The 71,860-nt window shown below is 52.8% G+C and overlaps 1 protein-coding gene across 1 annotated transcript; it reads right to left on the bottom strand.

Moving 5' to 3' along the window:
• Positions 1-17,047: 17,047 nt before the first annotated feature.
• On the bottom strand, positions 17,048-71,619 carry LOC138767131 (ADP-ribosylation factor-like protein 8A). The gene is made up of 7 exons (XM_069944407.1): positions 71,052-71,619; positions 44,629-44,709; positions 31,627-31,700; positions 26,194-26,287; positions 22,715-22,782; positions 18,808-18,878; positions 17,048-18,029 (listed from the first exon to the last, which is right to left on the bottom strand). The coding sequence occupies exons 1-7, from the start codon at positions 71,172-71,174 to the stop codon at positions 17,980-17,982; spliced, it is 561 nt and encodes a 186-aa protein (XP_069800508.1). The 5' UTR covers positions 71,175-71,619; the 3' UTR covers positions 17,048-17,979.
• Between the last annotated feature and the right edge of the window lie 241 nt (positions 71,620-71,860).

Genomic DNA, 71,860 nt, shown 5'->3' with positions numbered 1-71,860 from the left:
GCCATGTATCACTATTACACGTAGCCATGTGTCACTATTACACGTAGCCATGTGTCACTATTACACGTAGCCATGTGTCACTATTACACGTAGCCATGTGTCACTATTACACGTAGCCATGTGTCACTATTACACGGAGCCATGTATCACTATTACACGGAGCCATGTATCACTATTACACGTAGCCATGTGTCACTATTACACGTAGCCATGTGTCACTATTACACGTAGCCATGTATCACTATTACACGTAGCCATGTATCACTATTACACGTAGCCATGTATCACTATTACACGTAGCCATGTGTCACTATTACACGTAGCCATGTGTCACTATTACACGTAGCCATGTATCACTATTACACGTAGCCATGTATCACTATTACACGTAGCCATGTATCACTATTACACATACTGATGTATCACTATTACACGTAGCCATGTGTCACTATTACACGTAGCCATGTATCACTATTACACGTAGCCATGTATCACTATTACACGTAGCCATGTATCACTATTACACGTAGCCATGTATCACTATTACACGTAGCCATGTATCACTATTACACGTAGCCATGTATCACTATTACACGTAGCCATGTGTCACTATTACACGTAGCCATGTATCACTATTACACGGAGCCATGTATCACCATTACACGTAGCCATGTATCACCATTACACGTAGCCATGTATCACTATTACACGTAGCCATGTATCACTATTACACGTAGCCATGTATCACTATTACACATACTGATGTATCACTATTACACGTAGCCATGTGTCACTATTACATGTAGCGATGCGCACTTGGCAACCGATGATTTTAAGTCAGAGACTTGATAATTGTCTTTATTACACGGCCTGATTCTCGCTCCCTGTACTAGGGCCCTTACATCCCCAAACTTGGCACACTGTTAGGGTTTGCCGTAACAGGATTAGCCTCCCAGGTATCCCCATAGTTTTCTTGTCTGTTTAATGGATATCCATTGCAGAAAGGACGCAAACTATGAAAAACTTGATAAGAAAAAGGTTTTTCTAGCTGGACCAAGAAAAACTGGCACCTAAAAGCTCAAAATGTGGTGGAAAAATAGAGAGAAAGGTGTATGACTGCAGTATACATCCTCCAATATATATGCTCTAGTATATAGACTCCAGTATAGTGTTGTCACGATACCAAAATTTTGAGTTCAATACCAATACTCGATTTTTTATTTCGATACCCGATACCAATTCGATACCTAAGTATGAGAAAAAGCTACACCCCCCCCCCAACCGTTTTTACGCCGTTAAGGTCTTCAGGTCTGCACTATTACGGATATCTTTTGGTATAATAGGGCCCTTAGGGGTGACAAGGTGTGCCCACAAGATGGCAAGTGAACTTTGTCATAAAATTGTACGAGAAAACTGTGTGGGTGGGGTAGTAGGAGTCGTAAGGTGGTAGGGGTTTGTCTGAGGGATGGAGTAGGAGACAGCAAAGGGGACACAAATGGTCGGAGCAGATTGGGAAGTAGCAGAAAAAGAAAAGAACACAGGGACTGTTTGGGGACCATATTGAAAGGGAAGGGGCACAAAGTGACGGGAGGTCTGGAGTAGGGATGTCACGATACCAAAATTTTGAGTTCGATACCGATACCAGCTTTCGGATTTCGATACTCAATACCAATTCGATACTAAATAAAAAGTTTGAGAAAAAAAACATGTAAAAATACAAATATAATTTCCCTTTTCCATTTCGTCCCTTCGGCAGCACACACAAAGGGTTATCAGTTTCCTCTTTTCCTACTAGGACAGAAGAAAAAAACAAAACACCTGATTGTTATAATCAGCAGAAACCAATGTATCACAGGCACCTCCCTTAGGAGTCCACTATAAAAAGGACAGAGAGACCACATAACACTGTGTTTTTTTTTTCTTCTGTCCTCCTAGGACTCTTTTTATTTTTATTTTTTTATTTTTTACTTTTAAAGGCCTGGCATACCGTGGTTCTTCCCGGCTCAGCCGCCCCCCCTTTGGGATCTTTGTCTGGGGGTTATTCCTGTAGCTTTGGTAAACGGATCCCTTCGCTGCACCACTTCGCTGAAGTTGGATTTTGCATGAAATCACGCTCTTACCATATCTCGCTGAGGTCTTGGTCTGCGGTGTCATCAAGCGGCGGGGGTTGATATTGGTAGCTGGCTCCTCTCGCTGAGATGGAAGTTCAGTAACGCCGAGGGACTCTGCCACATGTATGCAGCGTCTGAGAAGGACTTCCGGTATGGTAAGGTACTGTTTTTTTCCCTTGGTTACCGGCATATTGTTTTTTCCTGATTCTACCCCTTGCTAAGGGGAATAATGTGTAAGGCCGGAAAAGCAGGGAGGACGCTGTCTATGCCCACAGACAGAAAAACCGGCTGGGTAAGGTAAGGAGTCGGTTCCGGTCTGGCTGCTTACCCCACTTCTAGGCTGACGCTGGCGGCGGCGGTCAATACTTCCTGGTCGGAAATTCCAGACTCAGTGCTGAGACGAGGCCCCGACTATTCCCAGCCTCGTACAGCGACCCGATTGGCTGGGTTACCGTAGGAGGTTCCCACCTGAAGCGCGCTTCAGGAATTCATATTCAACACTCACGGCTCTTGTTGCTGAGCACTCTGCCGGATAACGCTGTCGGGAAGCTTTAGTGGTAAGATCCTAAACGGGAGTGCTTACCAGACTGATGATGCTTTATATCTGGCATTGTTGTGTTGCCATTCTTTTTCAGATGGAACGCCATTTCAGCAAAAGAAAGAGGAAGGACAAGCACAGATCATGTACGCACTGCAGACAGCCCATTCCAGATGATCTTAGGGGCAACATTTGCAGAAACTGCTCTGCCTCTGGTCCTGAGCCAACATTCCAAGAGGAAGCTAGGGATTTCTTCACATGGATGAAATCACAACTCTCAGAGACTTTTCAAGGTCTGCAGCCAGCTCAGTCTAAAAGATCTAAACACACTGAGCGTACTTCTTCTTCTCCTTCCCAATCTTTTCAGTCGGATAGCAAGTCTGAGGGTGAATTGGAGACTGAATATGAAGACTCTAAAGTGCCGGAGGACTATTATCTCTTTGACAGAGAACAGGCACCCCATCTCATCAGGGTGGTAAAGAAGACAGTAGAGTCGGAAGTATCCTCACAAGGCACATCGACTCGCCGAGCTCTTTATCATTTTCCCACCAATTCACATCGTTCACTTCCCTCTCAGCCTCTATTGCAGAATCTCTTACAAGCGGATTGGTCGAAACCGGAAAGGAAGTGTTATGTGGGTTCCAGATTCAACACTGTCTACAATCTGGATCCCTCATGCTCGTCAGCATGGGAGGCTCCTCCGATAGTCGACATCCCAGTAGTTAAACTGTCTCGTAAATCCTTTTATCCCTCAGAAGAGTCATCCCTTCTGAAAGACCAGATGGACAGAAAAGCCGAGGTGGCCCTGAAAAAGGCCTACGCTACTTCTGCTTCAGCCTGCAAGGCATCATTAGCCACAGTACCAGTGGCTAGGGCATTGCGAATTTGGCTTAGCCGCCTTTCGCAAGAGTTGGAAGATGGAGTTTCCAGAGACAGAATTCTCCAATCAATACCGGACCTCAAGTTGGCGGCGGAATTCCTGGCAGACTTCCCCCTTGATATTCTTCGCCTAAATTCTAAGAATATGGCTCTTAATACTGTGGCAAGAAGGGCCCTATGGCTGAAGGAGTGGTCTGGGGATATCTCTTCGGAGAATCACTTTTGCAGTTTGCCATTTCAGCCAGAAAGTCTGTTTGGTTCGCAATTGACATCTATCCTGGAATCCTTAAATGCCAAAAAAGGGGTGGCGTTCCCCCAATATCGTAAAAAGCCTCGTTTTCGTCTCTACAGAACTCAATCAAGGAAGTCTCCTATAGGCAACAGACAGTTCGGGCACCGCAACAAGCAACCACGCCACAAGAACATTAAGGACTCCACGACAGACTTCAAGAAGAAATCCTTTGAAGACAAGTCGGCCAACCAATGACGCCAGATCAAGGAGTCCGACCATTGGAGCGAGGTTGGCTCATTTTTCATCCATCTGGCAAAGGACTGTATCCGATTCTTGGGTGACATCATTAATCCAAAGAGGCTATTCGCTAGAACTGGCTCAAGTTCCCCCAGACATGTTTTTCTTAAATCCCGGAAAACCTCACCTAATTACCCTTATTCAAGACTTCATTACAAAGGGCGCTCTGGAAAAAGTACCATGGCATCATCGGGGAAGTGTACTCTCGCATTTTTGCAGTACCCAAAAAAGAGGGTCTCTGGAGGCTTGTCATAGACCTCACTTTTCTAAATCGCTACATGGTGAAAAGACGGTTCAAAATGGAGACAATAAGATCTGTCATTGCTATGCTTCAAGAAGGAGACTTCATGGCCACGGTCAACCTAAAGGATGCATACCTTCATATCCCAGTTTTACCAGCTCATCGGAGATATTTACGCATAGCAGTACAAGTGGGCAAGCATCAAAGGCATTACCAGTTCACCTGCCTGCCATTCGGGCTGTCGTCATCCCCACACGTTTTCACCAAGGTGCTGCTCGTCTTGGCAGCCCTCCTGAGGCTAGAGGGCATTTTTTTCGTCCCATATCTAGACGATTGGCTGATGAAAGCTCCATCCCATCATCTTTTAAACCATCATATTTCAAGGGCAATCAATCTTCTACAAGACCACGGTTTTATCATAAATCGCGAGAAATCCAGCTTTGTTCCCTCTCAGAGATGTCGGTTCCTGGGTTTCGTTCTGGATTCATCACAAATGAGGGTGCACCTATCGGAAGACAGAGTGATCAACTTGAAGTCCCAGGTCACCTCCTTGATGTCGGTGCGGAGGACCTCGATAAGAGTCTCGATGTCAGTTCTGGGTCTGATGACTTCATCTTTGGACGCGGTACCATGGGCCAGATCGCACATGAGGCCTCTTCAGAAGGACATACTCACTCAGTGGAACAGACGACCGTGGGGTCTCGACAGGAGTATGGTGCTTTCCCCCTCAACCAAGGAGGACCTTCGTTGGTGGTTACTTCCAGGGAGGTTAGCGAGAGGCAGATCCCTTCGTCTGTCGTCACAGTTGGTATTGACCACAGACGCATCCAGCCGGGCTTGGGGGCCCATCTGGGCGATCATTGGGTGCAGAAGGAGTGGTCACAGACAGAGGCTCAGTTCTCCTCCAACAGGAAGGAGTTGAGAGCGGTACGCCTGGCCTTAATCTCCTTTACCCCGTTTGTCCTACATCACAGGGTCTTGATCCAGTCCGACAACCTCCCTGCTGTGTTTTATATCAACAAGCAGGGAGGGACGAGGTCCCCGCATCTGGAGGAAGAGTGTCGCCTCTTGATGACTTGGGCAGAAGATCATCTTCAAGAGTTACGAGCAATCCATATCAGAGGCATTGTGAACACAAAAGCAGACTGGCTGAGCCGGAATCAAGTGAATCCAGCAGAATGGAGCCTGAATCCAGAAGTGTTTGCGCAAATTACATCTCTTCTAGGACAGCCGGACTTGGATGTCATGGCGACCAGGCAAAACAGGCAAGTGGAGAAGTTTTGCTCAATTTACAGGCACGATCAGGCAGATTTTCTGGACGGTCTCTCGATCTCCTGGAAGGGAATGCTGATCTATGTTTTTCCCCCGTTTCCACTAATTCCGAGGGTCCTCAGCAAAATTCTGGAAGACCAGGCTTCGGTCATCGCGATTCTGCCATTTTGGCCAAGGAGGGCCTGGTTTCCGCTCGCGTGCAAGCTTTCGAGCGGTCACTGCTGGGAAATCCCTCTACGCCCGGACCTTCTTTTACAGAACAGCCTGTACGGCATCCAGCTCCAGGAAATCTTCAGCTCGCGGTCTGGAGTCTGAAAGGGAGAACTTGAAGAGCCTGGGGCTAGCAGATGAAGTGGTGGAAGTACTGATGGCCTCTAGGAAACCTTCGACTGTCAAGGTATACAATCGAATACTCCATAAATTCAGTACATGGTGTTCTGACAAATCTGTGTCTTCAACCTCTGTCTCCAGTGTTTTGAAGTTTCTACAGGAGGGCTTTCAAAAAGGGCTCCAAACAAATACATTAAAAGTCCATTTTTCGGCCATAAATGCCTCTCTTCAAGGTGCTCTCTCTAATAATGACCTAATGAGAAGATTTTTTAGAGCCACTAGATTGCTGCGCCCTCAGATTCGCGATCCTGTGCCATCATGGGATCTTCCCTTAGTACTGGACTCAATGACTAAACCTCCTTTTGAGCCATTGGCTGAAGTAGCTGAAAATTTCCTGTCATGGAAGACCTTATTTTTGGTGGCTATCACCACCGCAAAGAGAGTGAGTGAGATTCAATCGTTTTCTGCTAAAGATCCTTACCTTCGGGTTTCCCAAGATCATCTCATTCTACGAACTCGCAAAGTCTTTCTGTCCAAAGTAGCCTCCACGGAAAATGTTAATCAGGAAGTTTTTCTTCCTTCTTTCTTCCCTGATCCGGCAGATGCAGAACAGCAGAAATGGCATTTGCTAGATGTAAAGCGTGCAGTGTTGATATACTTGGACAGAACCAGCACATTCAGAACCTCGGATTCATTGTTCATTCAATTCCAAGGCCCTAACAGAGGAAAGCCTGCTACAAAAGCTTCCTTGTCAAGGTGGATTCGCAGCGCAGTGTCTACGAGTTATTCCGTATCTGATCTTCCTCCTCCAGAAGGGTTCAGGTCTCATTCTACCAGATCCACCTCAGCCTCATGGGCAGAATTAGCTCAAGTATCCTTGGATGAAATATGTTGTGCAGCGACTTGGTCAAGCCCATGCACATTTATGAAACACTACAGGGTGGATGTGCTAGCTTCTCAGACGGCGGCCTTCGGCAGGAGAGTGCTTGAATTGGCAACTGGGTGATGTCTTCCCGCCCTATATTGTTCACTGCTACTTAAATCCCTTTGTGTGCTGCCGAAGGGACGAAATGGAAAGTTCAAATTTTCTCACCGAAATTTCTTCTTTCCATGAGTCCCGAGGCAGCACAATATACCCCCCCATTAAATATCTTATTGCTGCATACTAACACAGTGTTATGTGGTCTCTCTGTCCTTTTTATAGTGGACTCCTAAGGGAGGTGCCTGTGATACATTGGTTTCTGCTGATTATAACAATCAGGTGTTTTGTTTTTTTCTTCTGTCCTAGTAGGAAAAAAGGAAACTGATAAACCTTTGTGTGTGCTGCCTCGGGACTCATGGAAAGAAGAAATTTCGGTGAGAAAATTTGAACTTTCCCTGACTACAGATATGTTCCCCCCATGCACAACATTTTTATTTATGTGACTTCTTGATCACCTTGTTACATTTTATAGTTCGGACAATTCACATGTAATGGATACATGTATGTTCTTTTTTTTTTTTTAATTTTTTTTTTAAAAAAAGGGAAAAGGGGGGATTATTAGAACCTTTATTATTTTTTGTTTTGTTTTATTTTAAAACTTTTTTTTACATTTTTTATTCCCCTCTAACCTCAAGCATACCTCCCTGTGCACAACAACTCCCAGAATACCTTCTTGTGGGGAGTTGTAGTGCACAGGGAGGTATGCTAGGAGTTGTAGTGCATAAGAAGGTATGCTGGGATGTTTTGAAAGGCTGCTGCCGCGCAACTGCAACTCCCAGCATACCTCCTTGTGCACTACACCTCCCAGCATAACTCCTGGTGAACAACAACTTCCAGCATAATTCCTTGTGCTTTGCAACTCCCCACAAGAAGGTATGCTGGGAGTTGTAGTGCACAAGGAGGTATGCTGGGAATTGCAGTTGTGCAGCTCCTGACACAACTCCGTGCAGCATACATTCTTGTGCACTACAACTCCCAGCATGCCTCCTCGTGCACAAAGAGGTATGCTGGGGGATGTAGTGCATAAGGAGGTATGCTGCTGGGAGTTGTAATGCATTAGCAGCGTCCTGGCACAACAACTCCCAGCATGCCTCCTTGTGAACAACAACTCCCCACAAGAAGGTATTCTGGGAGTTGTTGTGCCACTGTATCGGTGGGCCCCGCGGAAGGGGGGGGGGCGACAGGATTGTGGACCTGGAGGTTAGGGAACTGGCTGGTGTAAGGGACCGCTGCCGCAGCACCGGCGGGTCCCGTATTTGGAATGGTTGAATGACTGCCGCCCGCGGGGTTTGCGGGCCGCAGTCATTAGCAGTAAGGGGCCGATCCATATGCAGCAGACTCGTGCTGCATATGGAGCGGCTCTGCAGGGGTTAAATGCCGCTGTCGGTTATGACAGCGGCATCTACCCTTTAAAATAGCCGGCACTAGCGATCGCTATGTGCCGGCTATTTAAATTTGGCGCCGCCGGGAGCGGAGAGCTTGCGGGCGGAGGAAGGGACACCAGGGGGCGGCACATAGAGAACACGGCCGGCGCTCAGGTAGCTGCCGGCCGTGTTCTCTGCACCATACTTCATGTTAATCTGCACTATTATGCAGATTAACATGAAGTATCGATACCAGGAAATCCTGGTATCGAACCGTTTTTCTGACCGAAATATCGATAGTAGTATCGATATTTCGGTGCATCGTGCATCACTACTCCAGTATATAGCTAAGATAATGAGGCTTATTGAGAGAGAGAGAGGTGTACGACTGCAGTATATATCCTCTAGTATATAGCTAAGATAATGAGGCTTCCTGAGAGAGGTGTACGACTGCAGTATATCCTCTAGTATACAGACTCTAGTATATAGCTAAGATAATGAGGCTTGTGAATAGCATTAGATTACACAGATAATTCTTCTATTCATAGCCTGAGATCTCTCTCTTGTTGTCTCTCTGATTTCCATGGATTAGTCAGATAAAAGGTTACTCTCTAGAATACAGTCCTCCTGCTGGTCACAGGCGGCCTCATCTTTTCTTCTTACTTGTGAGTGAGAAAGGTCTCTTTGTTTTCATGCGGCTGAGTGGGAGTGGGGAACAGTCCCTGATGTGAATGGGGGGGGGGGGGGATGCCGAGGTCACCATGGAAACCCGACTAATAGCTACAAAATATCATCTACATGTCCTGGTTCAGAATGGGGGGGGGGGGGGGGCGGCAAACCTAAACTCTCCTTCCTGTATCCTACAATGAGGCGGCATCCGGACGCTTATTACAACTAATGCAAAGCAAAGGTTTCTTGTCCATGGCATAGAATGGGATTCTGCCTCTCTATAAAGGCCCATGAAGTTGGTTTTCAGAGGTAACAATGATACTTTTTACAATTCTTGCCCAGTTATACTAACTAAAATGGGAAGATTTAAAGGGAATCTGTTACTAGGTTTATGTCGCCCTATCTACAAGTAATATAAACTGGTGACAGAGAAGCCGAGCAGGATGGATGACTTACATTATCCTCCTGAGTAACCAGGCCTCTGAGCACTGCCCACTTGTCCTGTCCATTATGTGCATGTGCTCAGTAGTCCTCAGTATTTATGAGCACCATCAAGCTCTGCTTACTGGTCGCCGATTGGGCACTTGTCCATCTTTTACTTTGTATAGAGCAGACAAGTGTCAATCAGTGACTGGAGGGAGCGGCATAGAATATAGATAGAAAATTTGAAAAAATTGCACCAAAAATTCTTTAACCCCTAGGCGACCCTGGACGTACCCGTACATCCAGGGCCGCCTCCATGTGTTCAGAGCGGGGCCGCACTCTGAACTGCCGCAGTGCCGCTCGTAGCTCGGCACCGCGGCTATTAGTGGGCACGGTCCGATCGCCGTGCCCGCTAATAAAGTAATCGGATGCAGTTGTCAAAGTTGACAGCTACATCCGATTACTAGATGCAGCCGTTCCCTGGTGTCTAGTGGGGTGGATCTCTCCTCCGGGAGCGATCCACACATCTTACCCCGTCCGGGGTCTGTGCCCTAAGCAATCAATGTGCCTATCTCATCGATCTATGCTGCATATCTATACAGCATAGATCTCAATGAGAGATCAGAGTACTTATACTAGAAGTCCCCCAGGGGGGAATAACCCTAAGCCCAGGGGGAGAATAACCCTAACCCCAGGGGGGAATAACCCTAACCCCAGGGGGGAATAACCCTAAGCCCAGGGGGAGAATAACCCTAACCCCAGGGGGGAATAACCCTAACCCCAGGGGGAATAACCCTAACCCCAGGGGGGAATAACCCTAAGCCCAGGGGGAGAATAACCCTAACCCCAGGGGGAGAATAACCCTAACCCCAGGGGGGAATAACCCTAACCCCAGGGGGGAATAACCCTAAGCCCAGGGGGAGAATAACCCTAACCCCGGGGGGGGAATAACCCTAACCCCAGGGGGGAATAACCCTAACCCCAGGGGGGAATAACCCTAACCCCAGGGGGGAATAGCCCTAACCCCAGGGGGGAATAACCCTAAGCCCAGGGGGAGAATAACCCTAACCCCGGGGGGGGAATAACCCTAACCCCAGGGGGGGAATAACCCTAAGCCCAGGGGGAGAATAACCCTAAGCCCAGGGGGGAATAACCCTAACCCCAGGGGGAATAACCCTAACCCCAGGGGGGAATAGCCCTAACCCCAGGGGGGCTTCTAGTATAAGTGTAAAAGAAAAAAAAATTGTGTTGTTATTAATAAAAATCCCCCTCCCCTAAGTAAGTTTGAATCACCCCCCCATGTTATAAATAAAAATAAATAAACATGTTTGCTATCGCCGCGTGCGTAATCGCCCGAACTATTATTTAATCACATTCCTGATCTCGCACGGTAAAAATGGCGCAAGCGCAAAAAAAGTCCAAAGTGCAAAATTGCACATTTTTGGTCGCATCAAATCGAGAAAAATTGTAATAAAAAGCGATCAAAAAGTCGTATATGCGCAATCAAGTTACAGATAGAAAGATCACATCATGGCGCAAAAAATGACACCTCGCACAGCCCCATAGACCAAAGGATAAAAGCGCTATAAGCGCTATGGAGCGATTTTAAGGAACATATATTTGTTAACAATGGTTTGAATTTTTTACAGGCCATCAGATACAATATAAGTTATACATGTTATATATCATAGTAATCGTAACGACTTGAGGAACATATATAACAAGTCAGTTTTACCCCAGGATGAACAGCGTAAAAACAAATACCCCCCAAATAAAAGAAATGTTGGGTTTTTTTAATTTCACCACACATAAAATTTTTTTCTGGTTTCGCAGTGTACTTTATGGAAAAATTCCGCCTGTCATTGCAAAGTACAATTAGTGGCGCAAAAAATAAGGGCTCATGTGGGTCTCTAGGTGAAAAAATACAAGTGCTATGGCCTTTTAAGCACAAGGAGGAAAAACCGAAAACACAAAAATTGAAATTGGCCCGGTCCTCTAAGGGTTAAAAGTTTAACATAAACATAGCAGATTGTCAGCAGAAAAAGACCCCTGTGTCCATCTAGTCGCCCTATTAGTATTTCCCTTCTTATTACCTTAGGATAGATATATGTATATACCATGCAGGTAAAAAAAAAGAAATTTTGGCAGCATATCTATGACTCTGTTCACACTGCAGGTTGCATGCTGCTTGTGGCTTAAGTACAGACAAAAAAAATGAAGGTGCAACCGCAACCCACAGGTGCAAGGGCTTACTGTATATACTCCTCCCAGTGTACACACGGTAAACACCTGCTCTGTAGATATTACCCCTTAATTTAACCCCAAATTTCCCTTTTTTTCTGTTGAATGTGGGGGTGTGGCTACCTCCTGTTATATGTGGGGTGTGTGGCTACCTCCTGGTGAATGTGGGGGTGTGGCTACCTCCTGTTATATGTGGGGTGTGTGGCTACCTCCTGTTATATGTGGGGGTGTGGCTACCTCCTGTTATATGTGGGGGGTGGCTACCTCCTGTTATATGTGGGTGTGTGGCTACCTCCTGTTATATGTGGGGGTGTGGCTACCTCCTGTTATATGTGGGGGTGTGGCTACCTCCTGTTATATGTGGGGTGTGTGGCTACCTCCTGTTATATGTGGGGTGTGTGGCTACCTCCTGTTATATGTGGGGGGTGTGGCTACCTCCTGTTATATGTGGGGGTGTGGCTACCTCCTGTTATATGTGGGGGTGTGGCTATCTCCTGTTATATGTGGGGGGTGGCTACCTCCTGTTATATGTGGGGGTGTGGCTACCTCCTGTTATATGTGGGGGTGTGGCTACCTCCTGTTATATGTGGGGGGTGTGGCTACCTCCTGGTGAATGTGGGGTGTGTGGCTACCTCCTGTTATATGTGGGGGTGTGGCTACCTCCTGTTATATGTGGGGGGTGTGGCTACCTCCTGTTATATGTGGGGTGTGTGGCTACCTCCTGTTATATGTGGGGGGTGTGGCTACCTCCTGGTGAATGTGGGGTGTGTGGCTACCTCCTGTTATATGTGGGGTGTGGCTACCTCCTGTTATATGTGGGGGTGTGGCTACCTCCTGTTATATGTGGGGTGTGTGGCTACCTCCTGTTATATGTGGGGGGTGTGGCTACCTCCTGGTGAATGTGGGGTGTGTGGCTACCTCCTGTTATATGTGGGGGGTGGCTACCTCCTGTTATATGTGGGGGGTGGCTACCTCCTGTTATATGTGGGTGTGTGGCTACCTCCTGGTGTATATGTGGGGGGTGTGGCTACCTCCTGTTATATGTGGGGGTGTGGCTACCTCCTGGTGTATATGTGGGGGGTGTGGCTACCTCCTGTTATATGTGGGGTGTGTGGCTACCTCCTGTTATATGTGGGGGGTGTGGCTACCTCCTGTTATATGTGGGGGTGTGGCTACCTCCTGGTGAATGTGGGGTGTGTGGCTACCTCCTGTTATATGTGGGGGTGTGGCTACCTCCTGTTATATGTGGGGGTGTGGCTACCTCCTGTTATATGTGGGGGGTGTGGCTACCTCCTGTTATATGTGGGGTGTGTGGCTATCTCCTGTTATATGTGGGGGGTGGCTACCTCCTGTTATATGTGGGGGGTGGCTACCTCCTGTTATATGTGGGTGTGTGGCTACCTCCTGTTATATGTGGGGGTGTGGCTACCTCCTGTTATATGTGGGGTGTGTGGCTACCTCCTGTTATATGTGGGGTGTGTGGCTACCTCCTGTTATATGTGGGGGGTGGGGCTACCTCCTGTTATATGTGGGGTGTGTGGCTACCTCCTGTTATATGTGGGGTGTGTGGCTACCTCCTGTTATATGTGGGGGGTGTGGCTACCTCCTGGTGAATGTGGGGTGTGTGGCTACCTCCTGTTATATGTGGGGGTGTGGCTACCTCCTGTTATATGTGGGGTGTGTGGCTACCTCCTGTTATATGTGGGGGGTGTGGCTACCTCCTGTTATATGTGTGGGGGGTGTGGCTACCTCCTGGTGAATGTGGGGGTGTGGCTACCTCCTGTTATATGTGGGGTGTGTGGCTACCTCCTGGTGAATGTGGGGGTGTGGCTACCTCCTGTTATATGTGGGGGTGTGGCTACCTCCTGTTATATGTGGGGGGTGTGGCTACCTCCTGTTATATGTGGGGGTGTGGCTACCTCCTGTTATATGTGGGGGTGTGTGGCTACCTCCTGTTATATGTGGGGTGTGTGGCTACCTCCTGGTGAATGTGGGGGTGTGGCTACCTCCTGTTATATGTGGGGTGTGTGGCTACCTCCTGTTATATGTGGGTGTGTGGCTACCTCCTGTTATATGTGGGGGTGTGGCTACCTCCTGTTATATGTGGGGTGTGTGGCTACCTCCTGTTATATGTGGGGGGTGTGGCTACCTCCTGTTATATGTGGGGTGTGTGGCTACCTCCTGTTATATGTGGGGGGTGTGGCTACCTCCTGTTATATGTGGGGGTGTGGCTACCTCCTGTTATATGTGGGGTGTGTGGCTACCTCCTGGTGAATGTGGGGTGTGTGGCTACCTCCTGTTATATGTGGGGGTGTGGCTACCTCCTGTTATATGTGGGGGGTGTGGCTACCTCCTGGTGTATGTGGGGTGTGTGGCTACCTCCTGTTATATGTGGGGTGTGTGGCTACCTCCTGTTATATGTGGGGTGTGTGGCTACCTCCTGGTGAATGTGGGGTGTGGCTACCTCCTGTTATATGTGGGGTGTGTGGCTACCTCCTGGTGAATGTGGGGTGTGGCTACCTCCTGTTATATGTGGGGTGTGTGGCTACCTCCTGTTATATGTGGGGTGTGTGGCTACCTCCTGGTGTATATGTGGGGTGTGTGGCTACCTCCTGTTATATGTGGGGTGTGTGGCTACCTCCTGTTATATGTGGGGGTGTGGCTACCTCCTGTTATATGTGGGGGGGGGGGGTGGCTACCTCCTGGGGGGTGTAGCTACCTCCTGTTATATGTGGGGTGTGTGGCTACCTCCTGGGGGGTGTGGCTACCTCCTGTTATATGTGGGGTGTGTGGCTACCTCCTGTTATATGTGGGGGGGTGGCTACCTCCTGTTATATGTGGGGTGTGTGGCTACCTCCTGTTATATGTGGGGTGTGTGGCTACCTCCTGTTATATGTGGGGGTGTGGCTACTTCCTGTTATATGTGGGGGGTGTGGCTACCTCCTGGTGAATGTGGGGTGTGTGGCTACCTCCTGTTATATGTGGGGTGTGTGGCTATCTCCTGTTATATGTGGGGGGGTGGCTACCTCCTGTTATATGTGGGGTGTGTGGCTACCTCCTGTTATATGTGTGTGTGTGTGGGGGGGGGGGGTGGCTACCTCCTGTTATATGTGGGGGGTGGCTACCTCCTGTTATATGTGGGGTGTGTGGCTACCTCCTGGTGAATGTGGGGTGTGTGGCTACCTCCTGTTATATGTGGGGTGTGTGGCTACCTCCTGGTGAATGTGGGGTGTGTGGCTACCTCCTGTTATATGTGGGGGTGTGGCTACCTCCTGTTATATGTGGGGTGTGTGGCTACCTCCTGTTATATGTGGGGTGTGTGGCTACCTCCTGTTATATGTGGGGGTGTGGCTACCTCCTGTTATATGTGGGGTGTGTGGCTACCTCCTGTTATATGTGGGGTGTGTGGCTACCTCCTGTTATATGTGGGGGGTGGGGCTACCTCCTGTTATATGTGGGGTGTGTGGCTACCTCCTGTTATATGTGGGGGGTGTGGCTACCTCCTGTTATATGTGGGGTGTGTGGCTACCTCCTGGTGAATGTGGGGTGTGTGGCTACCTCCTGTTATATGTGGGTGTGTGGCTACCTCCTGTTATATGTGGGGGTGTGGCTACCTCCTGTTATATGTGTGTGTGGGGGGGTGGCTACCTCCTGTTATATGTGGGGGTGTGGCTACCTCCTGTTATGTGTGTGTGGGGGGGTGGCTACCTCCTGTTATATGTGGGTGTGTGGCTATCTCCTGTTATATGTGGGGGTGTGGCTACCTCCTGGTGAATGTGGGGGTGTGGCTACCTCCTGTTATATGTGGGGTGTGTGGCTACCTCCTGGTGAATGTGGGGGTGTGGCTACCTCCTGTTATATGTGGGGTGTGTGGCTACCTCCTGTTATATGTGGGTGTGTGGCTACCTCCTGTTATATGTGGGGGTGTGGCTACCTCCTGTTGTATGTGGGGTGTGTGGCTACCTCCTGTTATATGTGGGGTGTGTGGCTACCTCCTGTTATATGTGGGGGTGTGGCTACCTCCTGTTATATGTGGGGTGTGTGGCTACCTCCTGTTATATGTGGGGTGTGTGGCTACCTCCTGGTGAATGTGGGGTGTGGCTACCTCCTGTTATATGTGGGGTGTGTGGCTACCTCCTGTTATATGTGGGGGGTGTGGCTACCTCCTGGTGTATATGTGGGGGGTGTGGCTACCTCCTGTTATATGTGGGGTGTGTGGCTACCTCCTGTTATATGTGGGGTGTGTGGCTACCTCCTGGTGAATGTGGGGTGTGTGGCTACCTCCTGGTGAATGTGGGGGGTGTGGCTACCTCCTGTTATATGTGAGGGGTGTGGCTACCTCCTGTTGGCCTGCACTCCACCCATGTCCCAAGGCTGCTATAAAAGAGATGATTTGGTTCCTATCTGCCCAGTTGTAGCTTATTCAGCCCAGGAGAGGCCATTGCTAGTGTGAAAAAGTAGGGACCCTGTCTGGAGGACGCCTTAACGTGGCGACATGGTACACTCTGTTTGATCAAATAGTTTGCTAAGATCCTCACTTTTTCAAAAATAAATAAATAAATATTTTTATATTTTAATTTTTTATATCTACAGAGCAGGTGTTTACCGTGTGTACACTGGGAGGAGTATATACGGTAAGCCCTTGCACCTGTGGGTTGCTGTTGCACCTTCTGTTTTTTGTCTATATCATGCAGGTTACATTCTGTTATTTAGATTTAACTACCTCATCTGCCGGATGTTTCCTATAAGTATCTACTACTCTTTCAGTAAAGTAATATTTTCTCACGTTCCGTCTTCTCCTTCCCCCAGTAACTTCTCACTGTCTCCTCTTGTTTTAGAGCTCATGTTCTTTTCTAAAAACACTTCCCTCCTGACCCATATCTAGTCCTGTAACATACAATAATAATAAGAACATCAGTTAAACAATAAGTCATTTTCTGATGACACCGTCCCTTTAAGAGGGGGGGCAGCATAAACTAGTAACTTCCATCACACCGTTCTGCTGTTCTCCTCATAGGCAGAGTGGGCTTTGTGCTGCACCACCCCCTCCAGCTGCTGACTGCCGGCCGTCTCCCTATACATGGTTATATACACGGTATAGACAACTCACCATTAGGGACAGAGGGAACCTGTCCTTGGGATGCTCCTGAAATGTTCACGTTTGAATGGGGTTAGCATATATCTCACCCCTTTTGATCTGCCCTGGTCAGCCCGATCTGCTGATGTTTATTAGGGGGAGGGGCCCGCCAGAGATGGATCGGTGCACTGGAGGCGGTATTCCGGCCCAAATGCTAATAAGCCTAAGGACTAAACTGCTAATAGCACAGAAACGGAGATGAGGATGAGGGTAAGAAACTCCATCCTCAGCAGCCCGTGCGCTATAGGGAGATATCAGCAGGTTAGACTCTTCTAATCTGCTGATAGTTTCCCTTTAAATTCTTTTAGAATAATACGATAAATAGGAAAGGTTTCAATGTTGACAAAGTTATTAATTTATTAGACAGCAAAAAATAAAACACAAGAAACAAAAAGTCTTTGTAAGTAGAATGTGCGCAGAGCGCCAGTGACGGCCCCGGCTGGGATATGGCAAAGTGTTCTTGGTAACAAACATTTGCTGTAGTCATTGAGCAGCACTCGGTATATACTCCTACCTACACCACGCAGCTTCTCGGTATTCCTACACCAGACAAGGACGTCATTAAAGATGCATTTCTGGGAGCAGGCGATAAAATCATCCAAAAACACAAAATTAACTCTTATAAAATAACTTCACACAGGAAAAAAAAAAACTGAAACTTTTTTTTTATCCACCTTTAGTCACCTTCCTCCCTAAGACGCTGGCACGTCTGCAGGCGATTACACTGGGCCGTTACTGCCTATACATTTAGTCATTTGTAGCTAGAAAACGGCCTGTTCTTCTATCGATCCAACAAGGTGACATTTGTGTTGTGAACCAGGATAGACATAGCGCTCTCTGAGCCTTACAACTATAGGATATTTCATACATACATATATATATATATTGACAAGGTGGAATATATAAATTAACGTTATCAGTCAACCAGCAGATAACTAAATCCTTACAATTAAATAAAAAGAAAATCAAATTATATACATGTACATGGGTATAGATATATACACACACTCCAACAACGAGAAGGGGGTCAGAGAGATGACTGCGAGAGCGAGGAGGCGGACAATATCTTACAATGGAAGTGAGTGTAAAAATACCAGTAAAAGAGACATAAGGAGATGAGAAGAGGAAATATCCAAAAAGAGGAGGAGGAAGAGAGAATTCCCAGGACTTGGACACGTTTCTTTGAGCTCGGTATCTGTGGAAAGTCCTAGAAGGAACACGCTCTCCAGGATAGTTAAAAGTGGTGGCCGGGATTTGGTGTTTTCAGCTCCTTCGGGACTTAGAGTGCTGGATAAGCCACTGTAGAGTGATGTCTGAAAGACACAAGTACACGTGTAACATGGCAATACATACCAGGACAAGGGGGAAGCCCCCATATCTAGCAACAGCACAGACAGGGACTCTTTACTGTAAGAGCAGTGAGACCATGGAGCTCTCTATATTCTTTACTGTAAGAGCAGTGAGACCATGGAGCTCTCTATATTCTTTACTGTAAGAGCAGTGAGACCATGGAGCTCTCTATATTCTTTACTGTAAGAGCAGTGAGACTATGGTGTTCTCTATATTCTTTACTGTAAGAGCAGTGAGACTATGGAACTCTATGTATTCTTTACTGTAAGAGCAGTGAGACTATGGAACTCTATGTATTCTTTACTGTAAGAGCAGTGAGACTATGGAGCTCTCTATATTCTTTACTGTAAGAGCAAAGAGACTATGGAGCTCTCTATATTCTTTACTGTAAGAGCAAAGAGACTATGGAGCTCTCTATATTTACTGTAAGACCAGTGAGACTATGGAACTCTCTATATTTACTGTAAGAGCAGTGACACTATGGAATTCTATATTTACTGTAAGACCAGTGACACTATGGAATTCTATATTTACTGTAAGAGCAGTGACACTATGGAACTCTCTATATTCTTTACTGTAGCAGGTGTAGTTTTTTTGCCTTGTTTGATAAATTAGGTATAAGAAGATCACCCCCCCCCTTTACCACCTCCTCCCCACCTTGCCACACCCACCACCTCCTCTATAATCCAGTTGGAATTTTCCTGATTTAGCCCTTTTACACATCATTTTTTTGTTACCCACCAATGTTGTCCTTTTCTTTGCAAGAAATGGAGTAGCAGCAGATCTCCCGATCCTGGATGGCAGATAGGTTCCTAAACAAAAAGAAAAGCAAGAGAACTGAATGTACAGACCCTGTGACATTCTCTGATGCGGCTGTGTGCTAGCACCCCCCATACATTTGCACCAATGCTCCATAATGAGAATGTGAGAATAGTTAGAAATTACTGTGTGGAGAAGGAAACAGCTGCCTGTAGAGCTCAGAGACAGGACTGTGTGGGGGAGGAAAGAGCTGCCTGTAGAGATCAGGGACAGGACTGTGTGGAGCAGGAAAAAGCTGCCTGTAGGGCTCAGAGACAGGACTGTGTGGAGGAGGAAAGAGCTGCCTGTAAGGGTCAGAGACAGAACTGTGTGGAGGAGGAGGAAAGAGCTGCCAATAGAGCTCAGAGACAGGACTGTGTGGAGGAGGAAAGAGCTGCCTGTAGAGCTCAGAGACAGGACTGTGTGGAGGAGGAAAGAGCTGCCTGTAGGGCTCAGAGACAGGACTGTGTGGAGGAGGAAAAAGCTGCCTGTAGGGCTCAGAGACAGGACTGTGTGGAGGAGGAAAGAGCTGCCTGTAGGGCTCAGAGACAGGACTGTGTGGAGGAGGAAAGAGCTGCCTGTAAGGGTCAGAGACAGAACTGTGTGGAGGAGGAGGAAAGAGCTGCCAATAGAGCTCAGAGACAGGACTGTGTGGAGGAGGAAAGAGCTGCCTGTAGAGCTCAGAGACAGAACTGTGTGGAGGAGGAGGAAAGAGCTGCCTGTAGAGCTCAGAGACAGGACTGTATGGAGGAAAGAGCTGCCTGTAGAGCTCAGAGACAGGACTGTGTGGAGGAGGAAAGAGCTGCCTGTAGAGCTCAGAGACAGGACTGTGTGGAGGAGGAAAGAGCTGCCTGTAAGGCTCAGAGACAGAGACAGGACGGTGTGGAGGAGGAAAGAGCTGCCTGTAGAGCTCACAGTCCTGTCTCTGAGCCTTACAGGCAGCTCTTTCCTCCTCCACACAGCCCTGTCTCTGAGCTCTACAGGCAGCTCTTTCCTCCTCCACAAAGTCCTGTCTCTGGGCTCTACAGGCAGCTCTTTCCTCCATACAGTCCTGTCTCTGAGCTCTACAGGCAGCTCTTTCCTCCTCCACACAGTGCTGTCTCTGGGCTCTGCAGGCAGCTCTTTCCTCCTCCACACAGTCCTGTCTCTGAGCTCTACAGGCAGCTCTTTCCTCCTCCACACAGTCCTGTCTCTGAGCTCTACAGGCAGCCCTTTCCTCCTCCACACAGTGCTGTCTCTGAGCTCTACAGGCAGCTCTTTCCTCCTCCACACAGTGCTGTCTCTGAGCTCTACAGGCAGCTCTTTCCTCATCCTCCACACAGTCCTGTCTCTGAGCTCTACAGGCAGCTCTTTCCTCCCCCACACAGTCCTGTCTCTGAGCTCTACAGGCAGCTGTTTCCTTCTTCACACAGTCCTGTCTCTGAGCTCTACAGGCAGCTCTTTCCTCCTCCACACAGTCCTGTCTCTGAGCCCTACAGGCAGCTCTTTCCTCCTCCACACAGTTCTGTCTCTGCTCCCTACAGGCAGCTGTTTTCTTCTCCACACAGTCCTGTCTCTGAGCTCTACAGGCAGATCTTTCCTCCTCCACACAGTCCTGTATCTGAGCTCTACAGGCAGCTCTTTCCTCCATACAGTCCTGTCTCTGAGCTCTACAGGCAGCTCTTTCCTCCTCCTCCACTCAGTTCTGTCTCTGAGCTCTACAGGCAGCTCTTTCCTCCTCCACAGAGACAGAACTGTGTGGAGGAGGAGGAAAGAGCTGCCTGTAGAGCCCAGAGACAGGACTGTGTGGAGGAGGAAAGAGCTGCCTGTAGAGCTCAGAGACAGGACTGTGTGAAGGAGGAAAGAGCTGCCTGTAGAGCTCAGAGACAGGACTGTGTGGAGGAGGAAAGAGCTGCCTGTAGAGCTCAGAGACAGGACTGTGTGGAGAAGGAAACAGCTGCCTGTAGGGAGCAGAGACAGAACTGTGTGGAGGAGGAAAGAGCTGCCTGTAGAGCTCAGAGACAGCACTGTGTGGAGGAGGGAAGAGCTGCCTGTAGAGCTCAGAGACAGGACTGTGTGGAGGAGGAAAGAGCTGCCTGTAGAGCTCAGAGACAGGACTGTGTGAAGAAGGAAACAGCTGCCTGTAGAGCTCAGAGACAGGACTGTGTGGGGGAGGAAAGAGCTGCCTGTAGAGATCAGGGACAGGACTGTGTGGAGCAGGAAAAAGCTGCCTGTAGGGCTCAGAGACAGGACTGTGTGGAGAAGGAAAGAGCTGCCTGTAAGGCTCAGAGACAGGACTGTGTGGAGGAGGAGAAAAGAGCTGCCTGTAGAGCTCAGAGACAGGACTGTGTGGAGGAGGAAAGAGCTGCCTGTAGAGCTCAGAGACAGGACTGTGTGGAGGAGGAAAGAGCTGCCTGTAGAGCTCAGAGACAGGACTGTGCGGAGGAGGAAAGAGCTGCTTGTAGAGCTCAGAGACAGGACTGTGTGGGGGAGGAAAGAGCTGCCTGTAGAGCTCAGAGACAGGACTGTGTGGAGGAGGAAAGAGCTGCCTGTAGAGCTCAGAGACAGGACTGTGTGGAGAAGGAAACAGCTGCCTGTAGGGCTCAGAGACAGGACTGTGTGGAGGAGGAAAGAGCTGCCTGTAAGGCTCAGAGACAGGACTGTGTGGAGGAGGAGAAAAGAGCTGCCTGTAGAGCTCAGAGACAGGACTGTGTGGAGGAGGAAAGAGCTGCCTGTAGAGCTCAGAGACAGGACTGTGTGGAGGAGGAAAGAGCTGCCTGTAGAGCTCAGAGACAGGACTGTGCGGAGGAGGAAAGAGCTGCTTGTAGAGCTCAGAGACAGGACTGTGTGGGGGAGGAAAGAGCTGCCTGTAGAGCTCAGAGACAGGACTGTGTGGAGGAGGAAAGAGCTGCCTGTAGAGCTCAGAGACAGGACTGTGTGGAGAAGGAAACAGCTGCCTGTAGGGCTCAGAGACAGGACTGTGTGGAGGAGGAAAGAGCTGCCTGTAGAGATCAGAGACAGGACTATGTGGAGGAGGAAAGAGCTGCCTGCAGAGCTCAGAGACAGGACTGTGAGGAGGAGGAGGAAAGAGCTACCTGTAGAGCTCAGAGACAGGACTGTGTGGAGGAGGAAAGAGCTGCCTGTAGAGCTCAGAGACAGGACTGTGTGGAGGAGGAAAGAGCTGCCTGTAGAGCTCAGAGACAGGACTGTGTGGAGGAGGAAAGAGCTGCCTGTAGAGCCATGACTGTGTGGAGGAGAAAAGAGTTGCCTGTAGAGCTCAGAGACAGGACTGTGCGGAGGAGGAAAGAGCTGCTTGTAGAGCTCAGAGACAGGACTGTGTGGAGGAGGAAAGAGCTACCTGTAGGGCTCAGAGACAGGACTGTGTGGGGGAGGAAAGAGCTGCCTGTAGAGCTCAGAGACAGGACTGTGTGGAGGAGGAAAGAGCTGCCTGTAGAGCTCAGAGACAGGACTGTGTGGAGGAGGAAAGAGCTGCCTGTAGAGATCAGAGACAGGACTGTGTGGAGGAGGAAAGAGCTGCCTGTAGAGATCAGAGACAGCACTGTGTGGAGGAGGAAAGAGTTGCCTGTAGAGCTCAGAGACAGGACTGTGTGGGGGAGGAAAGAGCTGCCTGTAAGGCTCAGAGACAGGACTGTGTGGAGGAGGAAAGAGCTGCCTGTAGAGCTCAGAGACAGGACTGTGTGGAGGAGGAAAGAGCTGCCTGTAGAGATCAGAGACAGCACTGTGTGGAGGAGGAAAGAGCTCTTTCTTGCCCCCATACCACCCCTACAGTGAGAAGGAGACTGCACCAGCAGGACATCAAGACACGTATACATCAGGACATATATATATATATATATATATATACACTCACATTCTTTCAATTAATTCTTTCTCATCTAGGGCGCCAGCAATGTCTCTCTTGTTTCCAAGGACAAGAACCTGCAACAAAACGGAAGACAAGTCAAATTAATCCTCCAGAACCTTGTGACCCCCACACTGGCCTATATACTAGGAGAAGCTCCTGGCCTATATACTGGGAGAAGCTCCTGGCCTATATACTGGGAGAAGCTCCTGGCCTATGTACTGGGAGAAGCTCCTGGCCTATGTACTGGGAGAAGCTCCTGGCCTATGTACTGGGAGAAGCTCCTGGCCTATGTACTGGGAGAAGCTCCTGGCCTATGTACTGGGAGAAGCTCCTGGCCTATGTACTGGGAGAAGCTCCTGGCCTATGTACTGGGAGAAGCTCCTGGCCTATATACTGGGAGAAGCTCCTGGCCTATATACTGGGAGAAGCTCCTGGCCTATATACTGGGAGAAGCTCCTGGCCTATATACTGGGAGAAGCTCCTGGCCTATGTACTGGGAGAAGCTCCTGGCCTATGTACTGGGAGAAGCTCATGGCCTATATACTAGGAGAAGCTCCTGGCTTCCATTTATCTTGTTCTGCCTGCCTATAGTCAGTCTCTTCCTATGATCACTGACATCAGCAGTAAATGGTGGAGATCGGGGGGCCGCGGCGGTGTAGAGACTGGGCAGCCTACAGAAGGAGGATAACAATAATGAAGAAATCCCGCCACTCGCATCTGTAATCTTAACGATGAATCTTTATTGCGTGAAGCTGCATGCGTTCCGACAGCTGTTCTTCATTATTTGTTACTACGTGCACCGCACCACAGATGTGACCGGAGTGCCGCTGCTTTTTGAATTTGAAGAAGGATAACAGACAGGAAAGCCACCAATCCTGAGGAGTGTCTAGTCTATGAAGCTTTCCCATTGTAATGACAAGAGGAATTCTGCAACATTTATACGTTGTACATTGTATTCTCTCTCTGCTCCACCTCAGGACGCCATTGCCTCAGGGTCCCCATTTGTACATTGTATTCTCTCTCTGCTCCACCTCAGGACGCCATTGCCTCAGGGTCCCCATTTGTACGTTGTATTCTCTCTCTGCTCCACCTCAGGACGCCATTGCCTCAGGGTCCCCATTTGTACATTGTATTCTCTCTCTGCTCCACCTCAGGACGCCATTTCCTCAGGGTCCCCATTTGTACGTTGTACATTGTATTCTCTCTCTGCTCCACCTCAGGACACCATTGCCTCAGGGTCCCCATTTGTACGTTGTACATTGTATTCTCCCTCTGCTCCACCTCAGGACACCATTGCCTCAGGGTCCCCATTTGTACGTTGTACATTGTATTTTCCCTCTGCTCCACCTCAGGACGCCATTGCCTCAGGGTCCCCATTTGTACGTTGTACATTGTATTCTCTCTCTGCTCCACCTCAGGATGCCATTGCCTCAGGGTCCCCATTTGTACATTGTATTCTCTCTCTGCTCCACCTCAGGACGCCATTGCCTCAGGGTCCCCATTTGTACATTGTATTCTCTCTCTGCTCCACCTCAGGACACCATTGCCTCAGGGTCCCCATTTGTACGTTGTACATTGTATTCTCTCTCTGCTCCACCTCAGGATGCCATTGCCTCAGGGTCCCCATTTGTACATTGTATTCTCTCTCTGCTCCACCTCAGGACACCATTGCCTCAGGGTCCCCATTTGTACATTGTATTCTCTCTCTGCTCCACCTCAGGACGCCATTGCCTCAGGGTCCCCATTTGTACATTGTATTCTCTCTCTGCTCCACCTCAGGACGCCATTGCCTCAGGGTCCCCATTTGTACGTTGTACATTGTATTCTCTCTCTGCTCCACCTCAGGACGCCATTGCCTCAGGGTCCCCATTTGTACATTGTATTCTCTCTCTGCTCCACCTCAGGACGCCATTGCCTCAGGGTCCCCATTTGTACGTTGTATTCTCTCTCTGCTCCACCTCAGGACGCCATTGCCTCAGGGTCCCCATTTGTACGTTGTATTCTCTCTCTGCTCCACCTCAGGACCCATTGCCTCAGGGTCCCCATTTGTACATTGTATTCTCTCTCTGCTCCACCTCAGGACGCCATTGCCTCAGGGTCCCCATTTGTACGTTGTATTCTCTCTCTGCTCCACCTCAGGACGCCATTGCCTCAGGGTCCCCATTTGTACGTTGTATTCTCTCTCTGCTCCACCTCAGGACGCCATTGCCTCAGGGTCCCCATTTGTACATTGTATTCTCTCTCTGCTCCACCTCAGGACGCCATTGCCTCAGGGTCCCCATTTGTACGTTGTACATTGTATTCCTTCTCTGCTCCACCTCAGGACGCCATTGCCTCAGGGTCCCCATTTGTACGTTGTATTCTCTCTCTGCTCCACCTCAGGACGCCATTGCCTCAGGGTCCCCATTTGTACATTGTATTCTCTCTCTGCTCCACTTCAGGACGCCATTGCCTCAGGGTCCCCATTTGTACGTTGTATTCTCTCTCTGCTCCACCTCAGGACGCCATTGCCTCAGGGTCCCCATTTGTACATTGTATTCTCTCTCTGCTCCACCTCAGGACGCCATTGCCTCAGGGTCCCCATTTGTACGTTGTACATTGTATTCCTTCTCTGCTCCACCTCAGGACGCCATTGCCTCAGGGTCCCCATTTGTACGTTGTATTCTCTCTCTGCTCCACCTCAGGACGCCATTGCCTCAGGGTCCCCATTTGTACATTGTATTCTCTCTCTGCTCCACCTCAGGACGCCATTGCCTCAGGGTCCCCATTTGTACGTTGTACATTGTATTCTCCCTCTGCTCCACCTCAGGACGCCATTGCCTCAGGGTCCCCATTTGTACGTTGTACATTGTATTCTCCCTCTGCTCCACCTCAGGACGCCATTGCCTCAGGGTCCCCACACACCTGCTGTTATATGAATTATGTTTGCAGCTTCATCATGGTACATATCAGACGTGACAACATTAAAGAGGTACTCTGGGAAAACGTAAAAAAACCCAGGGAGGGCAGGGGGTGGTGGTAACATACCAATCAAGGCATACTTACCTGTCCTGATGCCCCTGCCACGCCACTGCTTACTGTCCTACTGGCTCCTGTATCTCCCGCATCCAGTATCATCCTGACACCACAGGAACTCAGCCAGTCAGTGACTGCAAAGGTGTCACAGGACCAGCGGGTAACTGGTGGCGCTGCGGGGGCACCGGGACTGGTAAGTATAACTGCTTTATTATGTTCATACCACCCCCCTAAAATCAGAACATTAAAGGGGTTATCCAGCGCTACAAAAACATGGCTACTTTCCCCCTACTGTTGTCTCCAGTTTGGGTGGGGTTTTGAAACTCAGTTCAACTTAATTGCAAACCACACCTGAACTGGAGACAACAGTAGGGGGAAAGTGGCCATGTTTTAGTATTGCTGGATAACCCCTTTAAGACAGCTTTGCCCATATGATGTAATGGGAAGAGCGGCGATGGGTGCAGACTTACAGGGATGCCTTGCAGCTGGGCCTTATCCAGTAAATTATGAAGCTCATTTTTTGATGCCTCAATTTTGTCTTGATCTGCAGCGTCCACCATGTATCTAAGGAAAGAGACGGGTATCAGTACAAACTAGTGCTCACCGGTAATCCAGCACATCACAGCCTGGTAATCCAGCACATCACAGCCTGGTAATCCAGCACATCACAGCCTGGTAATCCAGCACATCACAGTTTGGTAATCCAGCACATCCCAACACAGTCTGGTAATCCAGCACATCACGGTGATATAGTGAGGTGTGTGGGGTCCATTGGTTCTGGGGGTGGGCTGGTGGTGGTATAGTGAGGTGTGTGGGGTCCATTGGTTCTGGGGGTGGGCTGGTGGTGGTATAGTGAGGTGTGTGGGGTCCGACGGTTCTGGGGGTGGGGTGGCTGGTGGTGGTGGTATAGTGAGGTGTGTGGGGTCCGGCGGTTCTGGGGGTGGGGTAAGCTGGTGGTGGTATAGTGAGGTGTGGGGTCCGGCGGTTCTGGGGGTGGGTTGGGTTGGTGGTGGTATAGTAAGGTGTGCGGGGTCCATCGGTTCTGGGGGTGGGGTGGGCTGGTGGTGGTATAGTGAGGTGTGCGGGGTCAATCGGTTCTGGGGTGGCTGGTGGTGGTATAGTGAGGTGTGCGGGGTCCGGCGGTTCTGGGGGTGGGGTGGCTGGTGGTGATATAGTAAGGTGTGCGGGGTCCATCGGTTCTGTGGGTGGGGTGGCTGGTTGTGGTATAGTAAGGTGTGCGGGGTCTGGCGGTTCTGGGGGTGGGGTGGGCTGGTGTTGGTACAGTGAGGTGTGCGGGGTCAATCGGTTCTGGTGGTGGGGTGGCTGGTGGTGGTATTATGAGGTGTGTGGGGTCCGGTGGTTCTGGGGGTGGGGTGGCTGGTGGTGGTATAGTGAGGTGTGCGGGGTCCAGTGGTTCTGGGGGTGGGGTGGCTGGTGGTGGTATAGTGAGGTGTGCGGGGTCCATCAGTTCTGGGGGTGGGGTGGCTGGTGGTGGTATAGTGAGGTGTGTGGGGTCCATCGGTTCTGGGGGTGGGGTGGCTGGTGGTGGTATAGTGAGGTGTGTGGGGTCCATCGGTTCTGGGGGTGGGGTGGCTGGTGGTGGTACAGTGAGGTGTGTGGGGTCCATCAGTTCTGGGGGTGGGGTGAGCTGGTGGTGGTATAGTGAGGTGTGTGGGGTCCATCAGTTCTGGGGGTGGGGTGGCTGGTGGTGGTATAGTGAGGTGTGTGGGGTCTGGCGGTTCTGGGGGTGGGCTGGTGGTGGTATAGTGAGGTGTGTGGGGTCCGGCGGTTCTGGGGGTGGGGTGGGCTGGTGGTGGTACAGTGAGGTGTGTGGGGTCCATCAGTTCTGGGGGTGGGCTGGTGGTGGTATAATGAGGTGTACGGGGTCCAGTGGTTCTGGGGGTGGAGTGGGCTGGTGGTGGTATAGTGAGGTGTGCGGGGTCCGGCGGTTCTGGGGGTGGGGTGGGCTGGTGGTGATGTATTAAGGTGTGCGGGATCCATCGGTTCTGTGGGTGGGGTGGGCTGGTGGTGGTATTATGAGGTGTGTGGGGTCCATCGGTTCTAGGGGTGGGCTAGTGGTGGTATTATGAGGTGTGTGGGGTCCATCGGTTCTGGGGGTGGGCTAGTGGTGGTATTATGAGGTGTGTGGGGTCCGTCAGTTCTGGCGGTGGGGTGGGCTGACGGTTTTCGTATAGTGAGGTGTGTGGGGTCCATCGGTTCTGGGGGTGGGGTGGCTGGTGGTGGTATTATGAGGTGTGTGGGGTCCATCAGTTCTGGGGGTGGGGTGGCTGGTGGTGGTATAGTGAGGTGTGCGGGGTCCGGCGGTTCTGGGGGTGGGGTGGCTGGTGGTGGTATGGCGAGGTGTGTGGGGTCCATCGGTTCTGGGGGTGGGGTGGCTGGTGGTGGTATTATGAGGTGTGTGGGGTCCATCAGTTCTGGGGTGGGGTGGCTGGTGGTGGTATAGTGAGGTGTGCGGGGTCCGGCGGTTCTGGGGGTGGGGTGGCTGGTGGTGATATAGTAAGGTGTGCGGGGTCCATCAGTTCTGGGGGTGGGGTGGCTGGTGGTGGTATAGTGAGGTGTGCGGGGTCCTGCGGTTTTGGGGGTGGGGAGGGCTGGTGGTGGTACAGTGAGGTGTGTGGGGTCCATCGGTTCTGGGGGTGGGGTGGCTGGTGGTGGTATGGCGAGGTGTGTGGGGTCCATCAGTTCTGGGGGTGGGGTGGCTGGTGGTGGTATGGCGAGGTGTGCGGCAGAGGGAGGATGACAGAACATGGAGCAGGAGCTGCTGAGAGGTGAGGTAACAGCTCTACACCTTCCACTATTTGAAGTTGGCGGTGCTGTTAACGAGGGGCGGGCCGAGGAGGTAATGCGGAGGCGGGGGTGGTCGGCACATTGGCAGGCACTCAGCTAGCCCCGCCTACATAGGTAGGAATTACTAAGGACGTTTCTGTGCCATATAAGTAAGCGATTACTTACATACCTGGAAGCAGTGCTGGGGCCCTATAGTTATGTATTTATAGCTGTCACACCCATTTTTATAGCTTCTCTTTAATTCGTTATTTTAAATGGGGCGACGCGGCCCCCTCTGCTGCCACCAATGTTTGTGTCGGGAACTGAAGGGCTGTCATGTGTCTGGCAGCCTCTGCACAGTGAAGCAGAGCGAGCTGTCACCGCCTGCCAGGCGCATGTGACATCAGTAACCGCCTCCTCTGCAGAGGCTGCCGGGCGCAGTGATCATGTGACATAGCAGTCCCCGCCTCCTCTGCAGAGACTGCCGGGCACAGTGATCATGTGACATAGCAGTCCCCGCCTCCTCTGCAGAGACTGCCGGGCACAGTGATCATGTGATAGCAGTCCCTGCCTCCTTCGCAGAGGCTGCCAGGCGCAGTGATCATGTGACATAGCAGTCACCACCTCCTCTGCAGAGACTGCCGGGCACAGTGATCATGTGATAGCAGTCCCCGCCTCCTCTGCAGAGGCTGCCGGGCGCAGTGATCATGTGACATAGCAGTCCCCGCCTCCTCTGCAGAGACTGCCGGGCACAGTGATCATGTGACATAGCAGTCCCCGCCTCCTCTGCAGAGACTGCCGGGCACAGTGATCATGTGATAGCAGTCCCCGCCTCCTTCGCAGAGGCTGCCAGGCGCAGTGATCATGTGACATAGCAGTCACCACCTCCTCTGCAGAGACTGCCGGGCACAGTGATCATGTGATAGCAGTCCCCGCCTCCTTCGCAGAGGCTGCCAGGCGCAGTGATCATGTGACATCAGTAACCGCCTCCTCTGCAGAGGCTGCTGGGCGCAGTGATCATGTGACATAGCAGTAACCGCATCCTCTGCAGAGGCTGCCGGGCGCAGTGATCATGTGACATAGCAGTAACCGCATCCTCTGCAGAGGCTGCCGGGCACAGTGATCATGTGATAGCAGTCCCCGCCTCCTTCGCAGAGGCTGCCAGGCGCAGTGATCATGTGACATCAGTAACCGCCTCCTCTGCAGAGGCTGCCGGGCACAGTGATCATGTAACATCAGTAACCGTCTCCTCTGCAGAGGCTGCCGGGCGCAGTGATCATGTGACATCAGTAACCGTCTCCTCTGCAGAGGCTGCCGGGCGCAGTGATCATGTGACATAGCAGTCCCCGCCTCCTCTGCAGAGACTGCCGGGCACAGTGATCATGTGATAGCAGTCCCCGCCTCCTCCGCAGAGGCTGCCGGGCGCAGTGATCATGAGACATAGCAGTAACCACATCCTCTGCAGAGGCTGCCGGGCGCAGTGATCATGTGACATAGCAGTAACCGCATCCTCTGCAGAGGCTGCTGGGCGCAGTGATCATGTGACATAGCAGTAACCGCATCCTCTGCAGAGGCTGCCGGGCACAGTGATCATGTAACATCAGTAACCGTCTCCTCTGCAGAGGCTGCCGGGCGCAGTGATCATGTGACATAGCAGTAACCGCATCCTCTGCAGAGGCTGCCGGGCACAGTGATCATGTAACATCAGTAACCGTCTCCTCTGCAGAGGCTGCTGGGCGCAGTGATCATGTGACATAGCAGTAACCGCATCCTCTGTAGAGGCTGCCGGGCACAGTGATCATGTAACATCAGTAACCGTCTCCTCTGCAGAGGCTGCCGGGCGCAGTGATCATGTGACATAGCAGTCACCGCCTCCTCTGCAGAGACTGCTGGGCACAGTGATCATGTGATAGCAGTCCCCGCCTCCTCCGCAGAGGCTGCCAGGCGCAGTGATCATGTGACATAGCAGTAACCGCATCCTCTGCAGAGGCTGCTGGGCGCAGTGATCATGTGACATAGCAGTAACTGCATCCTCTGCAGAGGCTGCCGGGCACAGTGATCATGTAACATCAGTAACCGTCTCCTCTGCAGAGGCTGCCGGGCGCAGTGATCATGTGACATAGCAGTAACCGCATCCTCTGCAGAGGCTGCCGGGTGCAGTGATCATGTGATAGCAGTCCCCGCCTCCTCCGCAGAGGCTGCCGGGCGCAGTGATCATGTGACATAGCAGTAACCGCATCCTCTGCAGAGACTGCCGAGCACAGTGATCATGTGATAGCAGTCCCCGCCTCCTCTGCAGAGGCTGCTGGGCGCAGTGATCATGTGACATAGCAGTCACCGCCTCCTCTGCAGAGACTGCTGGGCACAGTGATCATGTGATAGCAGTCCCCGCCTCCTCCGCAGAGGCTGCCAGGCGCAGTGATCATGTGATAGCAGTCCCCGCCTCCTCTGCAGAGGCTGCCAGGCGCAGTGATCATGTGACATAGCAGTCACCGCCTCCTCTGCAGAGGTTGCCGGGCGCAGTGATCATGTGACATAGCAGTCCCCGCCTCCTCTGCAGAGACTGCCGGGCACAGTGATCATGTGACATAGCAGTACCGCCTCCGCCAGGCGCAGTGATCATGTGACATAGCAGTCCCCGCCTCCTCTGCAGAGACTGCCAGGCGCAGTGATCATGTGACATAGCAGTCCCCGCCTCCTCTGCAGAGGTTGCCGGGCGCAGTGATCATGTGACATAGCAGTCACCGCCTCCTCTGCAGAGTCTGCCGGGCGCAGTGATCATTTGACATAGCAGTACCGCCTCCGCCAGGTACAGTGATCATGTGATTTGCCAGCAGGGCTTCACACAAACGCTGGTGGCAGCACAGGGGGCTGGGTGGCTCCTTACTGCTGTCAGTTAATGAAAATGAAAAACTAAATTAAAATATATACATTTTTTATAGTTATATTACACAGTAAAAAAAAGTGTTATTTTTCGGAGTTATTCTTCCACTTTAAGTCAACTAATAGACTACTCAAAACTGGTGTAAGAAAACCTGGTGTGAACTTCATCAATACCTATTCACTCCGCAGAAGCTGCTATAACAACATATTCCAGCATGTGACCTGATACTTACACGATGGCGCTCACACCTCGGCAGTACCTCTCCCACATGCTCCGGAAGCGCGGCTGACCTCCAATGTCCCATAGCTACAGAAAAAGAGAAGAGTGAATCAGGCCGCAAAGGCTGCTTCTATGTGCCGCACAGACCTCTCACCTGCTGCTTCTATGTGCCGCACAGACCTCTCACCTGCTGCTTCTATGTGCCGCACAGACCTCTCACCTGCTGCCTCTATGTGCCGCACAGACCTCTCACCTGCTGCCTCTATGTGCCGCACAGACCTCTCACCTGCTGCCTCTATGTGCCGCACAGACCTCTCACCTGCTGCCTCTATGTGCCGCACAGACCTCTCACCTGCTGCCTCTATGTGCCGCACAGACCTCTCACCTGCTGCCTCTATGTGCCGCACAGACCTGCAGCATCCTAAATATGTGGACTTCTTTGTTTTTAATTTTTTTTCTACTTTTTTAACGTATTGGGGGGATTATGCGTGAATTTTACTTTATTGATTTTTTTTTGGTTTTTTTTTTTGCAATTGTCCCACTATGGGGACTTCACTGTGCAATTGCCCGATTACAGGCCTTTATATTGCTGATCTGCAATGCAATACGCCTGTAAAAGGCAAAGCTGTTCAGCCACCATAGCTGTGACACAGGAGGCCTGGGGGAAGCCTCCTGAGGTCACAGTAACCATTGAGGATGTGTGATCGCACCGCACAGCCCCGATAGGGACCGAAGGGAGGATTTTCCCTTCTTTCAGCACTATAGGTCCTGCGATCACACTGATCACAGCACCTTTAGGGTTAACTGCCAAGATTCGTCCTTGGCCTGGGTCTCATCAATTGGATTGGCCAGTGTTTACTATTAAGTACAGTGTGTCACAAAAAAATTATTTCACAATTACTTGGATATGTTTAAAGTGTAACTGTCATTTCAGGGCCATTTTTCTGAAAACATTAAATATCAACAGTACAAGCGATTTTAAGAAACTCTGTAAAAGGTTTTATGTACTAAAAGTGTTTCCTTCTGTACTGAAAAAGCAATCTCCCAGCCTCCCCCCTCACTGCAGAAGAAGCAGGATTTCTGTCTCCATTATGTGGCTATGGAGAGGGGAGGGGCTGTTAGGAGTGACTGAGCACGGAGCAGTCCTGCACAGCACAACACCCTGCAATCTTCTCTCAGTAAGTTCATAGATAAGCACTGACCTTTCTGACCCCAGAATCCTGCGGTTTAGGTGCCCAGAGAGTCTACAAACAGCTGACCTTCATGTCACCTCTTCCTGCTCCCTCATCTCCCTCAGCCCCTCCCCCCTCCATAAGGATAGAATGGGAGAGCAGAGCCCGTCTTCACTGGCTTCTCTGTAATGAAGACGTGTTTGCCTGATAATGCACAGATAAGAAGTCAGGGGGGGAGGCTGGGAGATTGCTTCTTGAGTACAGAAGGAGGCTTTTTTGGCTGATAAAACCTATTACAGAGTTTCTTAAAATCGCTTATACTACTGATTTCTGCAATAAAAAAAAACATGACAGTTACGCTTTAAGAATCATGACGTTATTAGCGCGTAGTAAGGCCGGGTTCACACTGCATTTTGCCATCGGTATAACGTATGTATGTATGTATGTTAAGAGGAAACGCTGCAGAATCCATTGTCTATCGACTTGCATTATTAAAACAATGGTTTAATTTTATTTCTTTTTAATTAAACTTACGGAAATAGTTAAACGGATGGAAAATGCAGTGTGAACCTAACCGAAGACAGGTCAGATGTAAACATGGGGATTTATTCTGAAGGGCAGACTGGGCTGCATCTGCCGTATCACCCAGCCCTCCATGTCTGACAATTTTCAGCGTCAGGCCAAAAATCCCTAGCAACCAGTCTGTCTGCCATTAACTCCCGGGATTCCACATGGGCTATGGCTACATCATCTGTGCGCAGTCACAGGCCCTAGATGCATGGGTTATGGGGATTCCACATGGGCTATGGCTACATCATCAGTCCACAGTCATAAGCCCTAGATGCATGAGTTATGGGGATTCCACATGGGCTATGGCTACATCATCTGTGCGCAGTTACAGGCCCTAGATGCACGAGTTATGGGGATTCCACATGGGCTATGGCTACATCATCTGTGCGCAGTCACAGGCCCTAGATGCATGGGTTATGGGGATTCCACATGGGCTATGGCTACATCATCAGTCCACAGTCATAAGCCCTAGATGCATGAGTTATGGGGATTCCACATGGGCTATGGCTACATCATCTGTGCGCAGTTACAGGCCCTAGATGCATGGGTTATGGGGATTCCACATGGGCTATGGCTACATCATCTGTGCGCAGTCACAGGCCCTAGATGCACGAGTTATGGGGATTCCACATGGGCTATGGCTACATCATCCGTGCGCAGTCACAGGCCCTAGATGTATGGGTTCCTGGGATTCCACATGGGCTATGGCTACATCATCTGTGCGCAGTCACAGGCCCTAGATGCACGAGTTATGGGGATTCCACATGGGCTATGGCTACATCATCTGTGCGCAGTCACAGGCCCTAGATGCACGAGTTATGGGGATTCCACATGGGCTATGGCTACATCATCTGTGCGCAGTCACAGGCCCTAGATGCATGGGTTCCTGGGATTCCACATGGGCTATGGCTACATCATCTGTGCGCAGTCACAGGCCCTAGATGCATGGGTTATGGGGATTCCACATGGGCTATGGCTACATCATCTGTGCGCAGTCACAGGCCCTAGATGCACGAGTTATGGGGATTCCACATGGGCTATGGCTACATCATCCGTGCGCAGTCACAGGCCCTAGATGCATGGGTTCCTGGGATTCCACATGGGCTATGGCTACATCATCTGTGCGCAGTCACAGGCCCTAGATGCACGAGTTATGGGGATTCCACATGGGCTATGGCTACATCATCTGTGCGCAGTCACAGGCCCTAGATGCACGAGTTATGGGGATTCCACATGGGCTATGGCTACATCATCCGTGCGCAGTTACAGGCCCTAGATGCACGAGTTATGGGGATTCCACATGGGCTATGGCTACATCATCAGTGCGCAGTTACAGGCCCTAGATGCACGAGTTATGGGAATTCCACATGGGCTATGGCTACATCATCTGTGCGCAGTCACAGGCCCTAGATGCATGGGTTCCTGGGATTCCACATGGGCTATGGCTACATCATCTGTGCGCAGTCACAGGCCCTAGATGCATGGGTTCCTGGGATTCCACATGGGCTATGGCTACATCATCTGTGCGCAGTCACAGGCCCTAGATGCATGGGTTATGGGGATTCCACATGGGCTATGGCTACATCATCTGTGCGCAGTCACAGGCCCTAGATGCATGGGTTATGGGGATTCCACATGGGCTATGGCTACATCATCAGTCCACAGTCATAAGCCCTAGATGCATGAGTTATGGGGATTCCACATGGGCTATGGCTACATCATCAGTCCACAGTCACAGGCCCTAGATGCACGAGTTATGGGGATTCCACATGGGCTATGGCTACATCATCCGTGCGCAGTTACAGGCCCTAGATGCAGGAGTTATGGGAATTCCACATGGGCTATGGCTACATCATCCGTGCGCAGTCACAGGCCCTAGATGCACGAGTTATGGGAATTCCACATGGGCTATGGCTACATCATCCGTGCGCAGTCACAGGCCCTAGATGCACGAGTTATGGGAATTCCACATGGGCTATGGCTACATCATCCGTGCGCAGTCACAGGCCCTAGATGCACGAGTTATGGGAATTCCACATGGGCTATGGCTACATCATCAGTCCACAGTCATAAGCCCTAGATGCACGAGTTATGGGGATTCCACATGGGCTATGGCTACATCATCAGTCCACAGTCACAGGCCCTAGATGCACGAGTTATGGGGATTCCACATGGGCTATGGCTACATCATCTGTGCGCAGTCACAGGCCCTAGATGCACGAGTTATGGGGATTCCACATGGGCTATGGCTACATCATCTGTGCGCAGTCACAGGCCCTAGATGCACGAGTTATGGGGATTCCACATGGGCTATGGCTACATCATCTGTGCGCAGTCACAGGCCCTAGATGCATGAGTTATGGGGATTCCACATGGGCTATGGCTACATCATCTGTGCGCAGTCACAGGCCCTAGATGAATGAGTTATGAGAATTCCACATGGGCTATGGCTACATCATCTGTGCGCAGTCACAGGCCCTAGATGCATGAGTTATGGGGATTCCACATGGGCTATGGCTACATCATCCGTGCGCAGTCACAGGCCCTAGATGAATGAGTTATGAGAATTCCACATGGGCTATGGCTACATCATCCGTGCGCAGTCACAGGCCCTAGATGAATGAGTTATGGGAATTCCACATGGGCTATGGCTACATCATCTGTGCGCAGTCACAGGCCCTAGATGCACGAGTTATGGGGATTCCACATGGGCTATGGCGGCATCATCTGTGCGCAGTTACAGGCCCTAGATGCATGAGTTATGGGGATTCCACATGGGCTATGGCTACATCATCTGTGCGCAGTCACAGGCCCTAGATGCATGAGTTATGGGGATTCCACATGGGCTATGGCTACATCATCAGTGCGCAGTTACAGGCCCTAGATGAATGAGTTATGGGAATTCCACATGGGCTATGGCTACATCATCCGTGCGCAGTCACAGGCCCTAGATGCATGGGTTCCTGGGATTCCACATGGGCTATGGCTACATCATCCGTGCGCAGTCACAGGCCCTAGATGCATGGGTTCCTGGGATTCCACATGGGCTATGGCTACATCATCTGTGCGCAGTCACAGGCCCTAGATGCATGGGTTCCTGGGATTCCACATGGGCTATGGCTACATCATCTGTGCGCAGTCACAGGCCCTAGATGCACGAGTTATGGGGATTCCACATGGGCTATGGCTACATCATCCGTGCGCAGTTACAGGCCCTAGATGCACGAGTTATGGGGATGCCACATGGGCTATGGCTACATCATCCGTGCGCAGTCACAGGCCCTAGATGCATGGGTTCCTGGGATTCCACATGGGCTATGGCTACATCATCTGTGCGCAGTCACAGGCCCTAGATGCACGAGTTATGGGGATTCCACATGGGCTATGGCTACATCATCCGTGCGCAGTTACAGGCCCTAGATGCACGAGTTATGGGAATTCCACATGGGCTATGGCTACATCATCCGTGCGCAGTCACAGGCCCTAGATGCACGAGTTATGGGAATTCCACATGGGCTATGGCTACATCATCAGTCCACAGTCATAAGCCCTAGATGCACGAGTTATGGGGATTCCACATGGGCTATGGCTACATCATCAGTCCACAGTCATAAGCCCTAGATGCATGAGTTATGGGGATTCCACATGGGCTATGGCTACATCATTCGTGCGCAGTCACAGGCCCTAGATGCACGAGTTATGGGGATTCCACATGGGCTATGGCTACATCATCTGTGCGCAGTCACAGGCCCTAGATGCACGAGTTATGGGGATTCCACATGGGCTATGGCTACATCATCTGTGCGCAGTCACAGGCCCTAGATGCACGAGTTATGGGGATTCCACATGGGCTATGGCTACATCATCTGTGCGCAGTCACAGGCCCTAGATGCATGAGTTATGGGGATTCCACATGGGCTATGGCTACATCATCTGTGCGCAGTCACAGGCCCTAGATGCATGAGTTATGGGGATTCCACATGGGCTATGGCTACATCATCCGTGCGCAGTCACAGGCCCTAGATGAATGAGTTATGAGAATTCCACATGGGCTATGGCTACATCATCCGTGCGCAGTCACAGGCCCTAGATGAATGAGTTATGGGAATTCCACATGGGCTATGGCTACATCATCTGTGCGCAGTCACAGGCCCTAGATGAATGAGTTATGGGAATTCCACATGGGCTATGGCTACATCATCCGTGCGCAGTCACAGGCCCTAGATGCATGGGTTCCTGGGATTCCACATGGGCTATGTGTAACGGTCTAGTGGTCTAGTCTGGGTTGGAGCCCAATAGCAATAACAACACTGGATGTAGACAAAAGTACAAGAGACTAACCTTGGTTAGTTGGAGGTCGCTACACAGGTTGCAGTGAAGTGGTGGAGACAAGCGTGGTCAGCAGTCAGCCAGAAGTCCATACACAGGTAGCAGCAATGTGTTTGGAGGTTTATACAAAGCGTAGTCAGATACTTAGCCAGAGTCCGGTGCACAGAGAGCAGCAATATAGTTGGAGGATAAGGCAGAATCGGAGTCAGATAACTAGCCAGAGTTCGGTACACAGGTAAGTAACAACAGCAGAGCAGAGTAAGGAGTAGCTTGATTAAGGGCAAAAGCACAATAATCTCACAAGGAGGAAGTGGAAAGGCTGGGTTTATATAGGAAGTCCAGGGGTGGAGCCAATTAAGGATTCAAGACTGGGAACTAAAGAAACATGATCTTGACCAATATATTCAGAACTGGAGCTGTCCAGCAAGGTTCAGTGGCTCAGTGAGTAGAGCTGCAGCCTGGAGTGCAGGAGTCACTAGGTTCAAATCCTGACAGTATTCCCCTCCTTCCAAGATGGCCTCTGGACATCCTAGGAGCTGGTTTTTCAGGATGCTGTTGGTGAAATGCTTTTGTTAACCTAGGAGCATGGACATTTTCCTCTGGCTCCCAGGAATTTTCTTCTGGCTCATATCCCTTCCATTGAATGAGATATTGCAATTTGTTTCTAAAAATTCTAGAGTCCAGAATCTTGTCAACAATAAATTCTTCTTCCCCTTGAACATTTACAGGTGGAGGAGGTGGCTGGTTTCTTCCTGGAAAAGGATTTTCATTAAATGGTTTAAGCAGAGATACATGAAATACAGGATGAATTTTCAGTTTGTTTGGAAGTTCTAAACGAAAAGCAACTTCATTGATTTTTGCAGAAATCTTAAAAGGACCAATGAATTTTTGCCCCAATTTAGGAGATGGTACATGAGCCTTCAAATTCTTTGTGGACAACCAGACCTGATCACCAACCTGAAATGTAGGTGGAGCTTTGCGATGTTTATCCGCTGCTTTCTTGTAGTTCTTTTGGGCTTCTTGTAACATCTCTACTAGTTTTTTGTGAGATTTTTGCAACATTGATAATCTTTCAGTAACAGCAGGAATTGGAGTATTGAGTGGGAGGTTAGGAATGAACACAGGATGCAAGCCATAATTAGCATAGAATGGACTCTGAGAGGTAGAACTATGTTCAGAGTTGTTGTATGCAAATTCTGCTGTTGGTAGATAATCTACCCAATCATCTTGAAGATATGAAATAAAGCAGCGAAGGTACTGTTCAAGAGTCTGGTTGGTCCTTTCAGTCTGACCATTAGATTGTGGATGAAAGGCCGAAGACAAATTAACAGTTACTCCTAAGGCTGTACAGAAACTTTTCCAAAATCTTGAAGTAAATTGTACACCTCTGTCTGAAACCACATTATCAGGAATTCCATGTAGTCTAAATATTTCTTTGATTATTAATTCTGCAGTTTGCTCAGCAGTTGGAATCCCTTTAGTTGGAATAAAATGAGCCATTTTTGTAAGTCGGTCCACCACCACGAGGACAGCAGTCATTTCTTTAGAAGAGGGAAGATCAACAATAAAATCCATGGAAATTGAGCCCCAAGGCCTGGATGGAATTGGAAGTGGTTGAAGAAGTCCTAAAGAGGGGTATCGTGGGGTCTTGTTTCGTGCACATGTTAAACAAGAGGATACATATTTTTTAACATCTTTCTTGCAGTTAGGCCACCAAAATGAACGGAGTAGTAATTCATTAGTTTTATTGATTCCAAGATGTCCAGCAAGTTTGGAATCATGGACCAACTTGAGGATTTCAAGTCGAACAGATTCGGGGACATATAGCCTATGTTCTTGCATCCAAAACCCCTCCTTAAAAAAGAGATCCACATCATTAGGAGGATGATTAAGGAAAGAATCATCTTGGTAGCCATCTTTAAGCATTGTCAAAAATTCTTTAAAGTCAAGTATTCCTAGAAAGTTTTTAGGAGACAAAATGGTACCCTCTGACTTGTATCTCTCTTGAGACTCAGTAAAAGTCCTGGACAAGGCGTCGGCTTTGCCGTTTCTTGAACCTGGCCGATAAGAGATGATGAAGTTAAATCTAGAGAAGAATAAGGCCCATCGTGCTTGTCTTGCAGATAGCCTTTTTGCAGTACGTATGAATTCTAAATTTTTGTGGTCTGTAAGGACTGTTACTGGATGATTAGCTCCCTCCAAGAGATGTCTCCATTCTGAGAAGGCAACCTTTATGGCTAAAAGTTCTTTATTTCCAATGTCATAGTTTCTTTCTGCAGATGACATTTTATGAGAAAGAAATGCACACGGATGAAGCTGCATCTTGTCACCGATTCGTTGGGATAATACTGCTCCCACTGCAGATTCTGAGGCATCAACCTCAACAATAAAAGGTAATTCCGGATTTGGATGAACTAGTAAGGGTGCCGAAGTGAAAAGAGTCTTTAGTTTCTCAAATGCAACCTGTGCTTCTGGAGACCAATTAAATGTTTTTGCTTTCTTTGTGAGATGAGTGATTGGCAAAATGATTTTTGAAAAATTTTTTACAAATTTTCTGTAAAAATTAGCAAATCCAATAAAACGCTGAACTTCTTTTAAATTGCTTGGAGTAGGCCAATCAACGACAGCCTTGACTTTACTGGGATCCATAGTCAGACCTTCTGGGGAAATTATATATCCAAGAAACTGAATCTGAGTTTGTTCAAATTCACATTTTTCCAGTTTGATATAAAGGTGATTTTTCTGTAGACGTTCCAAGACTAAATTTACATGTCTACGATGCTCATCCAAGCTATCAGAAAATATGAGGATGTCGTCAAGATAAGCAATAACAAATTGATCCAAGAAATCTCGAAACACATCATTGATAAAATGCTGAAAAGTGGCAGGAGCATTACAGAGGCCAAATGGCATTACCAGATATTCATAATGTCCATATCTAGTTCTAAATGCAGTTTTCCACTCATCCCCTGGGCGAACGCGTATAAGATTATAGGCCCCTCTTAGATCTAGTTTGGTAAAGATCTTTGCAGAGCGGAGTCTTTCCAACAGCTCAGGAATTAAGGGGAGAGGGTAGCGATTTTTCACAGTTATCTTATTTAGCTCCCTGTAGTCAATGCATGGTCGTAGGGTTGAGTCTTTCTTTTCTACAAAGAATATAGGTGCCCCAGCTGGAGATGTAGAAGGTCGAATGAAGCCTTTGTTAAGATTTTCATCTAAGTATTCTCTGAGTGCTTTTAATTCAGGTTCAGAGAGGTTATAAATTCTCCCAAAAGGAATGGCTGCTCCAGGTAGTAACTCAATAGGACAATCATAAGGGCGATGAGGTGGTAGTTGGTCAGCATTCTTCTTGCTGCAGACATCGTTAAACTGCTGGTATTGAGGTGGCAGCTTAGTACAATCCTGTTGAGAAATCTCAGCCACCTTGATGAATTCAGAAACATTTTTCTGACAGCTGTTCTTACAGTACTCAGAGGGAAAAGAAATTGTCCTTGATTCCCAGTTGATAGATGGGTTGTGGATAGAAAACCAGGGAATTCCTAGAATAACCGGAAATTTAGGAGAAGAAATCAGATGGAAACTAATGGTTTCTTGATGGTCTGGTTCAATATAGATCTGAAGTTCAACAGTCTCATGGGTTACAGGCCCAGATGATAAGGCTGATCCATCTACGGTTTCCATATCAATAGGCATGGCTTTATTTCTCCTCTCAATGCTGTGGTTAAGTGCAAATTCCAAGTCCATGAAATTTCCTCCTGCCCCAGAATCTAACATGGCTGAAGACTGCACCTTATAATTTCCAATGGTGATTTGTATTGGAATGATAAAGTGAGAAGATGGTGAACATGCCTTCACATTATCTACAGTTATAGAGGAAATAGGATATGCAACATAGTCCAGATGTTCAAGATCAGGGTTACTTACAGACTTGGCACCAGTAAAGGCTATGGTCCTTTGGACTTTGTTAGGACAGTTGATTGCATAATGACCTTTACTCCCACAATAGAGGCACAAGTTTTCGGTACGACGCCTCTCTTTTTCTGCTGTAGAAAGGGGTCTCCGGATGGCATCAATTTGCATGGGTTCAGGTGCACTTTCTGAATCTTTCTGGGTGTTTAATGGTAGTTGATTAAAAGAAAAAGTAGGATTGTTTCCAAATACCTGCAGTTTTTCCTTTCTTCTTTCAGTAAGTCTCTGGTCAATTCGAATACACAGTTGAATAAAGGCTTCCAAATCATCTGGGGTCTCTACTCTGGCAAGCTCATCCTTCACTTGCTCTGATAGTCCTCGGCGAAACTGGCTTCTTTGTGCTGCTGGATTCCATGTAGTATCAGTAACCCAGCGTCTAAATTCGGCTGTATATTCAGCAACAGAGCGTCTACCCTGACGTAGATTGTGCAATTTAGTTTCAGCAGTGGCACAACGATTTGGATCATCAAAAACTTGATTCATAGCAATAATAAAGATTTTTAGGTCATTGAGAATATCACAGTCCTTTTCCACATATGGAGAAGCCCATGCAAGAGCTTCATCTGTCAAGAGATTAATGATAAACAGAACTTTTTTCTTGTCACTAGAAAATGAGGCAGGTTGCATTTGAAAATATATACGGCATTGATTAAGGAATCCACGGTAACGTTGACGGTCACCATTGAATTTTGATGGCAGCGGCATGCGTGGATTTGAGTCAGAGCCACGTACGTCCAGAAGTTGTCTTTGTAGCTCAATAATGTCCTTTTGTTGATCCAGTACTACAGTTTGTAATTTAGAAAACTTTTCTTGATAGGTAGCACCAAATGCTTGTAATTCAGCAACTTGTTCCCTCAAAGTTGTCAGAGCAGACTCCATATTTTAGGTGAGATTATTCTGTAACGGTCTAGTGGTCTAGTCTGGGTTGGAGCCCAATAGCAATAACAACACTGGATGTAGACAAAAGTACAAGAGACTAACCTTGGTTAGTTGGAGGTCGCTACACAGGTTGCAGTGAAGTGGTGGAGACAAGCGTGGTCAGCAGTCAGCCAGAAGTCCATACACAGGTAGCAGCAATGTGTTTGGAGGTTTATACAAAGCGTAGTCAGATACTTAGCCAGAGTCCGGTGCACAGAGAGCAGCAATATAGTTGGAGGATAAGGCAGAATCGGAGTCAGATAACTAGCCAGAGTTCGGTACACAGGTAAGTAACAACAGCAGAGCAGAGTAAGGAGTAGCTTGATTAAGGGCAAAAGCACAATAATCTCACAAGGAGGAAGTGGAAAGGCTGGGTTTATATAGGAAGTCCAGGGGTGGAGCCAATTAAGGATTCAAGACTGGGAACTAAAGAAACATGATCTTGACCAATATATTCAGAACTGGAGCTGTCCAGCAAGGTTCAGTGGCTCAGTGAGTAGAGCTGCAGCCTGGAGTGCAGGAGTCACTAGGTTCAAATCCTGACACTATGGCTACATCATCCGTGCGCAGTCACAGGCCCTAGATGCATGGGTTCCTGGGATTCCACATGGGCTATGGCTACATCATCTGTGCGCAGTCACAGGCCCTAGATGCACGAGTTATGGGGATTCCACATGGGCTATGGCTACATCATCTGTGCGCAGTCACAGGCCCTAGATGCACGAGTTATGGGGATTCCACATGGGCTATGGCTACATCATCCGTGCGCAGTTACAGGCCCTAGATGCATGGGTTCCTGGGATTCCACATGGGCTATGGCTACATCATCCGTGCGCAGTCACAGGCCCTAGATGCACGAGTTATGGGGATTCCACATGGGCTATGGCTACATCATCTGTGCGCAGTCACAGGCCCTAGATGCATGGGTTCCTGGGATTCCACATGGGCTATGGCTACATCATCTGTGCGCAGTCACAGGCCCTAGATGCATGGGTTCCTGGGATTCCACATGGGCTATGGCTACATCATCTGTGCGCAGTCACAGGCCCTAGATGCATGGGTTATGGGGATTCCACATGGGCTATGGCTACATCATCAGTCCACAGTCATAAGCCCTAGATGCATGAGTTATGGGGATTCCACATGGGCTATGGCTACATCATCAGTCCACAGTCACAGGCCCTAGATGCACGAGTTATGGGGATTCCACATGGGCTATGGCTACATCATCCGTGCGCAGTTACAGGCCCTAGATGCACGAGTTATGGGAATTCCACATGGGCTATGGCTACATCATCCGTGCGCAGTCACAGGCCCTAGATGCACGAGTTATGGGAATTCCACATGGGCTATGGCTACATCATCAGTCCACAGTCATAAGCCCTAGATGCACGAGTTATGGGGATTCCACATGGGCTATGGCTACATCATCAGTCCACAGTCATAAGCCCTAGATGCATGAGTTATGGGGATTCCACATGGGCTATGGCTACATCATCTGTGCGCAGTCACAGGCCCTAGATGCACGAGTTATGGGGATTCCACATGGGCTATGGCTACATCATCTGTGCGCAGTCACAGGCCCTAGATGCATGAGTTATGGGGATTCCACATGGGCTATGGCTACATCATCTGTGCGCAGTCACAGGCCCTAGATGCATGAGTTATGGGGATTCCACATGGGCTATGGCTACATCATCTGTGCGCAGTCACAGGCCCTAGATGAATGAGTTATGAGAATTCCACATGGGCTATGGCTACATCATCTGTGCGCAGTCACAGGCCCTAGATGCATGGGTTCCTGGGATTCCACATGGGCTATGGCTACATCATCCGTGCGCAGTTACAGGCCCTAGATGCATGGGTTCCTGGGATTCCACATGGGCTATGGCTACATCATCTGTGCGCAGTCACAGGCCCTAGATGCACGAGTTATGGGGATTCCACATGGGCTATGGCTACATCATCTGTGCGCAGTCACAGGCCCTAGATGCACGAGTTATGGGGATTCCACATGGGCTATGGCGGCATCATCTGTGCGCAGTCACACGCCTTACCTTTATGGTTACGTTTCCTTTGGTGATTTTCCGCATATTAAAACCAACGGTTGGGATCATGTCTTCATTAAACTGTCCTGACTGGAAACAGAGCAAAGAGATCATCATGAATCAGGACATTTAGAGAAGGCAACGTCACAATTTCTCTCTTATAAGATGCACTTTAAGAACTTTAACAACTTAGTGAGTCACAGAGTAGAGATGGATGAGTAAGGACGAACTATAATTATTCTTGAGCTGTGTGCCCGGCTGGGAAGTGGTTACACATTACAGACTGCTCCAGTATGATGTAAGGCATGATCAGCAACAGGCGCTGAGGTAACCGTACCAATGTATAGCTCATACTGCAACAGGCAAAGGGACATTTAAAGGGAAACTGTCAGCGGCAATTCACACTCCACCCTGCTGACACTGATACGTAGCTGTTAGGTCAGGGAGACCCCTGGTGAGATTTATCAAGCAGTTTTATAGGAAGGTTCTCTTTGCTGCCCATATCAACCAATCACAGCTCAGCTTTCATTATAGTAGAGCAATATAAGAAATAAAGGCTGAGCTGTGATTGGTTACTATAGGCAAAGCGATTCTTCCTATAATCCAGGGTGATAACTCTCCTCCCCTCCATATATCAATCTGCCTTCCCAAAACCATTATTACATACAGGAATGCCTCCTCTCTCCCTCTCCCATCACAGGAATGCCTCCTCGCTCCCTCTCACATCCCTATCCCTGCTGACTGGTATACCCCTGAGCTAGCAGAACACATAGGCACCCTTGAATGTACATCCCAGGGAATATACAGCCCGATGCCCACACCATAATGTACATCCCAGGGAATATGCAGCCCGGTGCCCACACCATAATGTACAGCCCAGGGAATATACAGCCCGGTGCCCACACCATAATGTACATCCCAGAGAATATACAGCCCGGTGCCCACACCATAATGTACATCCCAGGGAATATGCAGCCCGGTGCCCACACCATAATGTACATCCCAGGGAATATGCAGCCCGGTGCCCACACCATAATGTACAGCCCAGGGAATATACAGCCCGGTGCCCACACCATAATGTACATCCCAGGGAATATGCAGCCCGGTGCCCACACCATAATGTACAGCCCAGGGAATATGCAGCCCGATGCCCACACCATAATGTACATCCCAGGGAATATGCAGCCCGGTGCCCACACCATAATGTACAGCCCAGGGAATATGCAGCCCGATGCCCACACCATAATGTACATCCCAGAGAATATACAGCCCGGTGCCCACACCATAATGTACAGCCCAGGGAATATGCAGCCCGGTGCCCACACCATAATGTACATCCCAGAGAATATACAGCCCGGTGCCCACACCATAATGTACATCCCAGGGAATATGCAGCCCGGTGCCCACACCATAATGTACATCCCAGAGAATATACAGCCCGGTGCCCACACCATAATGTACATCCCAGGGAATATGCAGCCCGGTGCCCACACCATAATGTACAGCCCAAGGAATATGCAGCCCGATGCCCACACCATAATGTACATCCCAGGGAATATACAGCCCGGTGCCCACACCATAATGTACAGCCCAGGGAATATGCAGCCCGGTGCCCACACCATAATGTACATCCCAGGGAATATGCAGCCCGGTGCCCACACCATAATGTACAGCCCAGGGAATATGCAGCCCGGTGCCCACACCATAATGTACAGCCCAGGGAATATGCAGCCCGGTGCCCACACCATAATGTACAGCCCAGGGAATATGCAGCCCGGTGCCCACACCATAATGTACATCCCAGGGAATACGCAGCCCGGTGCCCACACCATAATGTACAGCCCAAGGAATATGCAGCCCGGTGCCCACACCATAATGTACAGCCCAAGGAATATACAGCCCGGTGCCCACACCATAATGTACAGCCCAAGGAATATGCAGCCCGGTGCCCACACCATAATGTACATCCCAGGGAATATGCAGCCCGGTGCCCACACCATAATGTACATCCCAGGGAATATGCAGCCCGGTGCCCACACCATAATGTACAGCCCAGGGAATATGCAGCCCGGTGCCCACACCATAATGTACATCCCAGGGAATACGCAGCCCGGTGCCCACACCATAATGTACAGCCCAAGGAATATGCAGCCCGGTGCCCACACCATAATGTACAGCCCAGGGAATATGCAGCCCGGTGCCCACACCATAATGTACAGCCCAGGGAATATACAGCCCGGTGCCCACACCATAATGTACAGCCCAGGGAATATGCAGCCCGGTGCCCACACCATAATGTACAGCCCAGGGAATATACAGCCCGGTGCCCACACCATAATGTACATCCCAGGGAATATGCAGCCCGGTGCCCACACCATAATGTACATCCCAGGGAATATGCAGCCCGGTGCCCACACCATAATGTACATCCCAGGGAATATGCAGCCCGGTGCCATAACCTTAATGTACAGCCCAGGGAATATGCAGCCCGGTGCCCACACCATAATGTACAGCCCAAAGAATATGCAGCCCGGTGCCCACACCATAATGTACAGCCCAGGGAATATGCAGCCCGGTGCCCACACCATAATGTACATCCCAGGGAATACGCAGCCCGGTGCCCACACCATAATGTACATCCCAGGGAATACGCAGCCCGGTGCCCACACCATAATGTACAGCCCAGGGAATATGCAGCCCGGTGCCCACACCATAATGTACAGCCCAGGGAATATGCAGCCCGGTGCCCACACCATCATATGCCTGGGTGCAGTAGCTTCATGTGTCACTCCATTGTACCAACCCAAGGTGACCATGAGGTCGGTGGCATGCTTAAGGTGTGGATTTTTTTCCTCGTAGGCCCTTCAGGACAACCCTCTGCATATGGACAAGCTTGGTTATGATGGGCCAAACTCTGATGGACATAAACCATTTATACTACCGGTACAGCGTACACTCAGATCATGATGGAGAGGACAGCGTACATGTGTGACAGACAATGTGTTTGTGCTCTCGCTCATTCTGGAAGCGGCTAATTCATGTCTATCCACTCACTGTCCCAATTACTACTTTAGCAATGGAAGTCACATCTTCCAAAAGCAGCGTACAGGCTTCCTAAGGCTAGGTTCACACACTGTGGCCGTTCATGGGGAACGGATGTTGTTTATACAGCATGTGAACATAGCCTTACAGTGTAGACTCTCTGGTTGTACAGTAACATAAAGCAATTTTCCTAAACCAAGTTCTCACTACTTAACATATCCTGTCCTGACTCCCAACCTCTGACTGTATGCGACACTACATTCAAGGAGTTAACCACTTAATAATACAGTGATCCAATATCTGGGACCATGCCCCTTCCTCTGTGTTCTCCATACAGGCTGTTTACAACAGCTGGAGGGCAGAGGATTTGACACCACGGCTGTAGAGATGTAAACTCAACGCGTCTGGTTTTCAATCTCATGTGCGCTGATGTACCCACTTAATTCCTATTTAAAGGGGTATTCCAGAAAAATGTCACTTTTCCCCTATCCACAGGATAGAAGAAAAGTAGGAGGTCCGTTCTCTGTACCTCCCACCGATCTCTGTATCTGGTCCCGCCAGCTCTGTTATGAATAGACCAGCAGCTCTATTTATTCCTCCTCCGGTGTACTTGGGGCTTTCCAGGATTAAATAGAGTCGGTGTGGCCCAATAGGGCAATTGTTTCTGTTGCAATACACTGGGGCAGTTGATGTCACGGTAACAACTGAATGGCCCTCTCCCCCCAGTGCTAGGTGCCCACCATGGATCTTTCTGCTGACAGGTTTTGCTGTACAGTTCAGCCATATGCCGGTCCATGGTGAAAACACAAACTGACAGCCCGTGGATATGGGAGAGCTGGGCCATGCAGAACGCATTCAATTATGTACCGTACAATTCTGAGATCAAGATTGCAACATACTGTGAGTGTTCTTATCAGCAGAGGAGAGATCTGGCCCATGGCGGGGGCATCATAACATACTGTGAGTGTTCTTATCAGCAGAGGAGAGATCTGGCCCATGGCGGGGGCAACATAACATACTGTGAGTGTTCTTATCAGCAGAGGAGAGATCTGGCCCATGGCGGGGGCATAACATACTGTGACTGTTCCCATCAGCAGAGGAGAGATCTGGCCCATGGCGGGGGCATAACATACTATGAGTGTTCCCATCAGCAGAGGAGAGATCTGGCCCATGGCGGGGGCATCATAACATACTGTGAGTGTTCCCATCAGCAGAGGAGAGATCTGGCCCATGGCGGGGGCATCATAACATACTGTGACTGTTCCCATCAGCAGAGGAAAGATCTGGCCCATGGCGGGGGCATCATAACATACTGTGAGTGTTCCCATCAGCAGAGGAGAGATCTGGCCCATGGCGGGGGCATCATAACATACTGTGAGTGTTCTCATCCGGGAGAGGAGAGATCTGGCCCATGGCGGGGGCATCATAACATACTGTGAGTGTTCCCATCAGCAGAGGAAAGATCTGGCCCATGGCGGGGGCATCATAACATACTGTGAGTGTTCCCATCAGCAGAGGAGAGATCTGGCCCATGGCGGGGGCATCATAACATACTGTGAGTGTTCTCATCCGGGAGAGGAGAGATCTGGCCCATGGCGGGGGCATCATAACATACTGTGAGTGTTCCCATCCGGGAGAGGAGAGATCTGGCCCATGGCGGGGGGCATCATAACATACTGTGAGTGTTCTTATCAGCAGAGGAGAGATCTGGCCCATGGCGGGGGCATCATAACATACTGTGAGTGTTCCCATCAGCAGAGGAGAGACCTGGCCCATGGCGGGGGCATAACATACTGTGAGTGTTCCCATCAGCAGAGGAAAGATCTGGCCCATGGCGGGGGCATAACATACTGTGAGTGTTCCCATCCGGGAGAGGAGAGATCTGGCCCATGGCGGGGGCATAACATACTGTGAGTGTTCCCATCAGCAGAGGAGAGATCTGGCCCATGGCGGGGGCATAACATACTGTGAGTGTTCCCATCAGCAGAGGAAAGATCTGGCCCATGGCGGGGGCATAACATACTGTGAGTGTTCCCATCCGGGAGAGGAGAGATCTGGCCCATGGCGGGGGCATAACATACTGTGAGTGTTCCCATCAGCAGAGGGGAGATCTGGCCCATGGCGGGGGCATCATAACATACTGTGACTGTTCCCATCTGGGAGAGGAGAGATCTGGCCCATGGCGGGGGCATCATAACATACTGTGACTGTTCCCATCCGGGAGAGGAGAGATCTGGCCCATGGCGGGGGCATCATAACATACTGTGACTGTTCCCATCTGGGAGAGGAGAGATCTGGCCCATGGCGGGGGCAACATAACATACTGTGAGTGTTCCCATCAGCAGAGGAGAGATCTGGCCCATGGCGGGGGCATCATAACATACTGTGACTGTTCCCATCTGGGAGAGGAGAGATCTGGCCCATGGCGGGGGCAACATAACATACTGTGAGTGTTCCCATCAGCAGAGGAGAGATCTGGCCCATGGCGGGGGCATCATAACATACTGTGAGTGTTCCCATCAGCAGAGGAGAGATCTGGCCCATGGCGGGGGCAACATAACATACTGTGAGTGTTCCCATCTGGGAGAGGAGAGATCTGGCCCATGGCGGGGGCAACATAACATACTGTGAGTGTTCCCATCAGCAGAGGGGAGATCTGGCCCATGGCGGGGGCAACATAACATACTGTGAGTTAGGGCTGGGCGGTATACCGCAAAAATACCGATACCGTCACTGCAGTCGGTTAACCGACCTCAACTTAGCCAGGACGGTATCTGCGGTATTTTTTTCTGCTGCTCCTCCACCACTGACATGCCGGCGTCAGAGCGGGAGCAGCAGGGCCCAGTTGACAATGCCGCCCTCACCCGCCCCCCCCGAGCACCCTCACCCGTCCAGTCCCAGGCCCCGTCCCGCCGCACCTGTCCATCCATGCACCCACCCGTCAAGTCCGGTCCCGTCCGGCGTCCCTGCACACACAGCACATTGACATTGCCCTCCACGGCACCAGTCCCGTCCGACGAGGACTGGTGCCGGCCGGCCGGCGAGCGCTGCACATGTCAATGTGCTGTGTGTGCAGGGACGCCGGACTTAACGGGTGGGCGCATGGATGGACAGGTGCGGCGGGACGGGGCCTAGGACCGGACGGGTGGGGGTGAGGGCGCTCAGACGGGCGGGGGGCGGGTCGGGCGGCATTGTCATCTGGGCCCTGCTGCTCCTCCACCTCCCGCTCTGATACCGGCGTCCCTGCACATGTTATTGTGCTGTGGTGTGCAGTGACGCAGGCATGTCATAGCTGGAGGAGCAGCTGTACCTGTAGTCCCCTCAGTAACAATACAGGGCTGTAACATAGGAGGAATTATGGGCTGCAGCAGGCAGGATAACTTATAGCTGTGTGTGGTATCCTGCCTGCTGCAGCACATCCATTCCTCCTATGTTACAGCCCTGTATTGTTACTGAGGGGACTACAGGTACCAGCATGCACCTCCCTGTATAATACTCTCCTATCCGCCTGCCATCCCTATGTGCCCCCTGTAAAGTTACACCCCCCTATTCACCCCTCCGTATAGTCATACCCCGATATCCGCGCCCCCCCTGTTTAGTCATACACCCCTGTCCGCCCCCGTTTAGTCATACGCCCCTATCCGCCCCCCTATGTATAGTCATACACCCCTGTCCGCCACCCCCAGACAGTCATACACCCCTGTCCGCCATCCGTATAATCATACACCCCTATCCGCCCCCCTATGTATAGTCATACACCCCTGTCCGCCCCCCTATGTATAGTCATATACCCCTGTCCGCCCCCCTATGTATAGTCATATACCCCTATCTGCCCCCCCTGTATAGTCATACACCCCTATCTGCCCCACTGTATAGTCATACACCCCTATCTCCCCCCCCGTATAGTCATACACCCCTGCCCCCCCATATAGTCATACACCCTTGCCCACCCCCCGTAGAGTCATACACCCCTGCCCCCCCCGTATAGTCATACACCCTTGCCCCCCCCGTATAGTCATACACCCTTGCCCACCCCCCGTAGTCATACACCCCTGCCCCCCCCCGTAGTCATACACCCCTGCCCCCCCCTGTATAGTCATACACCCCTATCCGCCCCCTGTATATAGTCATACAACCCTATCCACCCCCCTATGTACAGTCATACACCCCTATCTGCCCCCTGTATATAGTCATACACCCCTATCCGCTCCCTGTATATAGTCATACACCCCTATCCGCCCCCCCACCTGTATAGTCATACACCCCTATCCGCCCCCCCCCACCTGTATAGTCATACACCCCTATCCGCCCCCTGTATATAGTCATCCACCCCTATCCGCCCCCCCCTGTATAGTCATCCACCCCTATCCGCCCCCCTGTATATAGTCATAGACCCCTATCCGCCCCCCCCTGTATAGTCATGGCGGGGGCATCATAACATACTGTGAGTGTTCCCATCAGCAGAGGAGAGATCTGGCCCATGGCGGGGGCATGATAACATACTGTGAGTGTTCCCATCAGCAGAGGAGAGATCTGGCCCATGGCGGGGGCATAACATACTGTGACTGTTCCCATCAGCAGAGGAGAGATCTGGCCCATGGCGGGGGCATAACATACTATGAGTGTTCCCATCAGCAGAGGAGAGATCTGGCCCATGGCGGGGGCATAACATACTGTGACTGTTCCCATCAGCAGAGGAGAGATCTGGCCCATGGCGGGGGCATAACATACTATGAGTGTTCCCATCAGCAGAGGAGAGATCTGGCCCATGGCGGGGGCATCATAACATACTGTGAGTGTTCTCATCCGGGAGAGGAGAGATCTGGCCCATGGCGGGGGCATCATAACATACTGTGAGTGTTCCCATCCGGGAGAGGAGAGATCTGGCCCATGGCGGGGGCATCATAACATACTGTGAGTGTTCTTATCAGCAGAGGAGAGATCTGGCCCATGGCGGGGGCATCATAACATACTGTGAGTGTTCCCATCAGCAGAGGAGAGACCTGGCCCATGGCGGGGGCATAACATACTGTGAGTGTTCCCATCAGCAGAGGAAAGATCTGGCCCATGGCGGGGGCATAACATACTGTGAGTGTTCCCATCCGGGAGAGGAGAGATCTGGCCCATGGCGGGGGCATAACATACTGTGAGTGTTCCCATCAGCAGAGGAGAGATCTGGCCCATGGCGGGGGCATAACATACTGTGAGTGTTCCCATCAGCAGAGGAAAGATCTGGCCCATGGCGGGGGCATAACATACTGTGAGTGTTCCCATCCGGGAGAGGAGAGATCTGGCCCATGGCGGGGGCATAACATACTGTGAGTGTTCCCATCAGCAGAGGGGAGATCTGGCCCATGGCGGGGGCATCATAACATACTGTGACTGTTCCCATCTGGGAGAGGAGAGATCTGGCCCATGGCGGGGGCAACATAACATACTGTGAGTGTTCCCATCAGCAGAGGAGAGATCTGGCCCATGGCGGGGGGCATCATAACATACTGTGAGTGTTCCCATCAGCAGAGGAGAGATCTGGCCCATGGCGGGGGCAACATAACATACTGTGAGTGTTCCCATCTGGGAGAGGAGAGATCTGGCCCATGGCGGGGGCAACATAACATACTGTGAGTGTTCCCATCAGCAGAGGGGAGATCTGGCCCATGGCGGGGGCAACATAACATACTGTGAGTTAGGGCTGGGCGGTATACCGCAAAAATACCGATACCGTCACTGCAGTCGGTTAACCGACCTCAACTTAGCCAGGACGGTATCTGCGGTATTTTTTTCTGCTGCTCCTCCACCACTGACATGCCGGCGTCAGAGCGGGAGCAGCAGGGCCCAGTTGACAATGCCGCCCTCACCCGCCCCCCCGAGCACCCTCACCCGTCCAGTCCCAGGCCCCGTCCCGCCGCACCTGTCCATCCATGCACCCACCCGTCAAGTCCGGTCCCGTCCGGCGTCCCTGCACACACAGCACATTGACATTGCCCTCCACGGCACCAGTCCCGTCCGACGAGGACTGGTGCCGGCCGGCCGGCGAGCGCTGCACATGTCAATGTGCTGTGTGTGCAGGGACGCCGGACTTAACGGGTGGGCGCATGGATGGACAGGTGCGGCGGGACGGGGCCTAGGACCGGACGGGTGGGGGTGAGGGCGCTCAGACGGGCGGGGGGCGGGTCGGGCGGCATTGTCATCTGGGCCCTGCTGCTCCTCCACCTCCCGCTCTGATACCGGCGTCCCTGCACATGTTATTGTGCTGTGTGTGCAGTGACGCAGGCATGTCATAGCTGGAGGAGCAGCTGTACCTGTAGTCCCCTCAGTAACAATACAGGGCTGTAACATAGGAGGAATTATGGGCTGCAGCAGGCAGGATAACTTATAGCTGTGTGTGGTATCCTGCCTGCTGCAGCACATCCATTCCTCCTATGTTACAGCCCTGTATTGTTACTGAGGGGACTACAGGTACCAGCATGCACCTCCCTGTATAATACTCTCCTATCCGCCTGCCATCCCTATGTGCCCCCTGTAAAGTTACACCCCCCTATTCACCCCTCCGTATAGTCATACCCCGATATCCGCGCCCCCCCCTGTTTAGTCATACACCCCTGTCCGCCCCCGTTTAGTCATACGCCCCTATCCGCCCCCCTATGTATAGTCATACACCCCTGTCCGCCACCCCCAGACAGTCATACACCCCTGTCCGCCATCCGTATAATCATACACCCCTATCCGCCCCCCTATGTATAGTCATACACCCCTGTCCGCCCCCCCTATGTATAGTCATACACCCCTGTCCGCCCCCCTATGTATAGTCATATACCCCTATCTGCCCCCCCTGTATAGTCATACACCCCTATCTGCCCCCCTGTATAGTCATACACCCCCATCTCCCCCCCCGTATAGTCATACACCCCTGCCCCCCCATATAGTCATACACCCTTGCCCACCCCCCGTAGAGTCATACACCCCTGCCCCCCCCGTATAGTCATACACCCTTGCCCCCCCCGTATAGTCATACACCCTTGCCCACCCCCCGTAGTCATACACCCCTGCCCCCCCCCGTAGTCATCCACCCCTATCCGCCCCCCCCTGTATAGTCATACACCCCTATCCGCCCCCTGTATATAGTCATACAACCCTATCCACCCCCCTATGTACAGTCATACACCCCTATCTGCCCCCTGTATATAGTCATACACCCCTATCCGCTCCCTGTATATAGTCATACACCCCTATCCGCCCCCCCACCTGTATAGTCATACACCCCTATCCGCCCCCCCCCCACCTGTATAGTCATACACCCCTATCCGCCCCCTGTATATAGTCATCCACCCCTATCCGCCCCCCCCTGTATAGTCATCCACCCCTATCCGCCCCCCTGTATATAGTCATAGACCCCTATCCGCCCCCCCCTGTATAGTCATACACCCCTATCCGCCCCCTATCCCTATGTGCTGCCTGTATAGTCCTGTAACCCGATCCCAACCTCCTGTATAGTAATGCACCCCAATCCATCCCCCCCATATAGTCATACACACCTATCTCTCTGTGACCTGTGTATACCCTGTAGAGGGTGTATACCTGTATATACACATGTCCAGGTCTCTGCTGAGACCCCTAATAATGACAAATAATAATAATGATAATAGACTAACCATGGGTTGCTGCTCTGCTAGTTCTTTTTAACTTTTTTAGAATCAAAATATCGCCAGTTTGGCACGGCAAGTGGGTGTGGTTTGCAAAAAGGGGGCGTGTCATAATTATCGGTCAATTATCGTTGCCGCGGCTACATGTGCGATAAACCGCGATATTGATTTAGGCCAATATCGCCCAGCCCTACTGTGTGTGTTCTCATCAGAACAGGAGAGATTTGGCCCATGGCGGGGGCATCATAACATACTGTGAGTGTTCCTATCCGGGGAAGGAGAGATCTGGCCCATGGCGGGGGCATCATAACATACTGTGACTGTTCCCATCCGGGAGAGGAGAGATCTGGCCCATGGAGGGGGCATCATAACATACTGTGAGTGTTCCCATCCGGGAGAGGAGAGATCTGGCCCATGGCGGGGGCATCATAACATACTGTGACTGTTCCCATCCGGGGAAGGAGAGCTCTGGCCCATGGAGGGGGCATCATAACATACTGTGAGTGTTCCCATCCGGGAGAGGAGAGATCTGGCAAATGGCGGGGGCATCATAACATACTGTGAGTGTCCCCATCCGGGAGAGGAGAGATTTGGCAAATGGCGGGGACATCATAACATACTGTGAGTGTTCCCATCCAGGGGAGGAGAGACCTGGCCCATGGCGGGGGCATCATAACATACTGTGAGTGTTCCCATCAGCAGAGGAGAGGCCTGGCCCATGGCGGGGGCATCATAACATACTGTGCGTGTTCCCATCCGGGGGAGGAGAGACCTGGCCCATGGCGGGGGCATCATAACATACTATGAGTGTTCCCATCAGCAGAGGAGAGGCCTGGCCCATGGCGGGGGCATCATAACATACTGTGCGTGTTCCCATCCGGGGGAGGAGAGACCTGGCCCATGGCGGGGGCATCATAACATACTGTGAGTGTTCCCATCAGCAGAGGAGAGATCTGGCCCATGGCGGGGGCATCATAACATACTGTGCGTGTTCCCATCAGCAGAGGAGAGATCTGGCCCATGGCGGGGGCATCATAACATACTGTGAGTGTTACCTTCCGGGAGAGGAGAGATCTGGCCCATGGCGGGGGCATCATAGCATACTGTGAGTGTTCCCATCAGCAGAGGAGAGGCCTGGCCCATGGCGGGGGCATCATAACATACTGTGAGTGTTCCCATCAGCAGAGGAGAGATCTGGCCCATGGCGGGGGCATCATAGCATACTGTGAGTGTTCCCATCAGCAGAGGAAAGATCTGGCCCATGGCGGGGGCATCATAGCATACTGTGAGTTAGGGCTGGGCGATATGGCCAAAAAATAAAATCTCAATTTTTTAACAAATTTTGGATGATTCTCGATTTAAATCTCGATTTTATTTTCTTTTTGCTAAATAAACAGGACATTTTTCTCCCTGAAGCATTAGATACTATCTTAATTACGTTTGAGACAACGGTATTGCTTCCCAGTGTGACAGTGCTCCCCCTGTGCCCCCATGTAGTAGACGAGCCCATTGTGTGCCCCATATAAGTAGTTTTCCCAAATATGTGCCCCATATAGTATAGGAGATCTTCTTTGTGCCTCCATCTAGGTAGGGAGTAGTAATAGGGGTATAGTGGATAAGGGGTGTAGTAGTAGTACAGGTAAACACGAGGAGTGTGGTGGTAGTAGTACAGTTATAGATGAGAGGTGTAGTAGTACAGGTAAAGATGAGGGGTGTAGTAGTAGTACAGGTAAAGATGAGGGGTGTAGTAGTAGTACAGGTATAGATGATGGGTGTAGTAGTAGTACAGGAATAGATGAGGGGGACTGGGGCAGCTGAGTGTGACTGAGGGGGGGCTGGGGCAGCTGAGGGTGATTGGGGGGGCTGAGTGGGACTGGAGTGACTGAGGGGCTATGAGGAAGACTGGGGGTGACTGAGGGGGTATGGGGCAGACTGGGGGTCACTGAGGGGGTATGGAGCAAACTGGGGGTCACTGAGGGGGTATGGAGCAGACTGGGGGTCACTGAGGGGGTATGGGGCAGACTGGGGGTCACTGAGGGGGTATGGAGCAGACGGGGTATGGGGCAGACGGGGTGACTGAGGGGGTATGGGGCAGACTGGGGGTCACTGAGGTGGCATGGGGCAGACTGGGTGTCACTGAGGGGGCATGGGGCAGACTGGGAGTCACTGAGGGGGCATGGGGCAGACTGGGTGTCACTGAGGGGGCATGGGGCAGACTGGGAGTCACTGAGGGGGTATGGGGCAGTCTGGGGGTCACTGAGGGGGCATGGGGCAGACTGGGAGTCACTGAGGGGGTATGGGGCAGACTGGGAGTCACTGAGGGGGCATGGGGCAGACTGGGTGTCACTGAGGGGGCATGGGGCAGACTGGGGGTCACTGAGGGGGCATGGGGCAGACTGGGAGTCACTGAGGGGGCATGGGGCAGTCTGGGAGTCACTGAGGGGGCATGGGGCAGACTGGGTGTCACTGAGGGGGCATGGGGCAGACTGGGTGTCACTGAGGGGGCATGGGGCAGACTGGGTGTCACTGAGGGGGCATGGGGCAGACTGGGTGTCACTGAGTGGGCATGGGGCAGACTGGGAGTTACTGAGGGGGCATGGGGCAGACTGGGGGTCACTAAGGGGGCATGGGGCAGACTGGGAATCACTGAGAGGGCATGGGGCAGACTGGGGGTCACTGAGGGGGTATGGGGCAGAATGGGAGTCACTGAGGGGGCATGGGGCAGACCGGGTGTCACTGAGGGGGCATGGGGCAGACTGGGTGTCACTGAGGGGGCATGGGGCAGACTGGGTGTCACTGAGGGGGCATGGGGCAGACTGGGTGTCACTGAGAGGGCATGGGGCAGACTGGGTGTTACTGAGGGTGCATGGGGCAGACTGGGTGTCACTGAGGGGGCATGGGGCAGACTGGGAATCACTGAGGGGGCATGGGGCAGACTGGGAGTCACTGAGGGGGTATGCGGGCCTAAGGCAGGCACGGTAAAGTGTCGGGTCCGGGGAGAGTTGCAGGACGGTGAGGTGCAGGGCCGGCAGTCAGGAGAGATGTGGCACCGGCGGCTCCAGCCTCTTCACAGATCCGCGGCTGACCTGTCCCCGCCCCTTACACAGCTGAGCTGCGTCTCGCTCTCTTCCTAGCACACGTGCAGGTCCCCGGTCTGTGGAGGAGGCGGCAGGGATTGCAGCAGAAGGAGATAGTTTCTCTGCCCGCTGTACAGCTTCAGGACCCGCAGCGACACTATCTCCTGACTGCCGACCCCGCACCTCACCCCGCCATCCTGCAACTCTCCCCGGACCCGACACTTTACCGCGCCGGCCGCCCCTGCACTGCTCTGCCCGCAATGATTTTTGGTGAAAATCGAGTTTAAGATTTTCACAAAAATTCTAATCGATTCTAACTGTCTGGGCGAATTAATCGAATTAATTTGATTAATCGCCCAGCCCTACTGTGAGTGTTCCCATCAGCAGAGGAGAGATCTGGCCCATGGCGGGGGCATCATAACATACTGTGAGTGTCCCCATCCGGGGGAGGAGAGACCTGGCCCATGGCGGGGGCATCATAACATACTGTGAGTGTTCTTATCAGCAGAGGAGAGATCTGGCCCATGGCGGGGGCATCATAACATACTGTGAGTGTTCCCATCAGCAGAGGAGAGATCTGGCCCATGGCGGGGGCATCATAACATACTGTGACTGTTCTTATCAGCAGAGGAGAGATCTGGCCCATGGCGGGGGCATCATAACATACTGTGAGTGTCCCCATCCGGGGGAGGAGAGACCTGGCCCATGGCGGGGGCATCATAACATACTGTGAGTGTTCTTATCAGCAGAGGAGAGATCTGGCCCATGGCGGGGGCATCATAACATACTGTGAGTGTTCCCATAAGCAGAGGAGAGATCTGGCCCATGGCGGGGGCATCATAACATACTGTGAGTGTTCTTATCAGCAGAGGAGAGATCTGGCCCATGGCGGGGGCATCATAATATACTGTGAGTGTTCCCATCAGCAGAGGAGAGATCTGGCCCATGGCGGGGGCATAACATACTATGAGTGTTCCCATCCGGGAGAGGAGAGATCTGGCCCATGGCGGGGGCATCATAATATACTGTGAGTGTTCCCATCAGCAGAGGAGAGATCTGGCCCATGGCGGGGGCATCATAACATACTGTGACTGTTCCCATCTGGGAGAGGAGAGATCTGGCCCATGGCGGGGGCATCATAACATACTGTGACTGTTCCCATCTGGGAGAGGAGAGATCTGGCCCATGGCGGGGGCATCATAACATACTGTGAGTGTTCCCATCAGCAGAGGAGAGATCTGGCCCATGGCGGGGGCATAACATACTATGAGTGTTCCCATCCAGGAGAGGAGAGATCTGGCCCATGGCGGGGGCATCTTACAACCTCCCATGTGATTTGTTTCAGCCAATCACCCTGGAGGGAGGGCGTTTCCTTTTCCTTGGGTGATGGGCTATTCAGGAGCTGCCCCACCACGACCTGGGCCTATTCTACAGCTCAATGGGAGAGAAGCCACTGCCCTATGTATACAGCCTTGTGTGATCGTATACCCTATCTATCTAGCAGGACAGCTGTATATGTGATATATCAGCTCATCTATCTGTGTGTGTGTGTGTGTTATACGCAGTATATGCACACACACACCCATTATATACACAGTATATAGATATATATACACATACACGGTATATAGACACACACACAGTATATTGAGATGTATGATGTGAGTGGAGGCCAAGCTTGTGTGTCAGGCTCCCAATCTCCCCTCAGCCTGGGCCTCCCCATCTCTCCTCAGCCCGGTTGTATTTGGTCCTCCCCCTTGCTGGATCCCCTCATCTCCACTCAGGCTGGTTGTATTTGGGCCCCCCATCTCCCCATTGCTGGGTCTCCCCAGCTCCCCTCAGCCCTTCTGTATTTGGGCCCCCCACCTCCCCTCAGCCCTTCTGTATTTGGGCCCCCCACCTCCCCTCAGCCCTTCTGTATTTGGGCCCCCCATCTCCCCATATCCCTTCTGTATTTAGGCCCCCCCATCTCCCCTTAGGTTGGTTGTATTTGGGCCTCCCCATCTCCCCTCAGCCCAGTTGTATTTGGGCCTCCCCATCTCCCCTAAGCCCGGCTGGATGTGAACCTCCCCATTGCCGGGCCCCCCCATTGCAGGATCTCCTTTCAGGCTGGTTGTATTTGGGCCTCCCCATTGCCCGGCCTCTCCATCTCCCCTCAGCCAAGCTGTATTTGGGCCTTCCCCTTTGCCTGGCCTCTCCATCTCCGCCTCAGCCCTTCTGTATTTGGGCCTCCCCATTGCCCGGCCTCTCAATCTTCCCCTCAGCCCTTTTATATTTGGGCCTCCCCATTTCCCGGCCTCTCCATCTCCCCTCAGCCTTTCTGTATTTGGGCCTCCCCATAGCCTGGCCTCTCCATCTTCCCCTCAGCCCTTCTGTATTTGGGCCTCTCCATCTCCCCCTCAGCCCGGCTGTATCTGGGCCTCCCCATTGCCTGGTCTCTCCATCTCCCCTCAGCTCTTCTGTATCTGGGCCTCCCCATTGCCTGGCCTCTCCATCTACCCTCAGCTCTTCTGGATCTGGGCCTCCCCATTGCCCGGCCTCTCCATCTCCCCTCAGCCCGGTTGTATTTGGGCCTTCCCATTGCCTGGCCTCTCCATCTCGCCTCAGCCCGGTTGTATTTGGGCCTCCCCATTGCCTGGCCTCTCCATCTCTCCCTCAGCCCGGCTGTATTTGGGCCTCCCCATTGCCCGTCCTCTCCATCTCCCCCTTAGCCCTTCTGTATTTGGGCCTCCCCATTGCTTGGCCTCTCCATCTCCCCCTCAGCCCTTCTGTATTTGGGCCTCCCCATTGCCTGGCCTCTCCATCTCCCCTCAGCTCTTCTGGATCTGGGCCTCCCCATTGCCCGGCCTCTCCATCTCCCCTCAGCCCGGTTGTATTTGGGCCTTCCCATTGCCTGGCCTCTCCATCTCGCCTCAGCCCGGTTGTATTTGGGCCTCCCCATTGCCTGGCCTCTCCATCTCTCCCTCAGCCCGGCTGTATTTGGGCCTCCCCATTGCCCGTCCTCTCCATCTCCCCCTTAGCCCTTCTGTATTTGGGCCTCCCCATTGCTTGGCCTCTCCATCTCCCCCTCAGCCCTTCTGTATTTGAGCCTCCCCATTGCCTGGCCTCTCCATCTCCCCTCAGCTCTTCTATATTTGGGCCTCCCCATTGCCCGGCCTCTCCATCTCCCCCTCAGCCCTTCTGTATCTGGGCCTCCCCGTTGCCCGGCCTCTCCATCTCCCCCTCAGCCCTTCTGTATCTGGGCCTCCCCATTGCCCGGCCTCTCCATCTCCCCTCAGCCCTTCTGTATCTGGGCCTCCCCATTGCCCGGCCTCTCCATCTCCCCTCAGCCCTTCTGTATCTGGGCCTCCCCATTGCCTGGCCTCTCCATCTCCCCTCAGCCCTTCTGTATCTGGGCCTCCCCATTGCCTGGCCTCTCCATCTCCCCTCAGCCCTTCTGTATCTGGGCCTCCCCATTGCCCGGCCTCTCCATCTCCCCTCAGCCCTTCTGTATCTGGGCCTCCCCATTGCCTGGCCTCTCCATCTCCCCTCAGCCCTTCTGTATCTGGGCCTCCCCATTGCCTGGCCTCTCCATCTCCACTCAGCCCTTCTGTATCTGGGCCTCCCCATTGCCCGGCCTCTCCATCTCCCCTCAGCCCTTCTGTATCTGGGCCCCCCCGTTGCCCGGCCTCTCCATCTCCCCTCATACCTTCTGTATCTGGGCCTACCCATTGCCCGGCCTCTCCATCTCCCCTCAGCCCTTCTATATCTGGGCCTCCCCATTGCCCGGCCTCTCCATCTCCCCTCAGCCCTTCTGTATCTGGGCCTCCCCATTGCTTGGCCTTTCCATCTCCCCCTCATACCTTCAGTATTTGGGCCTCCCCATCTGCCCTCAGCCCTTCTGTATCTGGGCCTCCCCATTGCCCGGCCTCTCCATCTCCCCTCAGTCCTTCTGTATTTGGGCCTCCCCATTGCCCGGCCTCTCCATCTCCCCCTCAGCCCTTCTGTATTTGGGCCTCCCCGTTGCCCGGCCTCTCCATCTCCCCTCAGCCCTTCTGTATCTGGGCCTCCCCATTGCCCGGCCTCTCCATCTCCCCTCAGCCCTTCTGTATTTGGGCCTCCCCATTGCCCGGCCTCTCCATCTCCCCTCAGCCCTTCTGTATTTGGGCCTCCCCATTGCTTGGCCTCTCCATCTCCCCTCAGCCCTTCTGTATTTGGGCCTCCCCATTGCTTGGCCTCTCCATCTCCCCCTCATACCTTCAGTATTTGGGCCTCCCCATCTCCCCTCAGCCCTTCTGTATCTGGGCCTCCCCATTGCCCGGCCTCTCCATCTCCCCTCAGCCCTTCTGTATTTGGGCCTCCCCATTGCTTGGCCTCTCCATCTCCCCCTCATACCTTCAGTATTTGGGCCTCCCCATCTCCCCTCAGCCCTTCTGTATCTGGGCCTCCCCATTGCCCGGCCTCTCCATCTCCCCTCAGTCCTTCTGTATTTGGGCCTCCCCATTGCCCAGCCTCTCCATCTCCCCCTCAGCCCTTCTGTATTTGGGCCTCCCCGTTGCCCGGCCTCTCCATCTCCCCTCAGCCCTTCTGTATCTGGGCCTCCCCATTGCCCGGCCTCTCCATCTCCCCTCAGCCCTTCTGTATTTGGGCCTCCCCATTGCCCGGCCTCTCCATCTCCCCTCAGCCCTTCTGTATTTGGGCCTCCCCATTGCTTGGCCTCTCCATCTCCCCTCAGCCCTTCTGTATTTGGGCCTCCCCATTGCTTGGCCTCTCCATCTCCCCCTTAGCCCTTCTGTATTTGGGCCTCCCCGTTGCATGGCCTCTCCATCTCCCCTCATACCTTCTGTATCTGGGCCTCCCCATTGCCTGGCCTCTCCATCTCCCCTCAGCCCTTCTGTATCTGGGCCTCCCCAATGCCTGGCCTCTCCATCTCCCCTCAGCCCTTCTGAATCTGGGCCTCCCCATTGCCTGGCCTCTCCATCTCCCCCTCAGCTCTTCTGTATCTGGGCCTCCCCATTGCCCCGCCTCTCCATCTCCCCTCATACCTTCTGTATTTGGGCCTCCCCATTGCTTGGCCTCTCCATCTCCCCTCAGCCCTTCTGTATCTGGGCCTCCCCATTGCCCGGCCTCTCCATCTCCCCTCATACCTTCTGTATTTGGGCCTCCCCATTGCCCGGCCTCTCCATCTCCCCTCAGCCCTTCTGTATTTGGGCCTCCCCATTGCTTGGCCTCTCCATCTCCCCTCAGCCCTTCTGTATTTGGGCCTCCCCATTGCTTGGCCTCTCCATCTCCCCTCAGCCCTTCTGTATTTGGGCCTCCCCATTGCTTGGCCTCTCCATCTCCCCCTTAGCCCTTCTGTATTTGGGCCTCCCCGTTGCATGGCCTCTCCATCTCCCCTCATACCTTCTGTATCTGGGCCTCCCCATTGCCTGGCCTCTCCATCTCCCCCTCAGCTCTTCTGTATTTGGGCCTTCCCATTGCCCGGCCTCTCCATCTCCCCTCAGCCCTTCTGTATTTGGGCCTCCCCGTTGCCTGGCCTCTCCATCTCCCCTCATACCTTCTGTATCTGGGCCTCCCCATTGCCCGGCCTCTCCATCTCCCCCTCAGCCCTTCTGTATCTGGGCCTCCCCATTGCCCGGCCTCTCCATCTCCCCTCAGCCCTTCTGTATCTGGGCCTCCCCATTGCCCGGTCTCTCCATCTCCCCTCAGCCCTTCTATAGTTGGGCCTCCCCATTGCCCGGCCTCTCCATCTCCCCATTGCCCGGCCTCTCATTCTCCCCTCAGCCCTTCTGTATCTGGGCCTCCCCATTGCCCGGCCTCTCCATCTCCCCTCATACCTTCTGTATTTGGGCCTCCCCATTGCCCGGCCTCTCCATCTCCCCTCAGCCCTTCTGTATTTGGGTCTCACCATTGCTTGGCCTCTCCATCTCCCCTCATACCTTCTGTATCTGGGCCTCCCCATTGCCTGGCCTCTCCATCTCCCCCTCAGCTCTTCTGTATCTGGGCCTTCCCATTGCCCGGCCTCTCCATCTCCCCTCATACCTTCTGTATTTGGGCCTCCCCATTGCCCGGCCTCTATCTCCCCTCAGCCCTTCTGTATCTGGGCCTCCCCATTGCCCGGCCTCTCCATTTCCCCTCATACCTTCTGTATTTGGGCCTCCCCGTTGCCTGGCCTCTCCATCTCCCCTCAACCCTTCTGTATTTGGGCCTCCCCATTGCTTGGCCTCTCCATCTCCCCCTCAGCCCTTCTGTATCTGGGCCTCCCCATTGCCCGGCCTCTCCATCTCCCCTCAGCCCTTCTGTATCTGGGCCTCCCCATTGCCCGGCCTCTCCATCTCCCCTCAGCCCTTCTATAGTTGGGCCTCCCCATTGCCCGGCCTCTCCATCTCCCCATTGCCCGGCCTCTCATTCTCCCTTCAGCCCTTCTGTATCTGGGCCTCCACATTGCCCGGCCTCTCCATCTCCCCTCAGCCCTTCTGTATCTGGGCCTCCTCATTGCCCGGCCTCTCCATCTCCCCTCAGCCCTTCTGTATCTGGGCCTCCCCATTGCCCGGCCTCTCCATCTCCCCTCAGCCCTTCTGTATCTGGGCCTCCCCATTGCCCGGCCTCTCCATCTCCCCTCAGCCCTTCTGTATCTGGGCCTCCCCATTGCCCGGCCTCTCCATCTCCCCTCAGCCCTTCTGTATCTGGGCCTCCCCATTGCCCGGCCTCTCCATCTCCCCATTGCCCGGACTCTCCATCTCCCCTCAGCCCTTCTGTATCTGGGCCTCCCCATTGCCCGGCCTCTCCATCTCCCCTCATACCTTCTGAATTTGGGCCTCCCCATTGCCCGGCCTCTCCATCTCCCCTCAGCCCTTCTGTATTTGGGTCTCACCATTGCTTGGCCTCTCCATCTCCCCCTCAGCCCTTCTGTATTTGGGCCTCCCCATTGCTTGGTCTCTCCATCTCCCCTCAGCCCTTCTGTATTTGGGCCTCCCCATTGCTTGGCCTCTCCATCTCCCCTCATACCTTCTGTATCTGGGCCTCCCCATTGCCTGGCCTCTCCATCTCCCCCTCAGCTCTTCTGTATCTGGGCCTTCCCATTGCCCGGCCTCTCCATCTCCCCTCATACCTTCTGTATTTGGGCCTCCCCATTGCCCGGCCTCTCCATCTCCCCTCATACCTTCTGTATTTGGGCCTCCCCATTGCCCGGCCTCTCCATCTCCCCTCAGCCCTTCTGTATTTGGGTCTCACCATTGCTTGGCCTCTCCATCTCCCCTCAGCCCTTCTGTATTTGGGCCTCCCCATTGCTTGGCCTCTCCATCTCCCCTCAGCCCTTCTGTATTTGGGCCTCCCCATTGCTTGGCCTCTCCATCTCCCCTCATACCTTCTGTATCTGGGCCTCCCCATTGCCTGGCCTCTCCATCTCCCCCTCAGCTCTTCTGTATCTGGGCCTTCCCATGGCCCGGCCTCTCCATCTCCCCTCATACCTTCTGTATTTGGGCCTCCCCATTGCCCGGCCTCTCTATCTCCCCTCAGCCCTTCTGTATCTGGGCCTCCCCATTGCCCGGCCTCTCCATTTCCCCTCATACCTTCTGTATTTGGGCCTCCCCGTTGCCTGGCCTCTCCATCTCCCCTCAACCCTTCTGTATTTGGGCCTCCCCATTGCTTGGCCTCTCCATCTCCCCCTCAGCCCTTCTGTATCTGGGCCTCCCCATTGCCCGGCCTCTCCATCTCCCCTCAGCCCTTCTGTATCTGGGCCTCCCCATTGCCTGGCCTCTCCATCTCCCCTCAGCCCTTCTATAGTTGGGCCTCCCCATTTCCCGGCCTCTCCATCTCCCCATTGCCCGGCCTCTCATTCTCCCTTCAGCCCTTCTGTATCTGGGCCTCCACATTGCCCGGCCTCTCCATCTCCCCTCAGCCCTTCTGTATCTGGGCCTCCTCATTGCCCGGCCTCTCCATCTCCCCTCAGCCCTTCTGTATCTGGGCCTCCCCATTGCCCGGCCTCTCCATCTCCCCTCAGCCCTTCTGTATCTGGGCCTCCCCATTGCCCGGCCCTCTCCATCTCCCCTCAGCCCTTCTGTATCTGGGCCTCCCCATTGCCCGGCCTCTCCATCTCCCCTCAGCCCTTCTGTATCTGGGCCTCCCCATTGCCCGGCCTCTCCATCTCCCCTCAGCCCTTCTGTATCTGGGCCTCCCCATTGCCCGGCCTCTCCACCTCCCCATTGCCCGGACTCTCCATCTCCCCTCAGCCCTTCTGTATCTGGGCCTCCCCATTGCCCGGCCTCTCCATCTCCCCTCATACCTTCTGTATTTGGGCCTCCCCATTGCCCGGCCTCTCCATCTCCCCTCAGCCCTTCTGTATTTGGGTCTCACCATTGCTTGGCCTCTCCATCTCCCCTCAGCCCTTCTGTATTTGGGCCTCCCCATTGCTTGGCCTCTCCATCTCCCCTCAGCCCTTCTGTATTTGGGCCTCCCCATTGCTTGGCCTCTCCATCTCCCCTCATACCTTCTGTATCTGGGCCTCCCCATTGCCTGGCCTCTCCATCTCCCCCTCAGCTCTTCTGTATCTGGGCCTTCCCATTGCCCGGCCTCTCCATCTCCCCTCATACCTTCTGTATTTGGGCCTCCCCATTGCCCGGCCTCTCTATCTCCCCTCAGCCCTTCTGTATCTGGGCCTCCCCCTTGCCCGGGCCTCTCCATTTCCCCTCATACCTTCTGTATTTGGGCCTCCCCGTTGCCTGGCCTCTCCATCTCCCCTCAACCCTTCTGTATTTGGGCCTCCCCATTGCTTGGCCTCTCCATCTCCCCCTCAGCCCTTCTGTATCTGGGCCTCCCCATTGCCCGGCCTCTCCATCTCCCCTCAGCCCTTCTGTATCTGGGCCTCCCCATTGCCCGGCCTCTCCATCTCCCCTCAGCCCTTCTATAGTTGGGCCTCCCCATTTCCCCGGCCTCTCCATCTCCCCCATTGCCCGGCCTCTCATTCTCCCTTCAGCCCTTCTGTATCTGGGCCTCCACATTGCCCGGCCTCTCCATCTCCCCTCAGCCCTTCTGTATCTGGGCCTCCTCATTGCCCGGCCTCTCCATCTCCCCACAGCCCTTCTGTATTGCATGCGGCCTCTCCTCCCCCCATTCGCCCGGCCCTCTCCATCTCCCCTCAGCACTTCTGTATCTGGGCCTCCCCATTGCCCGGCCTCTCCATCTCCCCCTCAGCCCTTCTGTATCTGGGCCTCCCCCATTTGCCCGGCCTCTCCATCTCCCCTCAGCCCTTCTGTATCTGGGCCTCCCCATTGCCCGGCCTCTCCATCTCCCCATTGCCCGGACTCTCCATCTCCCCCCAGCCCTTCTGTATCTGGGCCTCCCCATTGCCCGGCCTCTCCATCTCCCCCCAGCCCTTCTGTATCTGGGCCTCCCCATTGCCCGGCCTCTCCATCTCCCCATTGCCCGGACTCTCCATCTCCCCCCAGCCCTTCTGTATCTGGGCCTCCCCATTGCCCGGCCTCTCCATCTCCCCCCCAGCCCTTCTGTATCTGGGCCTCCCCATTGCCCGGCCTCTCCATCTCCCCATTGCCCGGCCTCTCCATCTCCCCTCAGCTCTTCTGTATTTGGGCCTCCCCATTGCCCGGCCTCTCCATCTCCCCTCAGCCCTTCTGTATTTGGGCCTCCCCATTGCCCGGCCTCTCCATCTCCCCTCAGCCCTTCTGTATTTGGGCCTCCCCATTGCCCGGCCTCTCCATCTCCCCATTGCCCGGCCTCTCCATCTCCCCTCAGCCCTTCTGTATTTGGGCCTCCCCATTGCCCGGCCTCTCCATCTCCCCATTGCCCGGCCTCTCCATCTCCCCATTGCCCGGCCTCTCCATCTCCTCTCATACCTTCTGTATCTGGGCCTCCCCATTGCCCGGCCTCTCCATCTCCCCTCAGCCCTTCTGTATCTGGGCCTCCCCATTGCCCGGCCTCTCCATCTCCCCCCAGCCCTTCTGTATCTGGGCCTCCCCATTGCCCGGCCTCTCCATCTCCCCATTGCCTGGCCTCTCCATCTCCCCTCAGCCCTTCTGTATCTGGGCCTCCCCATTGCCCGGCCTCTCCATCTCCCCATTGCCCGGCCTCTCCATCTCCCCATTGCCCCGGCCTCTCCATCTCCCCATTGCCCGGCCTCTCCATCTCCCCTCAGCCCTTCTGTATCTGGGCCTCCCCATTGCCCGGCCTCTCCATCTCCCCTCAGCCCTTCTGTATCTGGGCCTCCCCATTGCCCGGCCTCTCCATCTCCCCTCAGCCCTTCTGTATCTGGGCCTCCCCATTGCCCGGCCTCTCCATCTCCCCTCATACCTTCTGTATTTGGGCCTCCCCATTGCCCGGCCTCTCCATCTCCCCATTGCCCCGGCCTCTCCATCTCCCCATTGCCCGGCCTCTCCATCTCCCCTCAGCCCTTCTGTATCTGGGCCTCCCCATTGCCCGGCCTCTCCATCTCCCCTCAGCCCTTCTGTATTTGGGCCTCCCCATTGCCCGGCCTCTCCATCTCCCCATTGCCCGGCCTCTCCATCTCCCCTCAGCCCTTCTGTATCTGGGCCTCCCCATTGCCCGGCCTCTCCATCTCCCCATTGCCCGGCCTCTCCATCTCCCCATTGCCCGGCCTCTCCATCTCCCCATTGCCCGGCCTCTCCATCTCCCCTCAGCCCTTCTGTATTTGGGCCTCCCCATTGCCCGGCCTCTCCATCTCCCCATTGCCCAGCCTCTCCATCTCCCCATTGCCCGGCCTCTCCATCTCCCCTCAGCCCTTCTGTATTTGGGCCTCCCCATTGCCCGGCCTCTCCATCTCCCCATTGCCCGGCCTCTCCATCTCCCCATTGCCCGGCCTCTCCATCTCCCCTCAGCCCTTCTGTATTTGGGCCTCCCCATTGCCCGGCCTCTCCATCTCCCCATTGTCCGGCCTCTCCATCTCCCCATTGCCCGGCCTCTCCATCTCCCCATTGCCCGGCCTCTCCATCTCCCCATTGCCCCGGCCTCTCCATCTCCCCATTGCCCCGGCCTCTCCATCTCCCCATTGCCCGGCCTCTCCATCTCCCCTCAGCCCTTCTGTATCTGGGCCTCCCCATTGCCCGGCCTCTCCATTTCCCCTCATACCTTCTGTATCTGGGCCTCCCCATTGCCCGGCCTCTCCATCTCCCCTCAGCCCTTCTGTATTTGGGCCTCCCCATTGCCCGGCCTCTCCATCTCCCCTCAGCGCTTCTGTATTTGGGCCTCCCCATTGCCCGGCCTCTCCATCTCCCCATTGCCCGGCCTCTCCATCTCCCCTCAGCGCTTCTGTATTTGGGCCTCCCCATTGCCCGGCCTCTCCATCTCCCCATTGCCCGGCCTCTCCATCTCCCCATTGCCCGGCCTCTCCATCTCCCCCTCAGCCCTTCTGTATCTGGGCCTCCCCATTGCCCGGCCTCTCCATCTCCCCTCAGCCCTTCTGTATCTGGGCCTCCCCATTGCCCGGCCTCTCCATCTCCCCATTGCCCGGCCTCTCCATCTCCCCATTGCCCGGCCTCTCCATCTCCCCATTGCCCGGCCTCTCCATCTCCCCATTGCCCGGCCTCTCCATCTCCCCTCAGCCCTTCTGTATCTGGGCCTCCCCATTGCCCGGCCTCTCCATCTCCCCATTGCCCGGCCTCTCCATCTCCCCATTGCCCGGCCTCTCCATCTCCCCATTGCCCGGCCTCTCCATCTCCCCATTGCCCGGCCTCTCCATCTCCCCATTGCCCGGCCTCTCCATCTCCCCCTCAGCCCTTCTGTATCTGGGCCTCCCCATTGCCCCGGCCTCTCCATCTCCCCTCAGCCCTTCTGTATCTGGGCCTCCCCATTGCCCGGCCTCTCCATCTCCCCATTGCCCGGCCTCTCCATCTCCCCATTGCCCGGCCTCTCCATCTCCCCATTGCCCGGCCTCTCCATCTCCCCATTGCCCGGCCTCTCCATCTCCCCATTGCCCGGCCTCTCCATCTCCCCATTGCCCGGCCTCTCCATCTCCCCTCAGCCCTTCTGTATCTGGGCCTCCCCATTGCCCGGCCTCTCCATCTCCCCTCAGCCCTTCTGTATCTGGGCCTCCCCATTGCCCGGCCTCTCCATCTCCCCATTGCCCGGCCTCTCCATCTCCACATTGCCCGGCCTCTCCATCTCCCCATTGCCCGGCCTCTCCATCTCCCCATTGCCCGGCCTCTCCATCTCCCCATTGCCCGGCCTCTCCATCTCCCCTCAGCCCTTCTGTATTTGGGCCTCCCCATTGCCCGGCCTCTCCATCTCCCCATTGCCCGGCCTCTCCATCTCCCCATTGCCCGGCCTCTCCATCTCCCCTCAGCCCTTCTGTATCTGGGCCTCCCCATTGCCCGGCCTCTCCATCTCCCCATTGCCCGGCCTCTCCATCTCCCCATTGCCCGGCCTCTCCATCTCCCCTCAGCCCTTCTGTATTTGGGCCTCCCCATTGCCCGGCCTCTCCATCTCCCCATTGCCCGGCCTCTCCATCTCCCCATTGCCCGGCCTCTCCATCTCCCCATTGCCTGGCCTCTCCATCTCCCCTCAGCCCTTCTGTATTTGGGCCTCCCCATTGCCCGGCCTCTCCATCCTTCCTCTATGAGGGAGCCTCACATCACACATCTGTGTGGTACACGACAAGATGGCTGCATCCCAGTGCTGTCCCCACACACACATCCCCCATCCCCCCGGCCTCCTCACTCACCGCGATCACGTTGACAAAGGTTGTCTTCCCGGAGTACTGCAGCCCCACCAGGGTGAGCTCCATCTCCTCCTTCCAGAACAGAGCCTTGAACCAGTCCAGCAGCTTGTTAAATAGGGCCAACATGACTGTACGAGAGCCCGCTACCGGCCCGAGGCGTCGTCCCTCACTGCGGACGGTGTGCACGGTGCTGAGCTGGGCAGTGATGGGCACGGCGGCGGCGGTCCGGTGCTGGGAGCCCAGGCTGTATGTATGGAGCGCTGGTCATGTATGGGTGGGGCGAGGAGCGGTACCCATCACTGCCCCCTCCTCCTTCCTCATCACACACAAAGGAGGATGAGAGAGACACAGCGCCGCCCCCCGGCCTCACACACTCTGCCCCCTGTGGTGGAGGACGCTCACTGCAGCTGCTGACGGGGCACGGGGACCCGGGAGCTGTGAGGGGTGACCCGAGGCCGGGAGCTGTGAGGGGAGAGTGACCCGGGACCGGGTGCTGTGAGGGGTGACCCGGGAGCTGTGAGGGGAGAGTGACCGGAGGCCGGGAGCTGTGAGGGGAGAGTGACCGGAGGCCGGGAGCTGTGAGGGGAGAGTGACCCGAGGCCGGGAGCTGTGAGGGGTGACCCGGGAGCTGTGAGGGGAGAGTGACCGGAGGCCGGGAGCTGTGAGGGGAGAGTGACCCGAGGCCGGGAGCTGTGAGGGGTGACCCGAGGCCGGGAGCTGTGAGGGGAGAGTGACCGGAGGCCGGGAGCTGTGAGGGGAGAGTGACCCGAGGCCGGGAGCTGTGAGGGGTGACCCGAGGCCGGGAGCTGTGA

This window comes from Dendropsophus ebraccatus, chromosome 11 (assembly GCF_027789765.1).
Source record: "Dendropsophus ebraccatus isolate aDenEbr1 chromosome 11, aDenEbr1.pat, whole genome shotgun sequence".
Lineage (NCBI taxonomy): Eukaryota > Metazoa > Chordata > Amphibia > Anura > Hylidae > Dendropsophus > Dendropsophus ebraccatus.
This window is presented reverse-complemented; position numbering and strand designations above follow the sequence as displayed.

What these genes read in the sequence shown, in the direction of transcription:
- LOC138767131 (XM_069944407.1), bottom strand. Translation starts at nt 71,174, where the DNA reads ATGTTGGCCCTATTTAACAAGCTGCTGGACTGGTTCAAGGCTCTGTTC. An exon ending in CCTTTGTCAACGTGATCGCG is followed by an intron (nt 44,710 to 71,051) that starts GTGAGTGAGGAG and finishes CTCTGTTTCCAG; the next exon opens with TCAGGACAGTTTAATGAAGA. An exon ending in AAGGAAACGTAACCATAAAG is followed by an intron (nt 31,701 to 44,628) that starts GTAAGGCGTGTG and finishes CTTTTTCTGTAG; the next exon opens with CTATGGGACATTGGAGGTCA.